The 72,089-nt window shown below is 45.4% G+C and overlaps 1 protein-coding gene across 4 annotated transcripts; it reads left to right on the forward strand.

Moving 5' to 3' along the window:
- Positions 1–5,629: 5,629 nt before the first annotated feature.
- Positions 5,630–34,235, forward strand: ZCCHC10 (zinc finger CCHC-type containing 10). 4 transcript variants are annotated; one of them, XM_056574936.1, is made up of 4 exons: positions 5,630–5,788; positions 19,308–19,469; positions 21,805–21,846; positions 30,541–34,227. In XM_056574936.1, exons 1-4 carry the CDS (start codon positions 5,748–5,750, stop codon positions 30,821–30,823), a joined length of 528 nt encoding a protein of 175 aa, XP_056430911.1. In that variant the 5' UTR covers positions 5,630–5,747; the 3' UTR covers positions 30,824–34,227. The 4 variants fall into 4 exon arrangements, with proteins under 4 accessions (XP_056430911.1, XP_056430909.1, XP_056430912.1 ...); XM_056574934.1 differs by lacking the exon at positions 5,630–5,788 and adding an exon at positions 5,974–6,118 and having other exon boundaries at positions 30,541–34,230; XM_056574937.1 differs by lacking the exon at positions 5,630–5,788 and adding an exon at positions 6,015–6,132 and having other exon boundaries at positions 30,541–34,230.
- Positions 34,236–72,089: the final 37,854 nt, after the last annotated feature.

The following is a 72,089-nucleotide window of genomic DNA, read 5'->3' on the forward strand; positions in this document are numbered from 1 at the left end:
CCACAAAATAAACACTGTACTGTGGTATTAGCATGCTGTTCCCCCACCATGTAATGTATACCACAAAATAAACACTGTACTGTGGTATTAGCATGCTGTTCCCTCACCTATGCAATGTATACCACAAAATAAACACTGTACTGTGGTATTAGCATGCTGTTCCCTCACCATGCAATGTATACCACAAAATAAACACGGTACTGTGGTATTAGCATGCTGTTCCCTCACCATGCAATGTATACCACAAAATAAACACTGTACTGTGGTATTAGCATGCTGTTCCCTCACCATGCAATGTATACCACAAAATAAACACTGTTCTGTGGTATTAGCATGCTGTTCCCTCACCATGTAATGTATACCACAAAATAAACACGGTACTGTGATATTAGCATGCTGTTCCCCCACCATGCAATGTATACCACAAAATAAACACGGTACTGTGGTATTAGCATGCTGTTCCCACTCCAGGCAATGTATACCACAAAATAAACACTGTTCTGTGGTATTAGCATGCTGTTCCCTCACCATGTAATGTATACCACAAAATAAACACGGTACTGTGATATTAGCATGCTGTTCCCCCACCATGCAATGTATACCACAAAATAAACACTGTACTGTGGTATTAGCATGCTGTTCCCACTCCAGGCAATGTATACCACAAAATAAACACTGTTCTGTGGTATTAGCATGCTGTTCCCTCACCATGTAATGTATACCACAAAATAAACACGGTACTGTGATATTAGCATGCTGTTCCCCCACCATGCAATGTATACCACAAAATAAACACTGTACTGTGGTATTAGCATGCTGTTCCCTCACCATGCAATGTATACCACAAAATAAACACGGTACTGTGATATTAGCATGCTGTTCCCCCACCATGCAATGTATACCACAAAATAAACACTGTACTGTGGTATTAGCATGCTGTTCCCCCACCATACAATGTATACCACAAAATAAACACTGTACTGTGGTATTAGCATGCTGTTCCCTCACCATGCAATGTATACCACAAAATAAACACTGTTCTGTGGTATTAGCATGCTGTTCCCTCACCATGCAATGTATACCACAAAATAAACACTGTACTGTGGTATTAGCATGCTGTTCCCTCACCATGCAATGTATACCACAAAATAAACACTGTACTGTGGTATTAGCATGCTGTTCCCCCACCATGTAATGTATACCACAAAATAAACACGGTACTGTGGTATTAGCATGCTGTTCCCCCACCATGCAATGTATACCACAAAATAAACACTGTTCTGTGGTATTAGCATGCTGTTCCCCCACCATGCAATGTATACCACAAAATAAACACTGTACTGTGGTATTAGCATGCTGTTCCCACTCCAGGCAATGTATACCACAAAATAAACACTGTTCTGTGGTATTAGCATGCTGTTCCCTCACCATGTAATGTATACCACAAAATAAACACGGTACTGTGGTATTAGCATGCTGTTCCCACTCCAGGCAATGTATACCACAAAATAAACACTGTACTGTGGTATTAGCATGCTGTTCCCTCACCATGCAATGTATACCACAAAATAAACACTGTACTGTGGTATTAGCATGCTGTTCCCCCACCATGTAATGTATACCACAAAATAAACACGGTACTGTGGTATTAGCATGCTGTTCCCCCACCATGCAATGTATACCACAAAATAAACACTGTTCTGTGGTATTAGCATGCTGTTCCCCCACCATGCAATGTATACCACAAAATAAACACTGTACTGTGGTATTAGCATGCTGTTCCCACTCCAGGCAATGTATACCACAAAATAAACACTGTTCTGTGGTATTAGCATGCTGTTCCCTCACCATGTAATGTATACCACAAAATAAACACGGTACTGTGGTATTAGCATGCTGTTCCCACTCCAGGCAATGTATACCACAAAATAAACACTGTACTGTGGTATTAGCATGCTGTTCCCTCACCATGCAATGTATACCACAAAATAAACACTGTACTGTGGTATTAGCATGCTGTTCCCCCACCATGCAATGTATACCACAAAATAAACACGGTACTGTGGTATTAGCATGCTGTTCCCCCACCATGCAATGTATACCACAAAATAAACACGGTACTGTGGTATTAGCATGCTGTTCCCTCACCATGCAATGTATACCACAAAATAAACACTGTACTGTGGTATTAGCATGCTGTTCCCCCACCATGTAATGTATACCACAAAATAAACACTGTACTGTGGTATTAGCATGCTGTTCCCCCACCATACAGTGTATACCACAAAATAAACACTGTACTGTGGTATTAGCATGCTGTTCCCCCACCATGCAATGTATACCACAAAATAAACACTGTACTGTGGTATTAGCATGCTGTTCCCCCACCCCCCACCATGCAATGTATACCACAAAATAAACACTGTACTGTGGTATTAGCATGCTGTTCCCCCACCATGTAATGTATACCACAAAATAAACACGGTACTGTGGTATTAGCATGCTGTTCCCTCACCATGCAATGTATACCACAAAATAAACACGGTACTGTGGTATTAGCATGCTGTTCCCACTCCAGGCAATGTATACCACAAAATAAACACTGTTCTGTGGTATTAGCATGCTGTTCCCTCACCATGTAATGTATACCACAAAATAAACACGGTACTGTGATATTAGCATGCTGTTCCCCCACCATGCAATGTATACCACAAAATAAACACTGTACTGTGGTATTAGCATGCTGTTCCCTCACCATGCAATGTATACCACAAAATAAACACTGTACTGTGGTATTAGCATGCTGTTCCCCCACCATGCAATGTATACCACAAAATAAACACTGTACTGTGGTATTAGCATGCTGTTCCCTCACCATGCAATGTATACCACAAAATAAACACTGTACTGTGGTATTAGCATGCTGTTCCCCCACCATGCAATGTATACCACAAAATAAACACTGTACTGTGGTATTAGCATGCTGTTCCCTCACCATGCAATGTATACCACAAAATAAACACTGTACTGTGGTATTAGCATGCTGTTCCCTCACCATGCAATGTATACCACAAAATAAACACTGTTCTGTGGTATTAGCATGCTGTTCCCTCACCATGTAATGTATACCACAAAATAAACACTGTACTGTGATATTAGCATGCTGTTCCCCCACCATGCAATGTATACCACAAAATAAACACGGTACTGTGGTATTAGCATGCTGTTCCCACTCCAGGCAATGTATACCACAAAATAAACACTGTTCTGTGGTATTAGCATGCTGTTCCCTCACCATGTAATGTATACCACAAAATAAACACGGTACTGTGATATTAGCATGCTGTTCCCCCACCATGCAATGTATACCACAAAATAAACACTGTACTGTGGTATTAGCATGCTGTTCCCTCACCATGCAATGTATACCACAAAATAAACACTGTACTGTGGTATTAGCATGCTGTTCCCCCACCATGCAATGTATACCACAAAATAAACACTGTACTGTGGTATTAGCATGCTGTTCCCTCACCATGCAATGTATACCACAAAATAAACACTGTTCTGTGGTATTAGCATGCTGTTCCCTCACCATGCAATGTATACCACAAAATAAACACTGTTCTGTGGTATTAGCATGCTGTTCCCTCACCATGCAATGTATACCACAAAATAAACACTGTACTGTGGTATTAGCATGCTGTTCCCTCACCATGCAATGTATACCACAAAATAAACACTGTACTGTGGTATTAGCATGCTGTTCCCCCACCATGCAATGTATACCACAAAATAAACACGGTACTGTGGTATTAGCATGCTGTTCCCCCACCATGCAATGTAAACCACAAAATAAACACTGTTCTGTGGTATTAGCATGCTGTTCCCCCACCATGCAATGTATACCACAAAATAAACACTGTACTGTGGTATTAGCATGCTGTTCCCACTCCAGGCAATGTATACCACAAAATAAACACTGTTCTGTGGTATTAGCATGCTGTTCCCTCACCATGTAATGTATACCACAAAATAAACACGGTACTGTGGTATTAGCATGCTGTTCCCACTCCAGGCAATGTATACCACAAAATAAACACTGTACTGTGGTATTAGCATGCTGTTCCCTCACCATGCAATGTATACCACAAAATAAACACTGTACTGTGGTATTAGCATGCTGTTCCCCCACCATGCAATGTATACCACAAAATAAACACGGTACTGTGGTATTAGCATGCTGTTCCCCCACCATGCAATGTATACCACAAAATAAACACGGTACTGTGGTATTAGCATGCTGTTCCCTCACCATGCAATGTATACCACAAAATAAACACTGTACTGTGGTATTAGCATGCTGTTCCCCCACCATGTAATGTATACCACAAAATAAACACTGTTCTGTGGTATTAGCATGCTGTTCCCCCACCATACAGTGTATACCACAAAATAAACACTGTACTGTGGTATTAGCATGCTGTTCCCCCACCATGCAATGTATACCACAAAATAAACACTGTACTGTGGTATTAGCATGCTGTTCCCCCACCCCCCACCATGCAATGTATACCACAAAATAAACACTGTACTGTGGTATTAGCATGCTGTTCCCCCACCATGTAATGTATACCACAAAATAAACACGGTACTGTGGTATTAGCATGCTGTTCCCTCACCATGCAATGTATACCACAAAATAAACACGGTACTGTGGTATTAGCATGCTGTTCCCCCACCATGTAATGTATACCACAAAATAAACACTGTACTGTGGTATTAGCATGCTGTTCCCCCACCATGCAATGTATACCACAAAATAAACACTGTACTGTGGTATTAGCATGCTGTTCCCTCACCATGCAATGTATACCACAAAATAAACACTGTTCTGTGGTATTAGCATGCTGTTCCCTCACCATGCAATGTATACCACAAAATAAACACTGTTCTGTGGTATTAGCATGCTGTTCCCTCACCATGCAATGTATACCACAAAATAAACACTGTACTGTGGTATTAGCATGCTGTTCCCTCACCATGCAATGTATACCACAAAATAAACACTGTACTGTGGTATTAGCATGCTGTTCCCCCACCATGCAATGTATACCACAAAATAAACACGGTACTGTGGTATTAGCATGCTGTTCCCCCACCATGCAATGTAAACCACAAAATAAACACTGTTCTGTGGTATTAGCATGCTGTTCCCCCACCATGCAATGTATACCACAAAATAAACACTGTACTGTGGTATTAGCATGCTGTTCCCACTCCAGGCAATGTATACCACAAAATAAACACGGTACTGTGGTATTAGCATGCTGTTCCCCCACCATGCAATGTATACCACAAAATAAACACTGTACTGTGGTATTAGCATGCTGTTCCCTCACCATGCAATGTATACCACAAAATAAACACTGTACTGTGGAATTAGCATGCTGTTCCCCCACCATGCAATGTATACCACAAAATAAATGTCAAATGAAATGAGAACATGCCCTTACAGAGAGTGACTACTAGCCTAACCAGGTGACCATACTACAGAAGAGTGATAACCCATCTAGGACTCCAGTCCATATCTACAATCCTTCAGAGAATTGGCAGGCATTTATAAAGTGCCCTCGTCAAACATGGCTGCCGACGCCATGACGCCACGAGCAGCTGCGTTTTAGCAATATTTCCTGCAGACTGTTATTGCCCGGCATGCAGCGGGGCGACGCTTGGCTCTCACCAACATGGCTACCCCCATGCACCGGTTGATCGCTCGTAGACAGGCGTAAGTGACCGCCCGTACTAGGACAGCGAGGCGGGGGGAGGAGTGTGAGGGGAACCGGGGCTTTTGTTCTTGCGTCATTTTGGGCGGGAAGAGCGCTGTGGAGCGGCGGGGAGGAGGCACGGCGGCTAATGGCCACTTTTATAGGCACGTACGGGCGGCGTTGTGGTCCAGGTGCGGCTGTATATTTACATACGTGCTCAATGCGTGTATCGAGATAAACGCACCGTGTGAACGAGACTCTCCTCAGTCCTACATAAAGTTCCTCACGTCTCTATTTAGGAGCTACATGAGGGCACATGTAACAGGGACTGCCACACAAGAACCAGGATGGTTGGTTGTTCTCTGTAGGAAGATGGCATCACATGTATCTAGCCTATCTATAGCTGCCATCATTTATTTTAAATGTTATGGATAGAGTTGCCACCTTTCTTGGGGAAAAAAAAAATACTGGCCATTCTAATTTGCATAATTAATTATATATGTGTGTGGCATTGCACACAGGATACACATATGCCTATTCTGACCCATATAACTTTTATTTCTCCTTATATTGCTTATAAGACTTTTTGATTGTTTTTTTTATTTTTTTTTTAAATAAAATTTGAGAGTTGCAGTTAGTTACTAACTACAACTCCCAGCATGCCCTGATACAGCATGTGGCTCAGTAGCCCTAAATGAAAACTACAACTCCCAGCATGTTGGACTATATGGTAGTATATAGTATAGGTCAGTGTTTCCCAACCAGGGGTGCCTCCGGCTGTTGCAAAACTACAACTCTCAGCATGCCCGGACAGCCGTTGGCTGTCCGGGCATGCTGGGAGTTGTAGTTTTGCAACAGCTGGAGGCGCTCTGGTTGGGAAACACTGTTATAGTATATGGTGCAAAATTCCGGGAGATGGAGAATTGGTTGGATAAATACCGCCCATTGCATGGCTGGTATTTCTGATATAAAAATACGGGCAGGGTGGCCAAAATACCAGCTGTGCCGGTAAAATACCAGGTGGTATTGCCAGGTGGTAACCCTAGTTATGACCAACTGTATGATCTGCCTACAGTGCCCCATAAGTGTCACCCCCAGTGCCCTTTAGCGGAAGAGAAACCTTTTCCTGGCCCTTAATCACTATGTATTATCAGTATAGGGAGGGTATATAAAGATGGCTTCATATCCCTTTCAGCTATGCTTAGGAAGCTGTCATAAAGGCATTCTGACATAAACCTAGGTGTACTCATGGGGATTATTTATCAAATTTTTGCTGTGTTTTTGGTGTCTTTGCGCCAAAGTTATGTTGACGCAAACATAAAAGATTCCCTTGGAATCACAATTCAAATGAATTGTACAAAAACCCAGGGCCTTAGCCCGGGGCACAAGATCCCTTTTGTGATAACCCACCTTTAAAATATAACTTTTATTTCTCTTATATTATCACTCTTATAGACCGGGGGGGGGGGGAAGCGACAGCGCTCGGACACCCCACCCACGATCGAAAACTTATCTAAAACTTACGTAGGATAAGTTTTTCTGTAATGTAAAGTTGGCCTGGTCCTGGAGGGGTTAAAGGATATCTGCTGCAAAATACAAGTCATCCTTTATCCACAGGATAGAGGATAAGTGTGTGATCGCGGGGGGTCCAACCGCTGGGACGCTCCGCGATCTCCCAAACGGGGCCCCGCATTGTCGCTCTATGTGAGCGGCTAATGCGTGTAGCGTCGACCTCTCTGAGGTAGATGGTACGCCCCCTCCCCATACAGTTCTACTGGAGAGGCGGGAGGCATGAATGCTGCCTCTTCCATAGAGATACATGGAGGAGGTGTGTCTTCCGCGACGTCATGCTGCGGCCGGCATGCCTCCTGCACAGGAGAGCCATGACCCGCTCTGCCACGACTCTCCCGTGCAGGAGGCATGCCAGCTACAGCATGACGTCGCGGAAGACACGCCTCCTCCATGTATCTCTAAGGGGCGTACCATCTACCTCAGAGAGGTCAATGCTACGCGCATTAGCCCCTCACATAGAGCTTTTCCCCCGCAGGATAGGGGATATGTTTTTCTGTGCTGCCAGGCATGAGACTTGTCCTTTAACCCCTTAAGGACTGAGCCCTTTTTCACCTTAAGGACACAGCCCTTTTTCGCAATTCTGACCACCGTCACTTTATGCATTAATAACTCTAAGATGCTTTTACCGAATATTCTGATTCTGAGATTGTTTTTTCGTGACATATTCTACTTTATTTTGGTGGTAAATTTTCGTCGTTACTTGCATCCTTTCTTGGTGAAAAATCCCAAAATTTGATGAAAATTTAGAAAATTCAGCATTTTTCTAACTTTGAAGCTCTCTACTTGTAAGGAAAATGGATATTCCAAATAAATGTTATATTGATTCACAAATACAATGTGTCCACTTTATGTTGGCATCATAAAATGGACATATTTTTACTTTTAGAAAAAATTAGAGGGCTTCAAAGTATAGCAGCAATTTTCAAAATTTTCATGAAAATTGCAAAATCTGAAGGGACAGATGTTACAGAACTACAACTCCCAGCATGCCTGGGCAGTCTAGGCATGCTGAGAGTTGTAATTTGGCAACATCTGGAGGGCCTCCGTTTGGGCACCACTGTAATAGTGGTCTCCAAACTGTGACCCTCCAGATGTTGCTGGGAGTTGCAGTTTGGCAACCACTAGGAAGGGCAGCAGTAAATATCGCTTACTGCCCCCTTCCCTCCCACCCCCTCACCCCCATCGCTTCCCTACCTGCGCCGCTGATCTCCGCTGTCTCCAGCGATGATCTGCGGTCCCCACGGCATCTTCTGCACAGGTACAGGCCGCCATCTTCTCCCCCCGTTCTGCCCGACATCCAGGGGTGGGCAGAACGGGGGGGTTCCATGGCAACCTGTCGTGCACTGCCATTGGTCAGAACTCAGTTCTGACTAATGGCAGGGCATAGGAGAAGATTGCAGCACTGCGACCTCGCTCCTATCCCTCAGGATGATTGGGGCTGTCACTGACAGCTCCGATCATCCCTATTTTTCAGGTGATCCGGTCACCAGAGACCCGATCAGCCCCGAATAGGAGAAAATCGCATGTCTGAATTGACATGCGATTTTATCCGATCGCTGACATGGGGGTCTCAGGACCCCCCTCGGCGATGTGCCGGGATGCATCCCGGTCCGGTCCCCAACCGGCTAGCGGCGGGGACCGGAATTCCCACGGGCGTATCCATACGCCCTCAGTCCTTAAGGACTTTAAAACGGGGGCATATGGAAACGCCCGCCGTCCTTAGGTTAAGGACCAATCCCCATTTTGGTCTCATTTAATGTTGTGATAACTTTGGGATGCTTTGAAGGGGTACTTTTTTTTTCTTTTCAAATCAACTGGTGCCAGTAAGCTAAACAGATTTGTAAATTACTTCTATTTAAAAATCTTAATCCTTCCAGTACTTATCAGCTGCTGTATGCTCCACAGGAAGTTGTTGTGTAGTTCTTTCCAATCTGACCACAGTACTTTCTGCTGACACCTCTCTCCATGTCAGGAACTGTCCAAAGCAGGCTAGTTTTGCTATGGGGATTTGCTCCTACTTTGGACAGTTCCTGACATGGACAGAGGGGTCAGCAGAGAGCACTGTGGTCAGACTGAAAAGAACTACACAACTTCCTCTGGAGCATACAGCATCTGATAGGTACTGTAAGAATTAAGATTTTTATATAGAAGTATTTTAGAAATCTGTTTACTTTGAGAGTTTTTTTCATCATTAATGTTAAAGGGTTACTCCTCTGGAAAACATTTTTTTGTTTGTTTTTTTAAATCAACTAGTGCAAGAAAATTAAAGAGATTTGCAGATTACTTCTATAAAAAAAATCCCAATCCTTCCAGTACTTATCAGCTGCTGTATAATACACCGGAAGTTCTTTTCTTTTTGATTTTCCTTTCTGTCTGGCCACGGTTCTCTCTGCTGACACCTCTGTCCATGTCAGAAACTGTCCAGAGCAGGAGCGGTTTGCTATGGGGATTTGCTCCTACTCTGGACAGTTCCTGACATGGACAGAGGTGTTCACAGAAAGCACTGTGGTCGTGAAAGAAAGGAAATTCAAAAGGAAAATAACTTCCTTTGTAGTATACAGCAGCTGATAAGTACTTGAAGGATTAAAGGAGTACTCCAGCGCAAAATAACTTATCCCCTATCCAAAGGATAGGGGATAAGTTATAGATCGCAGGGGGTGCGAGCGCTAGGGCCCCCTGGAAGGGGCCGCGGCAGTCTGCCGGAAGTGAAGATTCGTCCCCAGCAGAAAGCCGCGGCAGACACTCCCCCTCCATGTATCTCTATGGGGTAGATGGAGGGGGCGTGTCGGTCGCCGCATCATGTGGGGACGGAACGCCCCCTTTCCTGTACATTGCCGCGGTCCTGTACCGAAGATCCTGGGGGGCCCCAGCGCTCAGACCCCCCGTGATCTATAACTTATCCCCTATCCTTCGGATAGGGGATAAGTTATTTTGCTTTATAGATGTCCTTTAAGATTTTTTAATAGAAGTAATTTACAAATCTGTTCTACTTTCTGGCACCAGTTCATTTAAAAGAAAATGTTTTCCAGTGGAGTACCCCTTTAAAGGGTACGGTACCTTTCATCAAAAAAAAATAACTTTTGATATATTATAGATTAATGTATGCAGAACAACTTTCCAATTTCATTTTATAAAAAAAAAATATATGCTTCTTTCTATTTAATTTTCCACTTTGAAAAAATGACCACTAGAGGTCTCCCTACCAGTCCTGGCCACAAGCCCTTTTTATAGATTTCAGACTCATGCTGGAGTCTTAAAGGGGTATTCCAGGCAAAAACTTTTTTATATATATCAACTGGCTCCAGAAAGTTAAACAGATTTTTAAATTACTTCTATTAAAAAATCTTAATCCTTTCAGTACTTATGAGCTTCTGAAGTTAAGGGTGTTCTTTTCTGTCTAAATCCTCTCTGATGACACCTGTCTCGGGAAACGCCCAGTTTAGAAGAGGTTTGCTATGGGGATTTGCTTCTAAACTGGGCGTTTCCTGAGACAGGTGTCATCAGAGAGGACTTAGACAGAAAAGAACACCCTTAACTTCAGAAGCTCATAAGTACTGAAAGGATTAAGATTTTTAATAGAAGTAATTTACAAATCTGTTAAACTTTCTGGAGTCAGTTGAGATATATATATATATATATATATATATATATATATCTCAAGTTTTTGCCTGGAATACCCCTTTAAATCTCAGATTGCAGCCGGGACACAGACAAGCTCAGCTGGCAGCTCTGAATCTTCTCCTCTCTGTTTACAACTGTATGAGCAGAGAGAAGAAACATCGGAGCTCAGATAGTAAAATGAATGAGGGCATGCAGTAAGGCAGAGTCAGAAGTATGCCCTGCTCTGCTATGAGCACAGTGCTGGCTCCTGCCTGTCTGATTGACAGGCAGGGAGCAGTTCTTAGCTTGTCTGTGTCCCGGCTGCAGTCTGAGATTTAGGACTCCAGCACGAGTCTGAAATCTATAAAAAGGGCTTGCGGCCAGGACCTCTAGTGGTCATTTTTTTCAAAGTGGAAAATTAAATAGAAAGAAGCATATTTTTTAATAACATGCAATTAAAAAGTTATTCTGCATACATAAATCTATAATATATCAAAAGTTTTTTTTGATGAAAAGAACCCTTTAATGGTAAATTGGTCAGGCACATTGATGTTTTTGTTCCATTTTGGGGTATATATGACACTCTGATCGCTGGTTATTCCATTTTTGGTACAGATAACAAAATCAGGTCTTCCACTTATTTTTTTTTTTGTTTTTTTTTTTGTTTTTATAGTGTTTTCTATTGTCATTCTCCATGCAGCATAAATGACATGTTCTCTTTATTCTGCAGTTTAGTACAATTATGGCGATACCTAATTTATATATGTTTTTATGGTTTATGACATTAACATCACAAATGTATATATATTTTTTTAACCCCTTAAGGACCAGGACATTTTTTATTTTTGCACTTTCGTTATTTCCACCTCCCCTTCTAAAAATCATAACACTTTCAATTTTAAACCTACAGACCCATATGAGGGCTTTTTTTTCTTTTTTTTAATGCACCACCAATTACACTTTGTAATGACATCAATCATTTCACCACAAAATCTACGGTGAAACCAGGAAAAAAATATTTGTGGGGCAAAATGTAAATTATTTTTTTTCCATTTTGTAAATTTTGGGGGCTTCTGATTCTACGCAGTTCACTTTTCATTAAAAACGACAAATTATCTTTATTCTGTAGGTCCATACGGTTACAAGGATACCTAATTGAAATAGCTTTTTATTTTATTTTACTCCCTAAAAAAATAACTACATGCAGCAAAATTTGTACATTGAAAATTGTCATCTTCAGACCCCTAAAACTTTTTTATTTTTTCATATACAGGGATGTATGAGGGCTCAGTTTTTTGCGCAGTTATCTGAAGTTTTTATCCGTTCCATTTTTGTTTTGATGGGACTTTTTGATTGCTTTTTATACATTTTTTAGGGTATACAAAGTGACCAAAAATATGCAATTTTGGATTTTGGTATTTTTTTACGTAAATGCCATTGATCATGCGGTTTAATTAACGTTATATTTTTATAGTTAGGACATTTGCGCATGTGGTGATACCACATATGTTTATTTTTATTATGTTTACATATTATATGGATTTGGGAAAAGAGAGTTATTCAAACTTTAAATATGGAAGGGGTTAAAGGGGTACTCCGGTGCTTAAACATCTTATCCCCTATCCAAAGGATAGGGGATAAGATGCCTGATCGCGGGAGTTGGGGACCCCCGGGATCATGCACGCGGCACCCCGCGTTTATAATCAGTGCCCGGAGCGTGTTTGCTCCGGGTCTGATTATGGTCGACCGCAGGGCGGGCGGCATGTGACGTCATGCCTCCGCCCCCGTGTGACGTCACGCTCCACCCCTCAATGCAAGCCTATGGGAGGGGGTGTATCGGCGTATAACACGCACTTTTTAGGCTAACATTTTTAGCCTAAAGTCTGTGTGCGTGTTATACGCCGATACACCCCCAGGAAAGGCAGGGGGAGAGAGGCCGTCGCTGCCCGCTTCTCATCCCCTGCCTTTCCTGGGGTCTAGAGCGCTGCTGTCGGCCCTTCTCACCCCCTGGCTATCGGCGCCGCTGCCCGTTCTGTCCCCCTGACTATTGGTGCCGGCGGGGGAGAGAAGCGGCGCCGACAGCCAGGGGGAGAGAAGGGGCAGCAGCATCCATTGCCGGCGCCGCTGCCCCGTTGCCTCCCCCCATCCCCGGTGGCATAATTACCATTGTCGGGTCCGCGCTGCTCCAGGCCTCCGGCGTGCGTCCCCGGCGTCGTTGCTATGCGCTGAACGGCGCGGCGCATGACGTCAGTGCGCCGCGCCGTGCATAGCAACGACGCAGGGGACGCACGCCGGAGGCATGGAGCAGCGCGGACCCGACTCAGGTAATTATGCCACCGGGGATGGGGGGAGGCAACGGGGCAGCGGCGCCGGCAATGGGTGCCGCTGCCCCTTCTCTCCCCCTGGCTGTCGGCGCCGCTTCTCTCCCCCTGGCTATCGGCGCCGGCACCGATAGTCAGGGGGACAGAACGGGCAGCGGCGCCGATAGCCAGGGGGTGAGAAGGGCCGACAGCAGCGCTCTAGACCCCAGGAAAGGCAGGGGGAGAGAAGCGTCAGCGACGGCCTCTCTCCCCCTGCCTTTCCTGGGGATGTATCGGGGTATACACGCGCACACACGCACCCTCATTTTACCATGGATATTTGGGTAAAAAACTTTTTTTACCCAAATATCCTTGGTAAAATGAGGGTGCGTGTTATAGGCCGGTGCGTGGTATACCCCGATAAATACGGTACATTGATCTGTGTGCTCTGCACTCGATTGATAAAGCCTGATTTAGCCAAGCTCCATCAATCACAGAGCCGGGACCAGCGCAGGAGGAGAGGTAAGCCCTCCATCTACCTCCAAAGTGGATCACCTCCCCACGATTGCGCTGTGGGAGGGAGGGGGGATCCACCCCACTGGACCACTAGGGACTGGTTAAACGTCCCTTTAGACGCCTCTATAAATTTCAACAGCGATGACCTAAATGGTTAATAGCCGGCCACGACGATCGCCGCATGTCGGCTATTAACGGCAGCCCCAAGCTTCAAGGATCAGCTTGGGGCTGGACGCTATGGCGCGGGCTTGAGTCAGGAGCCACACACCACTTGCCGTTATAGGACGAGCCGGTTCGTCCGTAGATGGCAACCGGTTAAAATGTATTTGTGTGTAACCATATTCTGATAGCTATAAGAGTAATTTTGGCAAGTTTTATTTATTTTTTCTCGATGTTTACAATGCGGTATAACATGGTAATTTTATTCTGAAGGTCTGTACAGTTATAATGATACCTCCTTTATACACTTCATTTTATTTTTTTTATTATATTTATTCTATAAAAACTATTTTTTAAGGGAAACTAAAAGGCTGTTCAGCAATAAAAAGAGGGGTTACTTAGATTGGTGCAGTGGATTAAAAGTTATGGCTCTCGATAGCCTCTTTGCTATAGCGCTGCTGTGCACAATGGATGGGGCGAGTTGGCTTGCTAAGCTCCCCTACCTCCTCTATATGCAGTGTTATGCCCGCCCATCTGATGAATATTCTAATTTCTTCCCTCTCACATCCTTATGACGTGAGCGCCTGCGGGCACAGGAGCCCTCTGCTATCTTAGAATTGTTTAATCCCCTGTTCGGCTTCCGTAGCCAAGAAACCAGAGGCCTTTCGGAGATCTCTGGTTGCCATGGCCACCATCTGGACCCCGCAAGCAATTGATGGAGAACAGAGTAAACTCTCTCTATGTCATTCTGATGCTTTGTCACACAGACTGCAACATCAAAAGGGTTAACTGTCCAGAATGGAGCTCCGCTCCTGGCAGCTGTGGCAGGTGCCTGGCAATACGGTGACCCCTAAGGTGCCAAAACTCCCTGAGTGGATGGGACCAACTCAGTTGAAGCACTGCACCATTACTCTTAGTACCTTTGGCACTAATCCTTAGTATCCCGGCCTTCTGGCTAGGATCAGGGAAATTTTTATAGAGTCGGCCGGATGACCAGGCAGTAACTGCATCATTCACTTATTTGTATGTCCTTTTTTTTTTGTCTTCACTGTGCCACTTTTGTTGTGTCTATGTTCACTAGGATGGTCAGGGAGTGGTAGCCCTTATGGGTGTCCTTTCTGGCTGGGGGAGGTGTGTGTGGCCTTCTGGTTCCTTACCTCCTTGCAACCCCAGGCGTCTCTGCTTCAGCTGAGATGTCATCAGTATATGGCTCCTTGGCTGACACCTTGGTGAACGCCTAGGTTGATGCCGGGAGCACTTGTGGTCCCTTAGTAGCCTCAGCAAAAGGAACATCGAACCTGGACCCTTGCCGGGGCCCGGAGGGAAAGGGTAGGTTTGTTGGGGGGCCTCTCTCCTTTCGGAGAAGGACTTGTGATGGACCACATCCTTGTGCACGTTTTTTTAGTGTGATATACTTGCATTTTTTCTTTCACTTGATAGAGAGCATATTCCTTGGCTCCTTGGGGGAAAAAAAAAAATGTCCGGGCAATACTTGGCAGTCGTCTCACATTGACGATTGCACGGAGGACAGCTGAATCGTAAATGGATGTGTATATATACGTCCATTTGAAGAAAGACACAGCTGAATTGAAAGGGATTTACTGAAGTAATGCTATCCACCAACCCACTGCAGTATAGCCATGCTTCCTGGAGACCATGCGACTAATGACATTCCTGGAAATTTTACAAAACTTGTGCAAAGGAAAAGATGACCACTTTCCCATAGCAACCAATCAGATTTCTTTTGATTCAGAGGCCTTTTTTAACCCCTTAAGGACTCAGCGTTTTTCAGTTTTTGCACTTTCGTTTTTTCCTCCTTACATTTTAAAAATCATAACCCTTTCAATTTTGCACCTAAAAATCCATATGATGATAGACACCAATTCTACTTTGTAATGTCATCAGTCATTTTACCCCAAAATCTATGGCAAAACGGAAAAAAATAATAATTGTGCAACAAAATTGAAGAAAAAATGCCATTTAGTAAATTTGGGGGCTTCCGTTTCTTTGGTAAAAATGAAAAAAGTTTAAAATTGTCATCTTCTGACCTTTATATTTAATTGTCATCTTCTGACCGCTAATTTTTTTTCCACATACGGGGCGATATGAGGGCTCATTTTTTGCGCGGTGATCTGAAGTTCCATTTTTGTTTTGATCTGTCTTTTTGTTCGCTTTTTATTCATTATTTTTATGGTATGAAAAGTGACCAAAAAATACGCGATTTTGGACGTAGAAATTTTTCTGCACATAGGCCATTGACTGTGCAGTTTAATTAACAATATATTTTTATAGTTCGGACATTTACGCATGCGGCGATACCACATATGTTTGTTTTTATTTACACACTTTTTATTTATGGGAAAAGGGGGGTGGTTCTCAGTTTTATTAGGGAAGGGGTTAAATCACATTTATGAACTTTTTTTAAAAATTTTTTTTTTACTTTTTATGTAGTTTTATAGCCCCCTCTAGGGGCTATAACATTGCATACACTGATTGAAGGCACTGTTCAATACATTGCCATAGGAATGTATTGACCAGTGTTTTCTGCTCTTGATTGCTCAAGCCTGGATTTCAGGCTTGGAGCAATCAAATGCCGATCGGACAGCAGGGAAGAAGGTAAGACACCTCCTGCTGTCCTCTCAGCTGTTTGGGGTGCAGCGATTTCACCCTAGCAGTCCCGAACAGCTCCGCTGACCTAGCCGGTATGGATTTCCCCCATTTTAGATGCCGCAATCAACTTTGATCGCGGCATCTAAAAGGTTAATACCGGACATCAGCCTGATCGGCGATGTCCGGTATTAGGCGTGGGTCCTGGTTGCTAATAGCAAACGGGACCCTGCAGATATGAAGTGCGCTCAGCTTCTGAGCACGCTTCCCAGATCGGGAGCCGGCCACGGATGTAAATATACATCTGTGGTCTTTAAAGGGTTACAAATGAAAGAAGCAATCTGGTTACTATAGCAAACTGGTCAACTTTTTCTTTGCTCAAGTTTTGATAAATCTCCCCCATTGTTTCTGGCCACGTGGAATGCTGGGAAAGGTGAGAGACAACAGTAAAATGAAATGATTGCACTACAGCAATTCTCGGTATGAGTTCTGTGCATGGAAACAGGACAAATCAGCACTTAGAGGTAATAGAAGCATATTACACAGTATTATATTATAAAATGGCATTATTGGCTCAAAGCCTAAAAGAATAAAAACCCTGGTATATCCCTTAACCCCTTAAGGACCAGGGGTTTTTCCATTTTTGCATTTTCGTTTTTTCCTCCTTGCCTTTAAAAAATCATAACTCTTTCAATTTTGCACCTAAAAATCCATATGATGGCTTATTTTTTGCGCCACCAATTCTACTTTGTAATGACGAAGTAAATTTACCCAAAAATCTACGGCGAAGCGGAAAAAAAAATCATAGTGAGACAAAATTGACAAAAAAAACGCAATTCTTTAACTTTTGGGGGCTTCCGTTTCTATAAGACACCTTATCTTTATTCTGTAGGTCCATACGGTTAAAATGATACCCAACTTATGTAGGTTTGATTTTGTCGTACTTCTGGAAAAAATCATAACTACATGCAGGAAAATTAATACGTTTAAAATTGTCATCTTCTGACCCCTATAAATTTTTTATTTTCCCGCGTATGGGACGGTATGAGGGCTCATTTTTTGCGCCGTGATCTGAAGTCTTTAGCGGTACCATTTTTGCATTGATAGGACTTATTGATCTTATTGATTTTCATGATATAAAAAGTGACCAAAAATGCACTATTTTGGACTTTGGAATTTTGGAATTTTTTTGCGCGTACGCCATTGACCGTGCGGTTTAATTAACGATATATTTTTATAATTCGGACATTTCCTCAAGCGGTGATACCATATATGTTCATTTTTATTTACTCCTGTGTTTTTTTTTTTATGGGAAAAGGGGGGTGATTCAAACTTTTAACAGGGAAGGGGTTAAATGATCTTTATTCACTTTTTTTTCACTTTTTTTTTCAGTGTTATAGCTCCCATAGGGACCTATAACACTGCACACACTGATCTATTACATTGATCACTGGTTTCTCATAGGAAACCAGTGATCAATGATTCTGCCGCTTGACTGCTCATGCCTTTATCTCAGGCACTGAGCAGTCATTCGGCGATCGGACAGCGAGGAGGCAGGTGGGGATCCTCCAGCTGTCCTGTAAGCTGTTCAGGATGCTGCGATTTCGCCGCGGCTATCCCGAACAGATCCCTGAGCTAACCGGCATGCTTTCACTTTCACTTTAGACGCGGCGATCAATGCCGCTTGCTATTAGCCACAGGTCCCGGCCGTTGTTAGAGGCCCCGCGTTGTAGATCGGGAGCGGACTCATGACGTAGCATTACATCATGGGTCCTGAACAGGACACAGCCCATTTTGGCCTTTAAAACACAGGAAATTTTCATTTTTGCATTTTTTTTTCTCCTCTCCTTCTGAAAGACATAACTTTTATTTTCCTATCTAAAGACCCATATGAGGACAACCAAAAAAATATTATTTATGGTGGAAATTGAAAAGAAAACCACTATTTTGCCATTTTTGAGGGGGTTTTATTTTTATGTTGTGCAATTTACGGTAAAACTGACACGTTCTCTTTATCCTGTGGGTCAATCAAATTAAAACAATACCTTTATTTACATATCTTTTCGATTAGTGTATTGTTTAAAATGTAATAAGTATGTTTAAAATTGCTGTCTTCTTATCCCAATAACTTTTTTGTTTTTCCATATACAAGGCTGTATGAGGGCTAATTTATTTTGTGTTGTGATCTGTAGTTTTTCTCAGTACCTCCTTTATATAACTTTTTTGATCACTTTTTTTTTTTTTTTTTAGGGATTTGTTGTCACAAAATATGGAACAATTGTGTAATATAGTATCTTTTACGTTTACGCCGTTTACCGTATGGGATCATTAACAATATTTTAATAGTTCGGACACTTCCGCGGTGATACTAGTGATTTTATTATTAGGGGAGGGGCTTATGTGTGTTTAAAAAAAAAACAAAAAAACTTTTTACATTTTACTTTCACTTTTTAAGTCCCCATAAGGGACTTTCACTTGCATTACTCAGTTTTATCAGCAATCTGCTGATAGAGCCTGGCTCGCCAGGCTCCAGAAGCAGATTATAGCCAGGACCCATGCAGGGTCTCACTTCATACTCTGACCGCTGCTCAGGACATAAATGTACGTCGTGCTGCATTGAGTACCAGGGCACTTGGGCGTGTATTTACGTCCGATGTCTTTTAGGAGTTAAGAGGATGCACAAAGTATAAGGGATTCTTTAAAATTACTAAATTCCAGTTTTTCAAAATGTATGTTCTAAAAATGACTTTACATTTAACAGACTTGTTTTGGATTTGATTTTCAGTGAAGCAAACAAGCAGAATGTACGTTGTCAGAAGTGCCTAGAAATGGGTCACTGGAGCTATGAATGTACTGGGAAAAGAAAATATCTGTACCGACCCTCCAGAACAACAGAGTTAAAGAGAGCATTAAAGGAAAAAGAGGCTAGACTACTTTTAGGACAAAGGTGAATTTACCCTTGAATAATGGATGATTTCTTGCTTGATCTCTGAAGCATGATACTCAGATTTCACTCACATACTCACATTATAGTTGTTTATTTAAAGAGAAGGACATTCTACGGGTACCAATCCTGTACTTTTCATTCTTAATGTTAAAATTGATCAATTAAGTACCTATACAGTGCCTTAACACAGTGCATTTTAGAGGAATAGTTATTAAAGATTATTTTACATATCTATTACACATGCGTTTTAACTTTAATAAATAGCATGCAAAATATACTGACTGCAACATGTTCTTTGTACAAGGCCAGTGCTCAATTGGCTGATAAAATGCTTGCAGTGACATTCTGTACTGTTGCATATGTCTTTTTGTAGATGCCTATTTATAGAAATGTGTATGCTTCTCTAGTGTTAAAGGGGTACTCTGGTGGAATTTTTTTTTTTTAATATCAACTGGTGTCAAAATTGTAAGCAGATTTGTAAATTACTTCTATTTCATAATCTTAATCCTTCCAGTACTTATTAGCGGCTTTAAACTACAGAGGAAGTTGTATGGTTCTTTTCTGTCTGTCTGATCACAGTACTCTCTGCTGACTCCATGTCAGGAAATTCCCCATAGAAAACCTCTCCTGCTCTGGACAGTTCCTGACATGGACAGAGGTGTCAGCAGAGAGGACTGTGGTCAGACAGAAAAGAACTTCCTCTGTAGCATACAGCAGCTGATAAGTACTGGAAGGATTTAGATTTTTAAATAGAAGTAATTTACATATCTGTTTAAAGGGGTACTCCGCTGAAAAACTTTTTATTTTTTTTTAAATCAACTGGTGCCAGAAAGTTAAATAGATTTGTAAATTATCACACCACAGAAGAAAGAAACAGAAGGAGAGCAACTCTGTATAGGAGTGGTACCGATATGAGGGATCTGCGGCAGTTGCCAGGATCCAGTTACTCCGTAATACCTGCGGGGTGCATGCAACTAGGTAAAGTATCAAAAATGTAACGATAAAAGGATGTAGCATTCACTCACCGCTACACTGGTATCGATGTTCCCGGCTAGAGGGGATCGCGGATCGGCGTCTTGTGAACTTCAGGAGCGTTCACGGGCTACAACAGGTTTGTTTCACGCGCTGTTGCGCGCTTCGTCCGGCCTGTCTGCGCGTGAAACAAACCGGTTGTAGCCTCTGAGCGCTCCTGAAGTCCACAAGATGCCGACCCGCGATCCCCTCTAGCCGGGAACATCGATACCAGTGTAGCGGTGAGTGAATGCTACATCCTTTTATCGTTACAGATTTGTAAATTACTTCTATTAAAAAATCTTAATCCTTCCTGTACTTATTAGCTGCTGAATACTACAGCGGAAATTCTTTTCTTTTTGAAACACAGAGCTGTCTGCTGACATCACGAGCACAGTGCTCTCTGCTGACATCTCTGTCCATTTTAGGAACTGCCCAGAACAGCATATGCTTGCTATGGGGATTTCCTTTTACTCTGGCAGTTCCTAAAATGGACAGAGATGTCAGCAGAGTGCACTGTGCTCGTGATGTCAGCAGACAGCTCTGTGTTTCAAATGGAAAATAATTTCCACTGTAGTATTCAGCAGCTAATAAGTACAGGAAGGATTAAGATTTTTTAATAGAATTTATAAATCTGTTTAACTTTCTGGCACCAGTTGATTTAAAAAAAAATAAAAAAATAAAAACATTTTTCACCGGAGTACCCCTTTAACTTTCTGCCACCAGTTGATTAAAAAAAATTGTTTTCCACTGGTACCCCTTTAATATTCTCTGTCCTGAGAAGATCCAATATTATATCTCATTATAATGCATGATATGTACTAATAGCAAGCACTTAACTTTTTTTAAAGGGAATCTGACAGCTGGTTCACCTGCTCTAAATTAAGTACACAAGGTTATAGTGCGGGTAAACCTGAGTAAAATGAGATATAACTCAGTCAAATCCACTGTCTATTTCCAGAGATATACGCTGCATTGCTAATAGGCTCATTTTCACCTTTGTGCAATGGAGGTGGGAGCTGGCATTCTGCGCTCCCCTGTCTCCATCCCTCTGCTTCGATATGCCCTCCCACCTCCTAAATATTCCTAGAACCTTCACCTGTTTAAATGCTCTATGGGATGGCATATGAAGACAGAAAAGCTCAAAATGCCAGCTCCCGCCTCCATTTGAAGTGATATATACCTCATTTTACTCAGGTTCACCTGCACTATAACACTGTGTACTGGGTTTAGTGCAGGTAAACCAGCTGTCAGATTCCCTTTAAAATCTGACAGCTGGTTCACCTATGTTTCCTGTTGGTTTACATTTGTGTTCTTTTTCTAGTAGTGGCAGCGCTATGCCAGAAACAAAGATGAGAAAGAAGAGGTAGGTTTCAATTATCCATTTTTTACAACACTTATTCGATTTTAGAAGTGCATTGAAAGAAAATACGTAGAAACTGTTGTACTTCGTGTTTTTGTTGTGGGCATTCATGTTACTAAACATATTAATAACAGTGTACTGTTTGAACAAAACAACAATTCATATTTATGTAATGAAATGTTGTACAATTATCCAGTATACATCTCAGTCTTGAAAATATTTGCTATGTCTTTCAGTAGGAACATTCATTATTTATTTCCAGCAAAATCAGTCCTCATAATGTGTTGGACACACAGATGCATAGATATGGGGAAAAAGGGCAAAAAAAGTAGTGACTTTTTAGTGTAGTTCTGTATGGAAGCTTTATGGGGAGCTTTAAATGGGGAGCTTTAAATAAAATCCACGAAAAACCACATCAAAATCAGCAGCGAAATTTGCACATTGCTACAGGTGCTATTGACAGATGTATTTATTTTTTTCTGTTTGCTTAGTGAATATGATTTTAGCCCTATTTTGAAAGAAAACCATATTTTTGGGTGCAAAAGTGGTGCACAGTAAGCCATTTTGAATTTGTTTTAAAAAGAATAAATAGGTCCACTAAAAAAATTCACATATGATAATTAAAAGAAATGGACAAACTTAATGTATGAGAATTACAAGGCAAGGTATGACATACACAAGAAACTGGCATAAGTTACATTTATTCCCCCAAAATGCTTTCTGTCATAGCTATCAGCAATTTGTGTTATAGTTGCTCTTCTGTGGGATTGGACTAGATGGGCTATCCTTCATTCCTCAAACACATCAATGAACTTATAGGGGGACAGCTATCAAGGTTGCCCGGTTTCACCTTCCTAATCCTTCTTGGGGAGGAAGCTTTTGACTTCATATCCCGTTCTCATATCCCGTCCTCATATATTGTTGTCATATCCTGTCCTCACATCCCTTCCTCAGGTGGGACTGATTTGTGATGAAGATATTGTAAGCCAAAAATTGAAGGGGATGTGGCTTTGTGGGAGTGGGAGTGATTTGCAAGCCAGACCGGTGCACAAAAAGGGTAGAAAATAAAAGGGGTGGGGCTTAAATAGTGGGCGTGTCTTTGTGAGATTGGGTGTGACGGAGATGCAGAGCGGAGCTTGTGGTGTAAGGTACTGGAAGTCCCATATACTTGCATGGGACTTGAAACAAAAACCCATCTTTTATATAAGGGCGTAGGTAAGGGTTAATATAACTATCATATCTTTTTATTTGACATATAAGTAATATGTGTACCAGGTATTATTGAAATATCTCCAGCTGTACGGATGTTATGCCAGAACAAACATTTCCCATAGATTTGTATGGGACTTTAAACAAATACCCCGACCCTCACTATCCTTTAATTTTAGTAGACATATAAGTAACATGTGACCAAGTATTATCGAAATATCTCCAGCCATTTGGAAATTATGCAGTAACATATATTTTCCATAGACTTGTATGGGATTTTAAACAAAAACCCTGACCCTGGCAAATGGGGGTGAGTAAGGGTTAAATCACCTATCCTATGTTTGTTGTTGACATATAAGTAACATGTGTGCCAAGTTTCATGTTAATATCTTGAGCCGTTGGAAGTGATGCTGGAACATACATACACACACACACACACACACACACACATTTGAGACATTTATCATCGTTGCTTTGGTAAGCGAGTTGTGTATTCATTTTTTATTTAATTTTTTTTGCTTTAGTTCTGCTTATGTATGACACATTTATTATACTATCATAAGGTGTTGATAAAATTGGCTTACATGCAAAAACCAATAAATCACTTTTGAATACCATTTTTTTTAGCACACATAAGCAAAAACCAATAAATGACTTCAGAAAACCAATTTGCATCTTTGAAAAAAAATGTGTGATATATATGTGTTTATTACATTTTTTAAACCACTTTTTTTCCCCTAAATGTACAAATTTTTAGTTTTTTACTTCTCATTTCAGACTTGTGTACTTTAGATTCGGAGGAGTACAGTGACCAGCGTTTTTTTGGTTTAATGTTAATAAAATGGTTAACGAGGGCTTGTTTGGGAGTGTTTTTTTGTAATACATTTTTTTTTAAACCTGTTGTGGGTTTTTTAATTTTTTTATTTACTTGACAGGCTTAGTACTGGAAGTTGTCTTATAGACTGAGTCCATTACTAAGCCGGGCTTAGTGTTAGCCCCAAAAACAGCTAGCGTTAACCCCCAATTATTACCCCGGTACTCACTGCCACAGGGGTGCCAGGAGGAGACGGTACCAACAGGCCCGGAGTGTCAAAAATGGCACTCCCTGGCTGGTGTTATTTAACAATGGTCCTCGCCCACCCTGGTTATGTCAGGCTGCTGCTGCTTGGTTGGTATTTGGCAGAGAATAAAAATAAGGGGGGCCTTTTTATGCTTTTTTTTTTTTTTTTTTTTTATATTAAAAAAAAAAAAAAAAAAAAAAGCATAGGGTTTCTCCTATTTTCATTTTCATACAAATACCATCCAGGCATAAATAAGGCCAGCCTGTTACCACCCAGGCCCAGGAGCACCATTTTTGATGCTCCTGACCTGTTGGTACTGGCTCTTCCCGGCACCCCTGTGGAGTTGGGTACCGGGTAATAATTGGGGGTTAGCTCTAGCTGTTTTTGGGACTAAAGCTAAGCACAGGCTTAGTAATGGACTCCACTACTAAGCCTGTCAAGTAAATAAAAAATTAAAAACACATTTAAAAAAAATTTATTCCAAAAAATCACTCCCCCACAAGCCCTCGTCAACCATTTTATTAAAGGAGTAGTCCAGTGGTGACTCAGTGGTGAGCAACTTATCCCCTATCCTAAGGATAGGGGATAAGTTGCAGATCGCGGGGGGTCCGACCGCTGGGGCCCCCTGCGATCTCCTGTAAGGAGCCCCGACAGCCTTCGGGAAGGGGGCGTGTCGACCTCCGCACGAGGCGGCGGCCGACACGCCCCCTCAATACAACTCTATGGCAGAGCCGAAGCGCTGCCTTCGGCAATCTCCGGCTCTGCCATAGAGATGTATTGAGGGGGCGTGTCAGCCACCGCTTCGTGCGGGGGTCGACACCCGCTATCTGGCCGAGAGCCGGGGCCCCGTACAGAGAGATCTCAGGGGGCCCCAGCGGTCGGACCCCCCGCGATCTCAAACTTATCCCCTATCCTTAGGATAGGGGATAAGTTTTTCACCACTGGACTACCCCTTTAACCTTAAACAGAAAAAACTATGCTGATCATCGACGCAGTCCACCGAATCCGAAGTAGTCCACAGGATACACTGATCTGAAATGAGAGAAAAAAAGAAAAATAGGTTAACACATTTATTGTCACCCGCCCACACATCTCTTGTGCTGCACGACTACAACTCCCAGCATGCCCTTACAGTAAGGACATGCTGGGAGTTGTAGTCATGTGGTGCAGGAGATGTGTGGGTGAGTGACAAGCTTGTCACCAGCCCCCACCGCACAACTACATCTCCCAGCATGCTTTTACAGGAAGGGCATGCTGGGAGTTGTAGTTGTGCAGCGGAGGGCAGGTGACAAGTAGAGATGAGCGAACTTACAGAAAATTCGAGCAGTTGATGACTTTTCCTGCATAAATTAGTTCAGCTTTCAGGTGCTCCAGTGGACTGGAAAAGGTGGATACAGTCCTAGGAGACTCTTTCCTAGGACTGTATCCACCTTTTCCAGCCCACCGGAAAGCTGAACTAATTTATGCAGGAAAAGTCATCAACCGCCGAGCCGAGAAGTTCGTGACGAATCGAATTTACTGTAAGTTCGCTCATCTCTAGTGACAAGCTTGTCACTCACCCCAAAACTACAACTCTCAGCATGCCCTTAATGTAAGGGCATGCTGAGAGTTGTAGTTGTGCAAGCCAGGGAAGCAAGCGGTAATGCACTCCGCTCCCTGGCCGGGGTGATAAGAAAATCCCTTTAATTTCATATTTCCGCCGGGTCCCGTGAGACGGAACCTGGCGGGAATTTCGAAATTACAGTAAAGTCTGTGTTGCCGTGGTTAGGATCCCAGGCTGACATAACACGGCAGCCGCCCAGGACTCCCGCAGCCGGGAGATAAGCAGGAGCCGTCCCTGCCATCCCTCAGTGTGTACCGCAGGGCGAGCCGCAGGGCTCTGTCTGATTCTAACCCCGCTACCGTAACCTAATGACGGGGACACTGATTTACATCCCCCCTGGTCTCCCACCTGCCCGCTCTGCACATCTTCCGCCTGCTACAAGACCACACTGTATGGGCATGCTGGGAGTTGTAGTCTTGCAACAGGTAGCAGACAGATGAGAGATGTGCAGCGTGGGCGGGTGGAAGACAATGGGGGGTGGGGATGTAAAGCAGTGTCCCCGTCATTAAGTTAGGGTAGCGGGGTTAGAATCAGACGGAGCCCGGGCGGCTTCAGAGTGATGCCAGCCCGGGCTCCTTTGTACCGTTGTTATATCATATTTCCCGCTGGAGCCGTGATCCAGCAGGAAATATAAAAATTTGCTCTCCAAAGCTGTTTTGTAAGCCAGCTTCGGGCTGGCTTACATTGACGCTGTTTTGGAGGGCTTGCGACGTTTTGTGCGACTTTCGCACTTGATGAATCCCTGACTACTGCAAAGTGAAAAAGAAAATTTACGTTTGTAAGCTCTTTTGTAGCTTTTTGCTTACAGCCAAAAGTCGCACAAAAATTTGCTTAGGTGCTAATTTGACTTTTTGTGCAACTTTTGTAAACAAAAAAAGAGCTCTAAATCCCTTGATAAACGTCCCCCATTGAGATATATATATATACACACAGTAACCCCCCGACATGCAATGGCATATGCATATGATCAAATCGACATACGATGGCCTCTCAGAGGCCATCGCATGTCGATGTCAGCATCGACATACGATGCTTTTATATGTCGGGGCCATCGCATTAACTGCTATCCAGCAGTGCAAAATGCTTAAGCTGCTGTCGGATAGCAGTGTAATGTGCCCCAGCAGGTTCACTTACCTATCCCTGCTGCTCCGGGTCCTCTCCGGGGTCCGGGCCTCACTTTCCGGCGTCGTTATTACGTAGCTGCGCACGCCGTCCCGGCGCACTAACGTAATAAAGTCACCAGAAAGCGAGGCCCGGACTCTGGTGAAGATGCGGAAGATGCCGGAAGACCCAGAAGAAGATGCCGGAGCAGCGGGACAGCATCGGGAGCCCCTGGGAGACCATCGGGAGCGGTGAGGACGCGGTCCGGAGCGGCGGGGACAAGGTGGGTATTTAATAAACTTTTTACATTGCACAGATCCATCAACATACAATGGATTCGACAAACGATGGGTCGTTTGGAACGAATTACCATCGTATGTTGAGGGACCACTGTATATATATTTAGAGCCTTTTTGGGGTTTTTTTTGCATACAAATGTCGCACAAAAAGTCTCACATGCGACTAAGCACTTTTTTGTGCAACTTTTGTGAGTAAGCAAAAAGTTACAAATAGCCTTACCGAAGCAAATTTCATTTTCACTTTGCAATGGTCACGTATTTATGATGTGTGAAAGTTGCACATAGGCAAAAAAAAAGTCGTAAACCCCTTGAAAGAAGTCGCAAATCTACTCCAGGTCTTACCTGGAGTACAAAACTCCCGTATGTGAACAAATTTTAAGTCTCAGAAAAGTCTCAGCTGCAACTTTTTTGTTTTTGCTTATGTGCTCCATATTTATCAACCACCTGTTATAGTATGATAAAATGTAGCACATAAGCAAAACTAAAGCAAAAAAAAATAAAAAATGACTTCAGAACTTGCTTACCAAAGCCAGTAATGATAAATGTCCCCCATAGTGCCTAGGACCCTTTTGCTGTTTTACTTTTTTATCCTTTCTCTGACCACTTTTGGTAGCTGACCATTGCATATCCTCACAAGACCTGCCATGTTGGAGATTCTCTGACCAAGCAGTCTAGCTAATACAATGTAAATTAGATCCATATACTTGCCATTTTTTCCTGCTTCCTTCAACATACCAACTTCGAGAACTGACTGCTGATTCCCTGACTAATAAATCAATGGGAGCTTAACCCCTTAAGGACTCAGGGTTTTTCAGTTTTTGCACTTTCGTTTTTTTCTCCTTACCTTTTAAAAATCACAACCCTTTCAATTTTCCACCTAAAAATCCATATTATGGCTTATTTTTTGCATCGCCAATTCTACTTTGCAGTGACATTAGTCATTTTACCCAAAAATGCACGGCGAAACGGAAAAAAAAATCATTGTGCGACAAAATCGAAGAAAAAAACGCCATTTTGTTACTTTTGGGGGCTTCTACACAGTGCATATTTCGGTAAAAATGACACCTTATCATTATTCTGTAGGTCCATACAGTTAAAATGATACCCTACTTATATAGGTTTGATTTTGTCGTACTTCTGGAAAAAATCATAACTACATGCAGGAAAATTTATACGTTTAAAAATTTCATCTTCTGACCCCTATAACTTTTTTATTTTTCCACGTACAGGGCGGTGTGAGAACTCATTTTTTGCGCCGTGATCTGAAGTTTTTATCGGTATGATTTTTGTTTTGATCGGATTTTTTGATCACTTTTTATTCATTTTTTAATGGTATAAAAAGTGACCAAAAATGCGCTTTTTTTTACTTTGGAATTTTTTTGCGTGTACGCCATTGACCGTGCGGTTTAATTAATGATATATTTTTATAGTTCGGACATTTACACACGCGGCGATACCACATATGTTTATTTTTTTTACACTGATCTTTTACACAGATCACAGGCCTGTGATCAGTGTTATCGGCGCTTGACTGCTCCTGCCTGGATCTCAGGCACGGAGCAGTCATTCGCCGAACGAACACCGAGGAGGCAGGTAAGGGCCCTCCCGGTGTCCTGCAAACTGTTCGGGACGCCGCGATTTCACCGCGGCGGTCCCGAACAGCCCGACTGAGCAGCCGGGTCACTTTCACTTTAGAAGCGGCGGTCAGCTTTGACCGCCGCTTCTAAAGGGTTAATACCGCACATCGCCGCGATCGACGATGTGTGGTATTAGCCGCGGGTCCCGGCCGTTGATGAGTGCCGGGACCGACGCAATATGATGCGGGATCGCGGCGCGATCCCGCTTCATATCGCGGGAGCCGGCGCAGGACGTAAATATACGTCCTGCGTCGTTAAGGGGTTAAAAAAAAAATAATATATATAAATATATATCTATATATATATATATATATAATAAAATAAATAAAAAGAAAAATTTGCACCAAAATTTGCACAGCCATTTTCACACTGATTTTGATGGTTTTTTCAGCGCTGTGTTCACTTGTGTGAATATACCCTTAGTGCATGTTTACAGGGATAACAACTGTGTGTATAAAATCTGAATTTGTGGGGCAGTTTTGTCACAAAAATTCCACAGCACTTTACAATTTTGGTGATACAAATAAAGACAAGTATGAGACATTACAATTAGGGATCGACCGATTATCGGTATGGCCGATATTATCGGCCGATAATCACGATTTTGGGCATTATCGGTATCGGCAATTATCTTGCCGATAAGCCGATAATGCCCCGCCCCCCGCACCGCCCCCACCGCACCGCGACCGCCACCCCCTCGACCCGCCGCACCGCACATCCGACCCACCGCACCGCGTCGCACCCCCCACCGTGATGCTAGGCGGTATACCGGTATGGATTTTTTCCCATACCGCTATACCGGTCGGGCCCCTCCCCCACCCTCCGAGTGAATAAAAAAATTAAACTTACCCGTAATGGGGGTGGTCCAGGCCATCCTTCCTTCATGTAGTGTCCGGGGACGTTTCGGGTGGAGGGTGGTCCGGTCCGGGCTGTCCTTCTTCTCCCACTGTCTTCTTCTCCACTCCGGGCAGGCTCCGGCCTAGTACGCTGTCGCTGCGCACGGGCGTCACTGCGCAGCGACGTCTATGCAGCGTACTAGGCCGGAGCCTGCCCGGAGTGGAGAAGAGGCCCGCCGTAGAAGAAGGACAGCCCGGACCGGACCACCCTCCACCCGGAATGCCCCCGGACACTACAGGAACGATGGATGGATGGCCCGGAGCACCCTGGCAGGTAAGGGAGAGAAGCGGGTGGTGGCGGCGGTGGCCTCTGGCCCTGCAAAAGCCACTGCAGATCATTGATTTAAAGCGCCCGCTTTAAATCAATGATCTGCAGCGGTGTCGCAGGGGGTTAAATAGCCGATAACTTATACCGGAATATCGGTATAAGTTATCGGCTATCGGCCCTAACCTGCACCGATTATCGGTATCGGCCCTAAAAAACCGATATCGGTCGATCCCTAATTACAATATTGCACACTAAATATTCAGGTGGAGTGAGGGGCCTGCTCAGACTATGAGGAATGGGTGTGAGACAAAAGGCAGAGTGCTTTATGAATCTAATGGTCCAGCCATGTTTTATGAATAGGGTAGGTTACATATAAGAGGGTAAACCAGTCTCTAGCAAATATTTGAATGTCTAAAGTGTATAGTGCACAACATGCATAAAAACCTTGTCATACATAGAACAAGTGTTTTTGAGCTCTTATTGACTTCAAGTTGAAAAACAGGTCTACTCACAAAAAGATGTGACATCAAGCCAAAAAAAATCACACTGATTTTGCCTATGCCCTTAGGCTTGGGCCATACATGGTTAAAATGCTCCTGTAACTATGATTCATGATCTTCTAGATCAAAAAGTGTCACCAGCTCCAGTAGCTCCAGCTCAAGCAGCAACAGCTCAGATAATGATCCTTCTTCAGACAGTGAAGACACCTCCAGTTCATCCTCTTCCTCTGAGGACACATCTTCCAGTTCTTCATCCTCCTCAGAGAATTCCTCATCGGAGTCTGAGTCTGAATCGGAGTCCGAATCTGAAACAAGCAGCAGCAGCAGTGGTACTACGAGCAGCAGCAGCAGTGAAGAAGACAGTAGCTCAGAAGACGAGCCACTAAGGAAGAAACGGAAGAATTAGTCATGTCAAAAAATGGTAGTTTCTGAAGATTTCTATATAGGGACAATGTCAACTTTTGTGGAGAAATCAAACAGGAACCTGTGCTTTGAAGAAATGCCTGAATGACACCAACTTTGGTGCCCTTCTTTAGTTATAAGTTTGTCATTGTTGATTTCAGTACTGTTAACTTCTCACTAGAAATGCAGATTGCAAAAGAAATGTATCTTACCCTCCGTAAATGATGATGGCAGACTCCTGTTATTACATTTGTTTTTCTCCCTTTTTTTTTTTTTACTTTTATTGACCAAGTATCACATATAGCTTGTTGGTACTAAAGTAAACTGCCGTTTACTGTCCACCTTGGAGGATCATTTTAAATGTACATTTGTTGTTTGTGCAAATATAAACAAAAAACAAAAGTTTAACGCGTTAACAGGGTGTAAAGTTTTGACCTCACAGCTGAAGAGTCCTGTAATTATTTTTATAGTGGTATATAATAAAGTTGGATTTATCTGATCACATGCTACAATTGGATAATGAAAGATTGTGTGTCCACAATGGCTCAGTGGTCTACAAAGTTATATTTTTATGGTGGAAAAGGCCCATACTTTTAGCTGTTCTAATAGGTTGTTTTATATGTGCAATTGATTATAAAACTAAGTTTGTGTCATTTTTCAAAGTGCCATGTCTGTAAATAAAATTAAAAAAAGCCTGTGACTTTATCCTGTATTGCAGGTTACTCCAGCACAATAAAGAATAACGTCACCTTGTACTAAAGTTTTGGTTAATAAACATTTGTCTCTTTTTGCTATTATAATTATTGTTGTTATTGTAGTTTAATTTATATTTCCATTTATTGGCTTAATTATTAATTTGTCACATTGAAGAATATTTGGTTCTATTTTGAAACAATATATTTTTTCCATATATGAGCAATATAAACCACCTACTGGCAGTGAAATGTAGAGAATTGTATGATAATCTTCTCTGCTTAGCCTGCTTTTACAGTGAGACAGGTTCATTTTAAAGGGATATTTTAACTATATGGGATATTCCACAGGATAGGGGATGATTAGGACCCCTTGCAATCGCAAATTTCCCAGCTGAATTGAGAAGCGGTTTTGCATTCTCTTCATTAATTTTATATAACAGCTGTACGTGGCTATTCATAAAGAATGAATGGAGCAGCTGGGTGCGCGTGCCTACTGGCTGCTCCATTCAGTGGGGAGAGTCGGTCCCTGTTTTTATGATTGTGCGATCAGACGTTCATTCCCGATCCTAGAAATTTTCTATCACTGGAATACCCCTTTTAAGTGTAGGTCCACTAAGATAACCTGTTAATAATAATGTTCTTACCAAGACAGGTGCTTAACCCCTTAAGGACCAAGCGCATTTTCACCTTAAGGACCCGGCCATTTTTTGTACATCTGACCACTGTCACTTTAAGCATTAATAACTCTGGGATGCTTTTACTTTAATTTAATTCTGAGAGTGTTTTTTGTGACATATTCTACTTTAACATAGTGGTAAATTTTCATCGATACTTGCATCATTTCTTGGTGAAAAATTCCAAAATTTCCTGAAAATTTTGAAAACTGCATTTTTCTAACTTTGAAGCTCTCTGCTTGTAGGGAAAATAGACATTCCAAATACATTTTATATTGATTCACATATACAATATGTCTACTTTATGTTGGCATCATAAAGTTGACATGTTTTTACTTTTGGAAGACATCAGAGGGCTTCAAAGTATAGCAGCAATTTTCAAATTTTTCACAAAATTTTATAAATCAGAATTTTTCAGGGACCAGTTCAGTTTTGAAGTGGATTTGATGGGCCTTCATATTAGAAAGACCACAAAAAATTACCCCATTATAGAAACTGCATCCCTCAAAGTATTCAAAATGATATTCAGAAAGTTTGTTCACCCTTTAGGTGTTTCACAGGAATAGCAGCAAAGTGAAGGAGAAAATTCTAAATCTTAATTTTTTACACTCGCATGTTCTTGTAGACCCAGTTTTAGAATTTTTACAAGGGGTAATAGCAGAAAAAGCCCCCAAAATTTGTAATCCAATTTCTCTCGAGTAAGGAAATACCTTGTGTATGTAAAGTGTTCGGCAGGTGCAGTAGAGGGCTCAGAAGGGAAGGAGTGACAATGGGATTTTGGAGAGTGAATTTTGATGAAATGGTTTTTGGGGGGCAAGTTGCATTTAGGAAGCCCCTATGGTGCCATAACAGCAAAAAAAAAAAAAAAAACATGGCATACTATTTTGGAAACTACACCCCTCAAGGCACATAACAAGGGGTCCAGTGAGCCTTAACACCCCAAAGGTATTTGACGACTTTTCGGTAAAGTCGGATGTGTAAAAAAAATTTTTTTTTCACTGAAGTGCAGTTTTTTCCCAAAATTTACAATTTGTACAAAGGGTAATGGGAGAAAATGCCCCCAAAAATTTGTTACCCCATCTCTTCTGAGTATGGAAATACCCCATGTTAGGACGTAAAATGCTCTGCGGGCGAACCATAATGCTCAGAAGAGAAGGCGTTGCATTTGGCTTTTGGAAAGCAAATTTAGCTGAAATGGATTTTGGTGGGCATGTCGCATTTAGGAAGCCCCTATGGTGCAAGAACAGCTAAAAGAAAAAAAAAAACACATGGCATACTATTTTGGAAACTACACCCCTCAAGGAATGTAACAAGGGGTACAGTGAGCCTTAACACCCCACAGGTGTTTGACGACTTTTTGTTATAGTCGGACGTGTAAATAAAGAGAAAAAATGTTTTTTCACTAAAATGCAGTTTTGCTATTTTTCCCCGCAAATTTAACATTTTACAGGGGTAATAGGAGAAAATGCCCCTCAAAATTTGTTACCCCATTTGTGGATGTAAAGTGCTCTGCGGGCGAACTACAATGCTCAGAAGAGGAGGAGAGCCATTGAGCTTTTGTAGAGAGAATTTGTTTGGAATGGAAGTCAGGGACCATGTGCGTTTACAAAGCCCACCATGGTGCCAGAACAGTGGACTCCCCACATGTGACACATATTTGGAACAGTGGGCTGTGCAAATGAAAAATTACATTTTTCATTTTCACGGACCACTGTTCCAAAAATCTGTCAGACACCTGTGGGGTGTTAAGGCTCACTATACCCCTTGTTACATTCCGTGAGGGGTGTAATTTCCAAAATGGGGTCAGACGTGGGTATTTATGTTTTTTGCATTCATGGCAGAACCGCAGTAAAATCAGCCACCCCTGTGCAAATCACCAATTTAGGCCTCAAATGTACATCGTACGCTCTCACTCCTAAGCCTTGTCGTGCGCCCGCAGAGCATTTTACACCCACATATGGGGTATTCCCGCACTTAGGAGAAATTGCGTTACAAATTTTTGGGGTCTTTTTTTCCCTTTTACCGCTAGTGAAAATAAAAAGTATGGGGCAACACCAGCATGATAGTGTAAAAAAAAAATAAAAAATTTACACTGACAGGCTGGTGTAGCACCCATCTTTTCCTTTTCATAAGGGGTAAAAGGAGAAAAAGCCCCCCAAAATTTGTAGTGCAATTTCTCCCGAGTACGGAAATACCCCATATGTCGCTCTAAACTGTTTTCTTGAAATACGACAGGGCTCCGAAGTGAGAGAGCGCCATGCGCATTTGAGGACTACATTAGGGATTGCATAGGTGTAGACATAGGGGTATTCTACGCCAGTGATTCCCAAACAGGGTGCTTCCAGCTGTTGCTAAATTCCCAGCATGCCTTGACAGTCAGTGGCTGTCCAGAAATGCTGGGAGATGTTGTTTTGCAACAGCTGGATGCTCCGTTTCTAAAGCACTGCCATACAATACATTTTTTATTTTTATTGGGGGGACTGTGTAAGGGGGTATATATGTAGTGTTTTACCCTTTATTATTTGTTAGTGTAGTGTTTTTAGGGTACATTTGCACTGGTGGGTTTACGGTTAGTTTCCCTCTAGGAGTTTGCCACAGCTCAAACTTGAAGCAGAAAACTCACTATAAACCTGCCCGTGTGAATGTATCCTGTACATTCACATGGGGGGGGGGGGGGGGGGGCAAACCTCCAGCTGTTTCAAAACTACAACTCCCTGCATGTACTGACAGACCGTGCATGCTGGGAGTTGTAATTTTGCAACAGCTGGAGGCACACTGCTTGGAAAACCTTCAGTTAGGTTCTGTTACCTAACTCAGTATTTTCCAACCAGTATGCCTCCAGCTGTTGCAAAACTACAACTCCCAGCATGTACTGATTGCCGAAGGGAGGTACGCAACTGCAACTCCCAGCATGCCGAGACAGCTGTTTGCTGTTTTGGCATGCTGGGAGTTGTATCTTTGCAACATCTGGAGGGCTACAGTTTAGAGACCACTGTATAGTGGTCTCAGACTGTAGCCCACCAGATGTTGCTAGACAACTCACCGACTTCCGTAGGATCCAGGGAGCCACATCGCTGTCCTCTTCTGCCGCTGATCACTGCCGCCTGCTGCCGCAGCCTATGGGTTAGTGGACTTCGGTCCCTGTCGGTTTCCCCGTTCTGCCCAGCCTATTGTGGGTGGGCAGAATGGGGAAACCGAAAGTTAACCCCTCCCCTTGCTCCCGATCTGCTATTGGTCGTCGCTTCCTAACGATCAATAGCAGAGATAGGAGGGGTGGCACCCCTGCCACCTCACTCCTATCCCTTCAGGGGGATCGTGGGTGTCTTGGACAACCCCAATACCCCTTATATTCCGGGTTCCTATAGACCTGTATGACCCGGAATCGGGGCAAATCGCCGGTGTGAACTTGCGATTTGCAGCGATCGCCGACATGGGGGGGGGTCTGATGACCCCCCCTCCCGGGCATTTGCGCAGGGTGCCTGCTGATCGATATCAGCAGTCACCCCGGTCCGGTCCCCGCCCAGCACGCAGCAGGAACCGAAATTCCCACGGGCGTACAGGTATGTACAGGTTAAGTACCAGGGAGTACTTGTACTCCCTTGGTCCCTAAGTGGTTAAGATTGCTCAGACAGACCCGTACACAAAGATGGCAGGTCAGCAAAGATGACTAACAATAGTGCCTACTGGTGTATCCTCCGCAAGTAAGTCAAGCACATGCAGCCATCCATTATGTATCCAAAAACCTGATTCATCAGACTAGGCCATCTTCCATTGCTTGACTGTTTAGTTTTTGATACTCAAATGCCTATAGTAGGCATTTTGGCATTGGATAGGGATCAGCAAGGGCACAGTTTTGTTGCCATAGCAGCTCCATGCCAAGCTGCAATGTACTGTGTGTTCTGACACACAGTGGGGATAATGAATGAAAATATTGCACCAAGTCAGTGCCTAAAAAAGTGTTGCAAAGCATGTGCAGAATTGTACATTTTTTTTCACTATGCTTGCCAGATTTTGTATGTTTGTTTGTTTGTTTGCTTAGTGGACATGGTTTTAGATGTGTTTGGGTAAAAAAAAAATGTTTTAAGTTTTAAGAAGACAAAATTTGGTGCACTTGAAAAAAACCTTCCCACATGATAAATATAAATGGACCACCTTCATTTATAAGGACTACAAGGCGAGGTAGGTCACTAGTGTGTAAAATTTTTACCCTATTTCATTTCACCACATTTCTTTTAGTTGGTAGTTTACATGATTCTATTCTTGACTTTCAGCAATTTTACACTTGCAGGGAGAATCATTTATTCCCATGAAGCTTTTGATTAAAAAAAAATTATTTAATGTCTGCTACTATATTGGCATAACATTTATATAATTATAAGCTGTATACAAATGTGCCTACATTATTATGTTATTGTATTTGTAAATAAAAGAAGAGTTTTCTCATCTGTTATAGAATTTTTATACATTTGTTATAAGAACCCCTATAAAAAAAAAATATATAACATAGATCAAACATTACGGAAATCATTTTTTTTTAGGAAATAATGAGATAATGAGAAGGAACTAAGAATTAAGATTAACATAATAAGTAAGGTATTGGGTTGGAACATAAATAATCCAATATACTTTGTTAAAATGATCCTTAGGGCTGTATTAGACATGCCGAGCCCTGTAAACAAGCGCATATCTCTGTGATTGGCCTTGTTTACAGTGCCCTGAGTTTGGCTGATAATCACCCCATGTAATGGGCCCACAGTGTCAGAAAAAGTAGCATTATGTTTTTCAATCATATAGACTCTTCTGATTAGGGTTCAAAGGTATCTCGGGTAATCTGTTCAGTGGCAACATATTTTATCAGCTTTCATGATTCCCTTAAAGCTTTCAGAGGAAAGACACAATTCTTCATGATGATATTACTTTGTGCTAATCAACAAAACTGCTAATGTTGTCTTGATTTGTTACAATCTCCTTTGAGACTATAATGAACTTGTCACCTACATAGGGATGTGCCTGAAGATAAATGTTTGGAGTTGATTCTAAGCATTGAATTTACATTTGGTAGCTGTTAAAGGGTATAAGATAAAGGGATAAGGGATAAGATGTCTGATCGCGGGGGACCGCTGCTGGGACCCAAATCCCCCATTAACACCCCCCCCCCCCCCCACGATCTCCCTGCAGCAACCGCATTCTATGTGGAGCTGCGTTTCTAGTATCGGAAACCTCTGGGTTTCCAGGACTGAAGATGTGACGAAATGCCACGCACCCTCCATTCATGTCTATTCATAGCCATCATGCCCCCTCCCATAGACATGAATGGAGGGGGCGTGGCATCACATCCCCATCCCGGAGATTTCCGAAACTAGAGACACAGCCCTGTATAGAATGCAGGTGCTGCAGGGAGATCGGGGGGGGGGGGGTGTGTTAATGGGGGATTTGGGTCCCAACAGCGGGCCCCCCGCGTTTAGACATCTTATCCCCTATCCTTTAGATAGGGGATAAGATGTTTTTGCCCGGGATACCCCTTTAATGGGAACTCTCAGCATGTGGTCCAAAGAGGTGTCAATGCAAGTGAAGGAGGCCATCATTAGGCTTGAAAAAAAAAAAAGAACCATCAGAGAGATACCAGAAACATTAGCAGAGACTAACTCAATGAATTGGTAAACTTCTTAAACAAAACAAGCAATGCACTAGTGATCTCTGCAACACCATAAAGCCTTATAGATCACAGAAGACAGCTAAAGTGGATGATCCCAAAATAAGAAGGTCACTTCTGGTTAGGACAGGGCGGTATACCGGTTCATACCGAATACTGCCATTTTTGTCCGGCACGATATGAATTTTTCCCTATACCGCAGTACCGGTTTGGCCCCTCCCCTACAGGAATGAATTATCAGCCAAGCGCTGCACTGTCCCCACATCGGGGAACTAATCATATGTGACCCGCGAGCGCTGTTCTGCTCCACCCCCCCCCCCAATTAATCATCAGCCCAGCGCTGCGTGTCCCCATCTGGGTACTACTTACATATGTCACCCGCAAGCGCTGCCCTCCTCGTCCTCCTGTTTGTTGCGAGCCGCCTGCGCTGGCTGGAACTCTGTGCTGTGAGCTGTATCCCTATGCGGCCGTCAGCCTATCACCGACCGCCGCCATGTTCCGTCTCGGCCGGTGATTGGCTGAGCCCACTGTCATGTAAGATGCCGGCTTCTTACATGACTGAGCTCAACCTATAACCTGCCGAGGCGGAACATCGCTGCGGCCAGTGATAGGCTGACTGCCGCATAGGGATACAGCTCACAGCACAGAGTTCCAGCCAGCGCAGGCGGCTCGCAACAAATAGGAGGATGAGGCGGGCAGCGCTTGCGGGTGACATATGTGAGTAGTACCCAGATGGGGACTGCGCAGCTCTGGGCTGATGATTAATTTGGGGGGGGGGGGAGCAGAACAGCGCTCGCGGGTCACATGATTTAAGGGGGGGGGGGGAGGAGGAGAAATACTGTTATATACCGTGGAACCGACATAAGTTACAAAAATACCGTGATGAACATATTTGGTCATACCGCCCAGCCCTATTTCTGGTACAAGATTCTTTGGACAGAGGAAACCAAGATAAATATGTGCCAGAATGATAAGACTAGAACAGTATGAAGAAGGAAAGAAAGAGCTCATGATCTGTCACATCATCTATCAAACATGGCGGAGGCAGTATTATAGCATGTGTTTGCATAGCTGTCAGTGGAACTGGGTCACTGGTGTTTATTGATGGTATGATGGTGGATAGATGTGGCAGGATGAAATCTGTAGAATATATAGAAGTATATGTATTGCTCTGATTTAATCAAACTCTGCTAAATTGATATAATGGTGCTTCATCTTTGTACTAATCAGCAGGTGTGGACCCACTGTGTCACCTAACTGGTTTGACTTTGGGGCATTTCTGAGGATCTTGACTAAGTGCTTCCCTGTTTTTCATCCTTTAACCCCTATACAGTGATCTGGACTTTGCTGTAGGAGACCACCCGGTTTGTTTCTCCAGGAGTCATCCAGGTGTAGATGACAGCTGGCCTTGTGGGCCAAGACGTATAGGTACAAGGCTTCAGTATAGGGTGCAGGAGTACATCGGCGCTGAACGGACCCAGGACACAGCAGGTAAGAAGGTAAAATCCAATTTATTTCATGCAACGCGTTTCCCTGCACAAGTGCAGATTCATCAGACATGCCTGATGAATCTGCATTTGTGCAGGGAAATGCATTGCATCAAATAAATTGGATTTTACCTTCTTACCTGCTGTGTCCTGGGTCCGTTCAGCGCTGATGTATTCCTGCACCCTATACGGAAGCCTTTTCTTGTACCTATACGTTGTGGAATCCACACCAGGAGGGCCGCAGACGGACCTTTGTATCCAAGCGATTTCCATTGTTGTGTATGAGGTTACACAACCACCCAGGGTGAGCAGTTTAAAATTAGCTTTTACTCTCCCCTCCCCCATCTCCGGTGTTATTACCCTATGGAGCGCCTTCTCTCCTGTTTGTGGGCCAAGAGACACTGGAGTGAAGCACCAGGGGGTCAGGCAAGAAAAAAGTCTGGGTAGAGGATGAGATTCCAGCTGGCAAAGCTTGTATGTGGACAGTGGGCAGGCAACAGGGCAGGTAATACAGGTTCAGACACAGGAATACACTTGAATACAGAATAGCAAACAGATGAAGTCAAGTAACAAATCTGGATTAGGGTTGGAACTTAATTGCTCCCAGGAAGCGTGAAGATGCCTAATATACTTATTGTTTGAAAGAAATTGCCTGCGGAAAGATTTGGTCAATGTTCTGGTCCTTTAAGATGCAGGAAGTGAGTGAATGTACACCCAGCAGCAGCGGTAAGTATATGACATCGATGGGGAGGATGGACTGGATAATATGGAGCACAGGTATCCCATAACAAGCAAACAGCCAGAGTTATAACAGTATAGAGGCATAAAGTTCCTGTTACGCCAAGCGCTCCGGGTCCCTGCTCCTCCCCGGAGCGCTCGCGGCGTTCCCCTCTCTGCAGCGCCCCGGTCAGACCCGCTGACCGGGAGCGCTGCACTGACACTGCCGACGGGGATGTGATTCGCATAGCGGGACGCGCCCGCTCGCGGATCGCATCCCAATCCACTTACTTGTCCCAGTCCCCGGCTGTCACGTCCTGGCGTGCGCGGCTCCGCTCCCTAGGGCGCGCGCGCGCCAGCTCTCTAAGATTTAAAGGGCCAGTGCACCAATGATTGGTGCCTGGCCCAATCAATCTAATTAGCTCCCACCTGCTCCACACCTTTATAACCTCACTTCCCCTTCCCAGCATTGCCGGATCTTGTTGCCCTTGTACCTGGTGAAAGCGTTTCCTGTGATTGCCTTACCAGTGTTTCCAGACCTTCTGCCGTTACCATTGACTACGAACCTTGCCGCCTGCCCTGACCTTCTGCTACGTCTGACCTCGCCTCTGTCTAGTCCTTTTGTCCCACATCTTCTCAGCAGTCAGCGAGGTTGAGCCGTTACCGGTGGATACGACCTGGTTGCTACCGCCGCAGCAAGACCATCCCGCTTTGCGGCGGGCTCTGGTGAATACCAATAGCAGCTTAGACCCGGTCCACCGGTACGGTCCACGCCAATCCCTCGCTGACACAGAGGATCCACATCCAGCCTGCCGAATCCTAACAGTAGATCCGGCCATGGATCCCGCTGAGGTGCCACTGCCAAGTCTCGCTGACCTTTCCACGGTGGTTGCCCAGCAATCCCAACAGATCGCCCAACAAGGACAGCAGCTGTCGCAGTTGACCGCCATGCTACAGCAACTTCTGCCACAGCCACAGCAGCAACCATCTCCTCCGCCAGCTCCTGCACCTCCTCCGCAGCGAGTGGCCACTCCTAACCTCCGCTTGTCCCTGCCGGACAAATATGATGAGGACTCTAAACTCTGCTGTGGTTTCCTGTCTCAATGTTCCCTACATTTGGAGATGTTGTCGGACCAATTTCCCACAGACCGGTCAAAGGTGGCTTTCGTGGTTAGTCTCCTGTCTGGGAAGGCCTTGTCATGGGCCATACCACTCTGGGACCGCAACGATCCTGTCACTGCCACTGTTCAGTCCTTCTTCGCTGAGGTTCGTAGTGTCTTCGAGGAACCAGCCCGAGCCTCTTCTGCCGAAACTGCCTTGTTGAACCTTGTCCAAGGAGATTCTTCTGTGGGCGAATATGCCATCCAATTTCGTACCCTTGCCTCCGAATTATCTTGGAATAATGAGGCCCTCTGCGCGACCTTCAAAAAAGGCTTATCCAGTAACATCAAGGATGTGCTGGCCGCACGATAAATTCCTGCCAACCTGCATGAACTTATCCATTTGGCCACCCGCATTGACATGCGTTTTTCTGAAAGACACCAGGAGCTCCACCAGGAAAAGGACCTTGATCTCTGGGCACCTCTCTCCCAGTATCCTTTGCAATCTACCCCTGTGCCTCCCGCCGAGGAGGCTATGCAAGTGGATCAGTCTTGTCTGACCCATGAAGAGAGGACTTGCCGCAGAGATAAAAATTTATGTCTGTACTGCGCTAGTACCGAACATTTCCTAGTGCATTGCCCTATTAGTCCTCCGCGTCTGGGAAACGCACACACGCACCCAGCTCACGTGGGAGTGGCGTCTCTTGGTGTGAAGTCTGCTTCTCCACGTCTCACTGTGCCCGTGCGGATTTCTCCTTCTGCCAACTCCTCCTTCTCAGCTGTGGCCTTCTTGGGCTCTGGTTCTGCGGGAAATTTTATTTTGGCCTCTTTTGTTAATAGGTTCAGCATCCCAGTGACCCGTCTTGTCAAGCCGCTCTACATTTCTTCTGTCAACGGAGTAAAATTGGACTGCACTGTGCGTTACCGCACAGAACCCCTGCTTATGAGCATTGGACTGCATCACGAAAAAATTTAATTTTTTGTTCTGCCCAACTGCACCTCTGAAGTCCTCCTCGGTCTGCCATGGCTCCAACATCATTCTCCTACCCTTGACTGGACCACCGGGGAGATCAAGAATTGGGGTCCTTCTTGTCACAAACGATGCCTCACATCTGCTCCCACTTGTCTAACTCCTGAGGTTCCACCCATACCAGCTCCTCCCAAGGCTTACCAGGATATTTTCGGCAAAAAGCAAGTTGGGATTTTGCCTCCTTATAGCCCCCTTCCTGGTAACACTCTGCCCCGTGGCAAGCTTCACCCTCTGCCCCCCCTCCCCATTCCCACTTCTTCTGGATTGCCTGCCATTGATGTAGTTACCCAGGACTTCTCTGTCATCCGGAAGGAAACTCAAGAATCGCTCCCAATGGCCTCGTCTCATGTGAAGGGACAAGCAGACAAAGAGAGGGGGAGACCTAAGGGGGGTACTGTTACGCCGAGCGCTCCGGGTCCCTGCTCCTCCCCGGAGCGCTCGCGGCGTTCCCCTCTCTGCAGCGCCCCGGTCAGACCCGCTGACCGGGAGAGCTGCACTGACACTGCCGACGGGGATGCGATTCGCATAGCGGGACGCGCCCGCTCGCGGATCGCATCCCAATCCACTTCCTTGTCCCGGTCCCCAGCTATCACGTCCTGGCGCGCGCGGTTCCGCTCCCTAGGGCGCGCGCGCGCGCCAGCTCTCTAGGATTTGAAGGGCCAGTGCACCAATGATTGGTGCCTGGCCCAATCAGTCTAATTAGCTCCCACCTGCTCCACGCCTTTATAACCTCACTTCCCCTTCCCAGCATTGCCGGATCTTGTTGCCCTTGTGCCTAGTGAAAGCGTTTCCTTTGATTGCCTTACTAGTGTTTCCAGACCTTCTGCCGTTACCATTGACTATGAACCTTGCCGCCTGCCCTGACCTTCTGCTATGTCTGACCTCGCCTCTGTCTAGTCCTTCTGTCCCACGTCTTCTCAGCAGTCAGCGAGGTTGAGACGTTACCGGTGGATACGACCTGGTTGCTACCGCCGCAGCAAGACCATCCCGCTTTGCGGCGGGCCCTGGTGAATACCAGTAGCAGCTTAGACCCGGTCCACCGGTACGGTCCACGCCAATCCCTCGCTGACACAGAGGATCCACATCCAGCCTGCCGAATCCTAACAGTTCCTAAGCATACAGTGAAAGTACCCCAACAGCCTCTTAAAGCTAATATGTAGAATATTCTTCAATGGCTTAGTCAGTCACCTGGTCTAAAACCGCTTGAGCACAACATTCACTTCATAATGGCTGAAAAACCCACAAATAAGCAGTAACTGAAGATGTATGCAGCAAATGCCTCGTTAAGCATCTCAAGAAAGAAAACTGAGCATTTGGTGATGTATATGGGTTACAGATTTCAGAGGGTCATTGACTAAGTTTTAAAAACAATCCTTATGTAGATTTTGTTAAACCCCTTTAAAGTAACCACTTGAGGACTTTTCATTTTTGCAAATTTTTTTGCCTTCTAAGTGCCTGAAGCTTAAACCTACTAGTTTTTGTCGGGTTATTCCAAGTTATTTTGTTGCATAGTGTCTGCGAAATGTCTGTGCCAGTGTGGAACATTGGCCCTCATTTACTAAGAGTGTTGTGTAGTTTTCTTTGTGGGTTTTAATTCCCTACAATTTATTTTCCACAATATTTACTAAGGTTTCCCCACATTTTCCACTTTCCCCTACACTTTGCTTTTTTTTACACATGCTCTGATCTCTCGGGTTTTCCTCAGCTCAAATCCACCACATTTTATGTGGAAACCTTAGGAAATATGTTGGGTTTTTGTGAAATGTTAGGAACATGCCCCTTTTCTGAGACCGTGCCCCCTTTTACCAGTGACCACGCCCCTTTTTCGGGTTTTCACAGCAAAATGGAGATTTAGTCGGGTTTTTTCAATTCTGGCGCAAATTCTGGCACAAAATCTGGCACAGACAGAATTTCTGGCGCATTGTGACAGAATCTGGTGCACAACCCAACAAAACATGTCGGGTTTGCAATAGTAAATGAGGGCCATTGTGTGCCAGGAAAATCCGACAAACCCGTCATTGCATTGTGAAAAGCCACCAAAGGGGTGTGGTCTGTCACAAAGGGGGTGTGGTCGGCCCAAATAGGGGCGTGATTTCACAACCCAACCTACTTACTATTAAATTCACAGAAAATTCGGTAAATAATTGGCTGGAAATTTCCACCTACAAATAGCTGGTCAGAAAATGTACATGACTTGTAAATATGTGAATCCCCATAGTAAATAGAGAGGAATCTTGCAAGTCTAAAACAACATTTTAGACTTGTAAATACCCATCACTCAGGTCACTTAGTAAATGATGGCCATTATCTTTATTCTGAAGGTCAAAACATATTCTGGTCTTTTTTTTTTACAACTTTTAAAAATGATAACTTTTTGTACAAAAATTTGTATGCTTAAAATTGTCCTCTTTTCACCACTATAACACTTTTATATTTTTCCGAACTTATTTTTTGCGCCATGATCTGTAGTTTTTATCCGTACTCTTTTCGTTTTGATGGGTCTTTTTGATCGCTTTTAATAAATTTTTTCTTGTACGTGAAGTGACCAAAAATACGCATTTCTGGAATTTGGTATTTATTTTCATTATTGATCATGAGGTATTATTGTTTTAGTTTAACCCCTTAAAGGAGTACTCTGCCGGAAAACATCTTATCCCCTATCCAGAGGTGTTACGCCTAGCACTCCGGGTCCCCGCTCCTCCCCGGAGCGCTCACGGCGTCTCTCTCCCCGCAGCGCCCCGGTCGGTCCCGCTGACCGGGAGCGCTGCACTGTCATGGCCGTCGGGGATGCGATTCGCACAGCGGGACGCGCCCGCTCGCGAATCGCATCCCAGGTCACTTACCCGTCCCGGTCCCCTGCTGTCATGTGCTGGCGCGCGCGGCTCCGCTCTCTAGGGCGCGCGCGCGCCAGCTCTCTGAGACTTAAAGGGCCAGTGCACCAATGATTGGTGCCTGGCCCAATTAGCTTAATTGGCTCCCACCTGCTCCCAGACTATATCTGCTCACTGCCCCTGCACTCCCTTGCCGGATCTTGTTGCCTTGTGCCAGTGAAAGCGTTTAGTGCGTCCAAAGCCTGTGTTACCTGAACTTCTGCTATCCATCTTGACTACGAACCTTGCCGCCTGCCCCCGACCTTCTGCTACGTCTGACCTTGCCTCTGCCTAGTCCTTCTGTCCCACGCCTTCTCAGCAGTCAGCGAGGTAGAGCCGTTGCTAGTGGATACGACCTGGTTGCTACTGCCGCAGCAAGACCATCCCGCTTTGCGGCTAGCTCTGGTGAACACCAGTAGCCTCTTAGAACCGGTCCACTAGCACGGTCCATGCCAATCCCTCGCTGACACAGCGGATCCACAACCCGTAAGCCGAATCGTGACAGTAGATCCGGCCATGGATCCCGCTGAGGTGCCGCTGCCAAGTCTCGCTGACCTTCCCACGGTGGTCGCTCAGCAATCGCAGCAGATTGCCCAACAAGGACAGCAGCTGTCGCAGCTGACCGCCATGTTACAGCAACTTCTGCCTCTGCTACAGCAGCAACCATCTCCTCCGCCAGCTCCTGCACCTCCTCCGCAGCGAGTGGCCGCTCCTAGCCTCCGCCTGTCCCTGCCGGACAAATTTGATGGGGACTCTAAACTCTGCCGTGGATTTTTGTCTCAGTGTTCCCTGCATATGGAGATGTTGTCGGACTTGTTTCCTACAGAACGGTCTAAGGTGGCGTTCGTAGTAAGCCTTCTTTCAGGAAAGGCCTTGTCTTGGGCCACACCGCTCTGGGACCGCAATGATCCTGCCACAGCCACAGTCCAGTCCTTCTTCGCTGAGGTCCGTAGTGTCTTCGAGGAGCCAGCCCGAGCTTCTTCTGCCGAGACTGCCCTGCTGAACCTGGTCCAGGGTAATTCTTCAGTGGGCGAGTACGCCATCCAATTTCGTACTCTTGCTTCCGAGTTATCATGGAATAACGAGGCTCTCTGCGCGACCTTTAAAAAAGGCCTATCCAGTCGCATCAAGGATGTGCTGGCCGCACGAGAGATTCCTGCCAACCTGCAAGAACTCATCCATTTGGCTACCCGCATTGACATGCGTTTTTCTGAGCGACACCAGGAGCTCCGCCAGGAAAAAGACTTAGATCTCTGGGTTCTTCTCCCACAGCATCCTTTGCAGTCTACGCCTGGGCCTCCCGCCGAGGAGGCCATGCAAGTGGATCGGTCTCGCCTGACCCAGGAAGAGAGGAATCGCCGTAGGGAAGAAAATCTCTGTCTGTACTGTGCCAGTACCGAGCATTTCTTGGTGGATTGCCCTATCCGTCCTCCACGTCTGGGAAACGCACGCACGCACCCAGCTCACGTGGGTGTGGCGTCTCTTGGTTCTAAGTCTGCTTCTCCACGTCTCACGGTGCCCGTGCGGATTTCTCCTTCAGCCAACTCCTCCCTCTCAGCCGTGGCCTGCTTGGACTCTGGTGCCTCTGGGAATTTTATTTTGGAGTCGTTTGTGAATAAATTCCGCATCCCGGTGACCCGTCTCGTCAAGCCGCTCTACATTTCCGCGGTCAACGGAGTCAGATTGGATTGCACCGTGCGTTACCGCACAGAACCCCTCCTGATGTCTATTGGACCCCACCACGAAAGGATTGAGTTATTTGTCCTTTTCAACTGTACCTCTGAGGTCCTCCTCGGTCTGCCATGGCTCCGGCTTCATTCTCCCACCCTTGATTGGACCACCGGGGAGATCAAGAACTGGGACTCTGCCTGCCATAGGAAGTGCCTCTCCCCCCCTCCCAGTCCCGTCAGGCAAGCCTCAGTGCCTCCTCATGGCCCCCGTCCTGGTGTCACACTGCCCCGTGCCAGGCTTCGCCCTCTGCCCTCCCTCCCCATTCCCACTCCTGCTGTGCTGCCTGCCGTTGAGGAAACCCTCCATTCTTTCCCGGTGCCCTCATCCCAGGGGAGGCAGTTACCGGACAAAGAAAAGGGGAGACCTAAGGGGGGGGGGTACTGTTACGCCTAGCACTCCGGGTCCCCGCTCCTCCCCGGAGCGCTCACGGCGTCTCTCTCCCCGCAGCGCCCCGGTCGGTCCCGCTGACCGGGAGCGCTGCACTGTCATGGCCGTCGGGGATGCGATTCGCACAGCGGGACGCGCCCGCTCGCGAATCGCATCCCAGGTCACTTACCCGTCCCGGTCCCCTGCTGTCATGTGCTGGCGCGCGCGGCTCCGCTCTCTAGGGCGCGCGCGCGCGCCAGCTCTCTGAGGCTTAAAGGGCCAGTGCACCAATGATTGGTGCCTGGCCCAATTAGCTTAATTGTCTCCCACCTGCTCCCAGACTATATCTGCTCACTGCCCCTGCACTCCCTTGCCGGATCTTGTTGCCTTGTGCCAGTGAAAGCGTTTAGTGTGTCCAAAGCCTGTTACCTGAACTTCTGCTATCCATCTTGACTACGAACCTTGCCGCCTGCCCCCGACCTTCTGCTACGTCTGACCTTGCCTCTGCCTAGTCCTTCTGTCCCACGCCTTCTCAGCAGTCAGCGAGGTAGAGCCGTTGCTAGTGGATACGACCTGGTTGCTACTGCCGCAGCAAGACCATCCCACTTTGCGGCGGGCTCTGGTGAACACCAGTAGCCTCTTAGAACCGGTCCACTAGCACGGTCCACGCCAATCCCTCGCTGACACAGCGGATCCACAACCCGTAAGCCGAATCGTGACAAGAGGATAGGGAATAAGATGTCTAATCGCGGGGGTCCTGCTGCTGGGGACCCCCCGCAATCTCCACTGCGGCACCCAAGTCATCCCAGGTACACAAAGCAAACTCCGCTCCGTGCTGGATGACTGCCAACTACAGCCACCATGCCCCCTCCAGGCATGACGGCTACATACTAGCCTTCTCATAGAATAACTGTAAATTAATCCAAAAAAATTCCCTTTTCCCACACCACTATTTAATTTCTTTATTGCACACACATTAATATTTAAAATAGTATCTGTGCCACTCTATTGTAATCATATAGTAACAGTCCTTCAGGCCAGATGGTCTTATACTGTAGATGATCGTATTGCTAACTGACAGCAGATGTAGTGCCATATTTTGTGTTTTGCTGTGGAATGTGTTACATGACTCAGCAATTTCCAGTGCTGGACTAAGACAGCTCCATTGGCTGACACGCGCACATCCGCCCCCTACCATTGGTTCCTGGGGGGCTGGGGGAGAGGTGTGCGTGTGTCACGCAACCACAAATATGCTGTCTCAAACACTGTTCCCTTTTGTGTGTTAAATATGATAGCCGAAGTGCTGCGGCTGCAATGTTATTTGCGCTGCGGCTGTAATGTAATTGATTCCTTGCTATGTGGACTGTACGCCCGTTGGGGATCTGTATGAGATGCCATCCGCTGCGCTCAGCTTATGACACCCGCGGGTGCACAGTCCCCATAGCTGGGAATGAATGTATTGTCAGCTGCAGCACTGAGATCCCCCACAGACGCACAGTCCCCATAGTAGAGAATGAATGTATTGTCAGCCGCAGCACTGAGATCCCCCACTGGCGCACAGTCCCCATAGCAGGGAATCAGTTACATTACAGCCGCAGCGCAAATAACATTGCAGCAGCAGCGCTTTGGCTATCACAGCAGGAGACATCCTATTGCTGTGGTAGCTGAACTCACACTGAAGGGAATGGTGTTTGAGACAGCATATGGAACCAATGGTAGGGGGCAGGTGTGTGCGTATCAGCCAATGGAGCTGTCTTAGTCCAGCAATGGAAAGTGCTGAGTCATGTAAAACATTCCACGGCAAAACACAAAATATGGCACTACCGCAAGTCAATTTCCAGATTGACAAGGTACATTACATTCAGGGCCGGCATTAGGGGTGTGCGAGCTGTGCGGCCGCACAGGGCGCCATAGCAACAGGGGCGGCCGACACAGCTCGCACCAGGTATATGTAATTTGTATTGCCCGACGTGCAGTCCGGGCGCCGGGCAGGTAACTTCTTCAGACATTTAGCGCTGCTTCAGGCAAGCAGCGCTAAATGCCGGTGTAATGAAGAAAACTGTGCCCTGTAGAGGAATGTGACCCTCCGCACAGGGACACAGTTTTCTGCTTTGCAGGCCGCTCCCTCTCATTCCATTCACACTACCCTCCCTCAACTGTGTCCCTATGCGGAGGGTCACATTCCGTTTCAGAGCACAGTTTTCTTCATTACACAGGGAGGTTTCACTTACCCCACCCTCCTCTGCGTCTCTGGTTGGCTGGCCGGCCCGAGTCTGAAGAGGGACGTTGCACATGTGACGTAGCTCCGCAGACCAGCACAGGAGGACATCAGTGATGTCACTCGTCAGGCCGACGCCGGAGAGAAGCGCAGAGCAGGACAGGTAAGTGTGTCTATGTGTGTGTGTGCATGTGTGGGTGTCTGTGTATGTGTGTCTGTGTGTGGGGGTGTGTACGTGCATGTGTGGGTGTCTGTCTGTGTGTGTGTGAGAACTATACTGCCAACCTAATGTGGAGAACTATACTGCACCTAATGTGGGGGAAGTATACTGCACCTAATGTGGGGAACGATATGGCACCTAATGTGGTAGAACTATACTGCACCTAATGTGGGGGAACTATACTGCACCTAATGTGGGGAACTATATGGCACCTAATGTGGGGGAACTATACTGCACCTAATGTGTGGAACTATACTGCACCTAATGTGGGGGACTATACTGCACCTAATGTGGGGAGCTATACTGCATCTAATGTGGGGGAACTATATTGCACCTAATGTGGGGGAACTATACTGCACCTAATGTGGGGGAACTATACTGCACCTAATGTGGGGGAACTATACTGCACCTAATGTGTGGAACTATACTGCACCTAATGTGGGGGAACCATACTGCACCTAATGTGGGGGAACTATACTGCATCTGATGTGGGGGAACTATACTGCACCTAATGTGGGGGAACTATACTGCACCTAATGTGGGGGAACTGTACTGCACCTAATGTAGGGGAACTATACTGCACCTAATGTGTGGAACTATACTGCACCTAATGTGGGGGAACTATACTGCACCTAATGTGGGGAACTATACTGCATCTGATGTGGGGGAACTATACTGCACCTAATGTGGGGGAACTATACTGCACCTAATGTGGGGAACTATACTGCAACTAATGTGGAGGAACTCTACTGCACCTAATGTGGGGAACTATACTACACCTAATGTGGGGGAACTATACTGCATCTAATGTGGGGGGACTATACTGCACCTAATGTGGGGGAACTATACTGCACCTAATGTGGGGAAACTATACTTCACCTAATGTTAGGGAACTATACTGCACCTAATGTTAGGGAACTATACTGCATCTGATTAAGGGGAGCAGGGGACTGGTGAAGGGGGACATGGGACTGATTAAGGGGGCAGGGGACTTATTAGATATAAAAATATTTGTCACAAATATTTTTTTCCTCTTTGTGTACGTTTATGGGGGAGGGGGGCACCACAAGGTTAGCTTGCACAGGGCATCTGAACACCTAAGGCCGGCCCTGATTACATTACCGGAATAGATAGAACCGCTTTAATTCGTCCCTTCACTCCTGATGTGGATGCGCATCGCTATTGTGGCTACGTACTAGCCGTCACGCCCACTCCCATATACATGAATGGAGGGAGCGTGGTATGATGTCATGAACACGGAAGCTCCAAGCTCCAGGACCCCCATGATCAGACATCATATCCACCATCCTTTGGATAGGGGATAAGATATTTTTTGGCGAAGTACCCCTTAAGGACGCCACCTGTTTTTACCTTAATGATCGAGCCCAAGTTTTCAAATCTGGCGTGTACGTCTTTAAGTGGTAATAACTTTGGAATGCTTTTACTAAGCAAAGCAATTCTCAGATTAGAATCCAAATAGTAAGAGAGCAAACTCTGGCACTGTGATCAATCCCCATGACCACTCTAATGGCTGACACCAGTCCCTCCTAGACAGCTGCCCCCGATAAAAAATATATTATCTTTATTCTGTGGGTCGGTATGATTATGGTGATACCTAATTTATATAGCTTTTTATGTTCTTTTTACTTTTTCACAACAAAATCCTTTTTTCCCCCTTTTTCATATTGCCATAGTCTGTCATAACTTTTTTATTTTTCGTCCAACACCATTGTCAGGATCCGGATACTGTGAGGATACTGGTGGTGGATCCTCTGTGTCAGTGGGGTGATGACGTGGGCCGTACCAGGGGAACGGAGTCTAAGGGGTTACTGGTATTCACCAGAGCCCGCCGCAAAGCGGGATGGACATGCTGCGGCAGGTAATCCCCAGGTCATTCCACCCGATAGCGACTTAACCCCGACTGACTGCTGAGATAGGCGCGGAACAAGGGATTAGGCAAGAGCAAGGTCGGACGTAGCAGAAGGTCAGGGCAGGCAGCAAGGATCGTAGTCAGGGGCAACGGCAGGAGGTCTGGAACACTGGCTTGGGACATACAAGGAACGCTTTCACTGGCACAATGGCAACAAGATCCGGCAATACAGGGAAGGGGAAGTGAGGTGATATAGACCAGTGCACAGGTGAATTCACTAATTTGGGCCAGGCGCCAATCAGCGGCGCACTGGCCCTTTAAATCGCAGAGAGCTGGCGCGCGCGCCCTATGGAGCAGGGCCGCGCGCGCCGGGACTGAACAGACGGAGGACGGGTCTGGTAAGGAGGCTGGGATGCGAACCGCTAGCGGGCGCGTCCCGCATCACAGATCGCATCCCTGCTAGGGACACTATCACAGCGCTCCCGGTCAGCAGGTCTGACCGGGGCGCTGCTAGCAGGTAAACGCTGCGAGCGCTCCGGGGAGGAGCGGGGACCCAGAGCGCTCGGCGTAAAAACCATTGTGTGAGACCTTTTTTTTATGCGGGACGAGCTGTACTTTTTTTTGTACTATTTATGCAATACATGCTACCTTTTAATCATTTTTATTCCATGCTTTGGACCAAAATTTTGCACTTTATTATTGTTGTTTTTAACAGCGTTCACTCTGCGGGATAAATAACATTAACATTTTATTGTACAAGTCATTACCGACATGGTAGCACCTATTATGTACAGTTTTGCTTTTTGTTTTTTCTGTTTTTGTTTTTATGGAATTTTCAACTGTAATATTTATTAAAGTGTTTTATCAATTTATGATACAAGGAAAATATAGAGGTACAAACCAATACACTTGGCAAGCAGGAAACAAAGTCTGAAAAAAAGTACAAATCACCAGCAAACATCAATAAATGGAACCATATGATAAGGCTGCTCAGAGCAGTGCATAAAGCAATCCCCGCACCCCCACCACTAAAATGGAGTACACAATCTCTCAGCAACAAAATGGGGGGGGGGGGGAGGGGGGCAGAGTAACCAACAGAATAAGGCATTTAGAAATGTGGACTAAAAAAAAGCCCATGAGGCAACCGGCAAAGATACATAAGATAAAGGGAAGATAGAGATCACAACAAAATACACCACAACATAAACAATAAACAAGACAACACCAAACAAGGAAGGGGATGGGAAGGAAAAAGGAAAGGGAGGAGAACATACAGTAATGACCGTAAATGTTGGCACCCCTGAAAGTTTTCAAGAAAAATGAAGTACCGTATTTATCGGGGTATACCACGCACCGGCCTATAACACGCACCCTCATTTTACCATTTTACCAAAAGTTTTTTACCCAAATATCCATGGTAAAATGAGGGTGCGTGTGTGCGTGTGTATACCCCGATATACCCCCAGGAAAGGCAGGGGGAGAGAGGCCGTCGCTGCCCGCTTCTCTCTCCCTGCCTTTCCTGGGGTCTAGAGCGCTGCTGTCGGCCCTTCTCACCCCCTGGAGTCGGGTCCGCGCTGCTGCAGTCCTCTGGCGTGCGTCCCCTGCGTCGTTGCTATGCACGGCGCGGCGCACTGACATCATGCGCCGCGCCGTTCAGCGCATAGCAACGACGCCGGGGACGCACGCCAGAGGCCTGCAGCAGCGCGGACCCGACTCAGGTAATTATGCCACCGGGGATGGGGGGAGGCAACGGGGCAGCGGCGCCGGCAATGGGTGCCGCTGCCCCTTCTCTCCCCCTGGCTGTCGGCGCCGCTTCTCTCCCCCTGGCTATCGGCGCCGGCACTGATAGTCAGGGGGACAGAACGGGCAGCGGCGCCGATAGCCAGGGGGTGAGAAGGGCCGACAGCAGCGCTCTAGACCCCAGGAAAGGCAGGGGGAGAGAAGCGGGCAGCGATGGCCTCTCTCCCCCTGCCTTTCCTGGGGGTGTATCGGCGTATAACACGCACACAGACTTTAGGTTAAAAATTTTAGCCTAAAAAGTGCGTGTTATACGCCGATAAATACAGTGTTTCTCACAGAAAAGGATTGCAGTAACACATGTTTTGCTATACACATGTTTATTTCCTTTGTGTGTATTGGACCAAAACCGAAAAAGGGAGGAAAGAAAGCAAATTGGACATAATGTCACACCAAACTCCAAAAATGGGCTGGACAAAATTATTGGCACCTTTTCAAAATTGTGGCAAACTCACCTGGGGCAAGTAACAGGTGTGGGCAATATAAAAATCACACCTGAAAGCAGATAAAAAGGAGAAACGTTCACTTAGTCTTTGCATTGTGTGTCTGTGTGTGCCACAATAAGCATGGACAACAGATAGAGGAGAAGAAAACTGTCTGAGGACTTGAGAACCAAAATTGTGTAAAAATATCAACAATCTCAAGGTTACAAGTCCATCTCCAGAGATCTAGATTTGCCTTTGTCCACAGTGCACAACATTATCAAAAAGTTTGTAACCCATGACACTGTAGCTAATCTCCCTGGGCATGGACGGAAGAGAAAAATTGATGAAAGGTGTAAATGCAGGATAATCCAGATAGTGGATAAGCAGCCCCAAACAGGTTCCAAAGATATTGAAGCTGTCCTGCAGGCTCAAGGACCATCAGTGTCAGCGCAAACTATCTGTCAACATTTAAATGAAATGAAACGCTATGGCAGGAGACCCAGGAGGATCCCACTGCTGACGCAGACATAAAAAAGCAAGAATACATTTTGCCAAAATCAACTTGAGTAAGCCAAAATTCTTCTGGGAAAACATTTTGTGGACAGATGAGACCAAGATAGAGCTTTTTGGTGAAGCACATCATTCTACTGTTTACCGAAAACGTAATGAGGCCTACAAAGAAAAGAACACAGTACCTACAGTGAAATATGGTGGAGGTTCAATTATGTTTTGGGGTTGCTTTGCTGCCTTTGGCACTTAGTGCCTTGAATGTGTGCAAGGCATCATGAAATTTAAAGATTACCAACGGATTTTGGGTCGCACTGTACAGCCCACTGTAATTTTGTCCCGCCCCTTTTTGGAGTTTGGTGTGACATTATGTTCAATTTGTTTTTTTTTCCTCCCTTTTTTGTTTAGTTCCAATTCACACAAAGGGAATAAACGTGTATAGCAAAACATGTGTTACTGCAATCCTTTTCTGTGAGAAATACTTAATTTTGTTGAAAAATGTAATTTACAGCCATGAATGTAAGAAGTGGACAAAGATAGGATCACGAAATTCAGGGAGGTTATCTGTCAGAAAATCGCTCCCACACAGGAACAGTATTATTCAAAGAGGCATTAAGGGATTCAAGTGAATGTATCTTACGCACCTGGGCCAAAAGATCCGTTTCAGAAGGGGGGAGAGGCCGCTTCCAACATTTAGCTATAAGGGTTTTAGCTGCAAGCACAATATGCAAAAATAGCTTAAATGGTCTCTTGGACAGGGCCCTATGAGAGATGTAGAAGGTAAGCTAAGGGATCCAGGGGGACAGAGACCCCTAAGACATCGTGAATCAGGCGGTCCACCATCCTCCAGTAATCAGTAATAAGTGGACAAGACCAGAAAATGTGAAAGATAGTCTCAAGACCCACTCGACAATTTCAACATTGAGGGGGAATATTAGGGTTCACCTTGTTCAGCAATTCGGGCATATGGTACCAGCCCATCAGCATCTTGAATTGGGGCTCTTTATACACCGTACATATAGAAACCTTAGAGGCCTGTTCCCAGATAATTTTCTATTGAGGAAGGGTGATGATGGTGTTCAAAACCTCCTCCCAACGGCCCATGAAATGATGAGAAGGGGCACCTCCATCAGGAGGAACATTGAGAATAGAATAGATATCGGAAAGAAGTCCCTCCGGCACAGTCGCTCAAACACCGTAGGTAGGAAAGTGACTAAGCTGCAGGTAATGGAGCCGTTCGGAGGGGGGAAGACCGTACCAGCTGTTCAAAGGGCAATAGTGAACAGGAGAGGGGATCAACTACATCCACCCAACAGAAGAGACCCTTAGAACCCCATTCTCTAACCATACAGGAAGTTAAGCCAGAAGAAAAGTCAGGGTGATAAAGAAAAGATTGTAAAAGCAGAAGAAAAAAAGCCCGACCTTCCTGGAGCAGTAATTGCAGACATAACGAGAAAAGGACATAGGTCCTAATAGGGGGCTTAGGAAATATGAGAGGAAGAGGGACTCCAAAGAAGGGAGTTAGGGTGGATGGGGTCAAGCCATAACGTCTCAAGCTCCATCCGGTGACTAAAAGCATGGTAGGTGGACCACGCAGCCAGATGACGCACTTGAGCAGCCCAATAATATTTGACTACATGCGGAATGGACAAGCCACCCATAGATCTACTAGCCGTCATCACAGTCATGGGCAAATGATGTCTCCTACCATCCCAAATAAAGGGAAAGAGAGAAATTTGTAAGAACCAGAGAGTAGATAAGGGGACAGGCATTGGCAATGTTTCAAAGAAATAGAGTAGTTTAGGGAGGAACGTCATCTTAACTGCTGCTATGTGGCCAAAAAACTAAATTTATTGAGATCGCCACTTCTCCAGAAGAGACCGGAGATTCCGGAAAAGAGGATGAAAATTTGTAGAGTAAAGAGAGGAGTAGCTGGGAGTAAGAAGAACCCCTAGATAGCGAATAACAGAAGGTGACCACTTGAAAGAATAATTAGCACGTAAAAGAGTAAATAGAGCCAGGGGGAAATTCAAAGGCAAGAGCCTCAGTTTTAGAGAGATTAACCTTATAGCCAGTAACAAAACCATAAGAGTGCAAGGCCCTATAAAGGTTAAGAAGAGAAAGTAAAGGACGTGTGAGAGTAAGCAGAACGTCATCCGCAAAAAGACAGATTTTGAATTCCCTATCATGTAAGGTTATCCCAGAGATGTCTGGGTCCCCTCGGATCATGGAAGCAAGAGCTTCAATACATGAAGCGAAAATCAGGGGGTACAAGGGACAGCCCTGTCTAGTGCCATTAAACAGGGGTAAAGTTGTGGTAGCGTAAGGAAGCTTAAGAGATGCAGTAGGAGAGGAGTAAAGACCCCGAAGTGCAATGAGAAAATTGCCTGCAATCCCAAATTTCTGAAGCGTAGCGAAGAGAAAAGGCCAACCCAGCCTATCAAAGGCCTTTTCTCCATCCAAACTAAGAACAATAGCCTGCTCCGACTGCCGATTGACTAGGTCTATCAGGTCCACCACCCATCTCGTATTGTCACCCCCTTGACGACAGGGAATAAAGCCAACCTGGTCCTTGTGGACAAGACATGGGAGGAAACAACAGAGATGGGCCGTCAAAACCTTGGAAAACAATTTTAGGTCAGAGTTGAGCAACGCTATGGGTCTATAACTGTAGCAGCCATGTGGGTCCTTGTCCGGCTTGAGTATAAGAGTGATCAAGGAATGCAGAAAAGACAGCGGGATTCCCTCCCCCTTGAGAAAATAGTTAAAAAGAGGGACTAGCTTAGGAAGAAGTAAAGCAGAATAAGTCTGGTAAGACAAATAGGTGAAACCGTCCAGACCAGGGAGCGCCCCGCAGGGAGAGACTTGAGAACATTTGGCAATTCCTTTAACGTGATTGGAGCATTCAATGTGGCTCGGTCAGAGGCTGAGAGGGTTGGAAGGTGACACTGCTAGAGAAAAGAGTCCAAAACAGCATCACATTCCCCTGGGTCGGACGGAAGTTGAGAAGGAAGGGAATAGAGCTTAGAGTAGTAGTCCAGGAAAAGACGAGAAATAGCATCAGGGTGATAGTGAAGAGTACCAGAAGAGTCCTTCAGGGCCGAGAGCGACTGGGCCATGGCACGCTCACTGAGTCATCTGGCCAACATAGTGTGAGCCTTATTCCCCTTTTCATAAAACCTTTCCTTAGTATAAAGGAGCTGACACTCAAGTTTCTCCTCAACACCAAAAGAGAAGGGGAAGACAACAGCCTCAAGCCCAGCAATTTAAGTACGCAGCTTCCGGGAGCAAGCCATAGCATCTCTCTTCAATCGAGATCCCTGGGCAATACAATGACCCTGGATCACAAACTTATGAGCCTCCCAGAGCACACCCAGAGAAGAGACTGAGTCCTGGTTGAGAGAAAAATACTCTGTAATACATGCCTGAAGAAGAGGGCAGAGATTTGAGTAAAAAAATAAGAGAAAGAGAGCAAGATCAGACTATGGTCCGACCAGGATATAGGATCAGGAGAAGCAGCAGAAAGCATACAAATCATGGGTAAATTGCCAAAGAAATAGTCAATGCATGTATGTAGTTTGTGAGAATGGGAATAGAAAGTAAAAGATTTATCTGTAGGGTGGTTGATCTGCCAGAGATCGTATAGAGAAGAGGAGCGAATAAGGCGTAGAAACAGAGAAGCTAGGCGCAATTGGACTGGAGAGGGTAGGCAGAGGGAGGGTACTTATGAAGTCTTGTGAGAATTTTAAGCAAGAAGGGGATCTGGGAGGAGTTTGGAGCCTAGATATTAACCCCTTAACCCCTTGGGGACGGAGCCCATTATGATCCTAAGGACGGGAGCATTTTTTGCAAATCTGACCACTGTCACTTTAAGCATTAATAACTCTGGGATGCTTTTACTTATAGAGTTGATTCCTTAGTTTGGGAGAAGACACACTTCCACCAACCAAGTGCCGCACAGGTGAAAGTCAAAGCCTGGTAAGCTATCATAGGGGTGAAGTCTAGTCAGTCATAGTCAAGTCAGTCAATTCTGCTAAAGTTTGTGTGATAGCCCTTGGGGGGTGTATGGTAGTTGGGGAGTTGTTTCGGTAGATGAGGGGTTAATGTTAACCCTATAGTTCGTGACGCCAAGCTGAGGGCTAGTATGCTGAGGTAATTCTCCGACCTATCGCCGCCCTTCCCAGTAACGATAGATGCATATATAAAAATGACTGAAGGTCCACAAGGTACTTGAACTTGAACTTGAACAAACTTTACTGAAAGGCTTGCAGTTCATTCAATGCACAATAACAGTCTCAGGAATACAGTCTCTATATAGTGCAATGACTGACAGTTATTGCGGACCTTGACTTTTAGAGTCTCTGAATTTAGGGTAATATTTGCAGATCAATCCTGATTTAGGGGATAGATAAGGTCCGGTGATCATGCAGAGTGCTTAGGGATTGATACACTCTCAATTTATAATCGATCAGCCGTTGCCGCAAGGCTCGGGCCTAACTCACTGCGGGAGATAGCTGTATAGATCCTTCCTCGTCAGGAACGCAGGAGCAAAGAGATAGAAAGCAATGGCTGCCGCTCCCTTATATGGGCAGGGGCAGGGCCATTTTGGATTGGTCCCAGTAACTGTCACTCACCGTTACAAGGAGTGATGTGTAGCATACGTCACAGGGACCTCCAAAAGGTCCTAAAGCAGAAACCATAGAGTTTTCCTGATCACGTGACCCGCAGGTCCTGCTAGGCTGTATACAGGTAATTAACTATTTATAGACATTGATATCATCATATTTACATGCATCATAAATAAACTATTAGCTCAATAACTATCTAGATGAGAGGTGACCAGGGGTGAACTAGACAATGGGGACCCCGACGTCCTAGGGACTCTGGCTAAGGGGACCCACATATGCAGGTACCTGCTAGGATGCGGTACCGGGACAACACAAACCACCTTACTTAAGCTAAGTGGACCTCGACGCCTGTCCCCTAAGACAGAGGGACTAGGACTAGGACAGGATGATCTATAAATTTGCTATACATCCTAAGTAAACATGGAACACATTTACATTCTCTGATACTCTTACCAGTATCTGGACTAGACAATAGGAATCTATCTAGACATTGGTGCTATCTAGACATAAATGCTATCTAGACATTAACGAATCTATCTATCCTTTAGTTTCTAGCTTCTTAGACATTTTTCATTAAGCTTACTATACATTCTAAGCTTACTAGACAATTAGGCAGCTATCTGACATGTAGTTTCTAGCTCCTAAGACATTCTAGTAGCTCCCTACACATTCTTGGAGGCTAAACTGAACATTAGTATAACTCTCTATACATGAGACTATCTAGACATTAGTTCAGCTCTATATACCTTTAGCATCAAGCTGACTAGACAATTTTATTATCTCACACATTTTATTTCTTTGCCAACATTAAGTTACCTGTAAGTACACATAAGGTTATACTGGCTAGCCGGAAGCTAGGTCACAGTAAGGGTGGCTGCTAGGGTCTATCGGCTACACACTACTTACCCCTAGAGCACTTTCAAAACAACCAAACTAGGTTATTCTAAGAACTACGTGTTTAATTCTTGTATTAGCAAGAGCACCTACTGGCCAGGCAGAGCATCTCACACACGCAATGAAAGAGAAGAAGAAGTGTATCTAACAGTGGCAGGAATTGGATATCAATATACTACAATTCCTAAGTGTTTTCTTAAGTGAGATATTTACTTTGGTGTATGTACTAGAGAAACTTGAGATAGTACATTTAAGTTAGTAATCTAGGGTACTGAAAAGTGATTGGTAGAGCATTGAAGTGGGTTATCAAAGGTACTATGTGTACAGGTACTAAATGTGAGTCCTGGTACCTTATGGGTAGTTTGCCCTGTGTAGTCCTTTGAAACCGCCGCAACACCACCTCCGAGTCATCAGGAGTTCCTTCACTTAAGGATTCTTCAAGAACTTCAGTCCCCGAGGGACCAGCTGGAGGGCTGGAAACAGCAGCAACATCTTCGGTTGAACTGAGGGGTTCTCTTAAGACAGGTGGAGTAGTGGCATCAATATCTGGAGCAGTCAATGGAGCAGGACTGATGTTGGGTGTAGCAACCAATGGTGGTTGACTGGGAGCAACAGCTACTGGCAACTGACTGGGTGGTGCAACCAGTAGCGGCTGGCTGGATGGAGCTGGGAACGGTATACCCCAATACATGGTAGGCTGCTGAGATGGGAACAAAGGAACGTCCATAGTGGGATGAATTCCTTCTCCCGGCACATATTCTTTCATTGGCCTTGGTGGAGGTGGAGTAGAGGTAGCAGGAGGATCAGGAGGAGTAGGAGGAGATGGGCCAAGCATATCTTCTTTCAGGCACACATTTATCCTATTCCGATGAACCACCTGTGGCTCAAACCTGTCTTTTTGTATCTCGTACACGTCCGTTTCAGGATAAGGAACCGCAGTAATGGCGTATGGCTCCGTTTCCCACAAGGAGTCCAATTTATGGGTTCTAGGAAATTTTCTGAGCCACACTTTATCTCCAAGCTGCAAGGGCTGAGCCGAAGCATGTTTATTATAATCTTTCTGCTGGCGTTCATGAACTTCACCCATTTTCTTCTCAACAATGTCCTTGGCTTCCTCAATTCTTCGTTGATGCTCTGACACCCAACCTTGGGAAGCCTGAGGAGAATTGTTGAAAGGTGCCTGTAGCCTGAAGGTTCGATCCTTTGGCAATTGGCCGTGTCGGCCCGTCATCAGGAAAAAGGGCGTATACCCCGTAGAGCAGTGGACAGTGTTGTTGTAAATTTCCAGGAGCAACAGCTGAGGACACTCTTCGTGCTTTGAGACAGAGGCAGCTCTGAGCATCTGGATGAACACTTGATTGATCCTCTCGCAGAGCCCATTCCCTTGGGGATTGTAGGCCGTTGTTCGGAGATTCTTGCAATCATGCAACCGGCAAAGCTCCTGGTACAACTGGGCTTCAAAGGTGGTTCCCCGATCCGTGAGGAACGATTCGGGACACCCCAGAGGTTGGATCCAATGTCGATAAAAGAGCTGAACAGCAGTCTTGGCGGTAAGATCCTTGACAGGGACCACGATCACCCACTTAGAATAATGATCCACCATAGTTAGAGCATGACAATAGCCATATCGAGTGGGGGCCAGCTTCACATGGTCCAGGGCAACAATTTGATTCAGCCTTTCTGTACAGATGGGATGCAAAGGGGCTCTTGCGTCCTTACGAGGGTTCTTTATCACGTTGCACACGGAGCACTCAGCACACCATTTCTCGATGTCTCCCCACATCCTAATCCAGTAAAATCTCCTTCTGATGGTGATCTCTGTCTTATGTACCCAGAAATGTCCAGATTGATCATGATAGGTATTCAGGACCATGGCTGCATCTCTTCTGGGAACCACAATCTGGTGTATGCGGTCTCCGGGAACTGGGTCCATGGAATTTCGGTAAACCAGCCCCTTGTGCAGGAACAGGCGATTCCTCTGCCGCCACAACCGCTTCAATTCGAAGTCCCCATGGGCCTTGCGCACCTGAGTGGGCACTGTCTTGTGGAGGCAGTAGTCTAGGAGGTCCCCTATAACCCGGCTTTCATCCTGAAGTGTCTTCCAGGTGGACAGATCTTCAGGGATCTTGGGAGATTCAGGTCTGTCACCCGCCTGGGCAGTTAGAGCATTCTGACTCACGAATCTTCGGTAGAAGGGAGGCATTTCCACATCTTCCCACACATCTTCAGCAGGAGGTGCTTCTCCTGGGGCCATGCGAGAAAGTACATCCGCATTAACATTGGTTTTCCCGCAGCGATACTTAATGTTGAAATTAAAGTTGGCCAACCGAGAGGCCCAACGTTGTTCAAGAGCTCCCAACTTAGCAGTGTTCAAATGGGCTAAAGGGTTGTTATCAATGTAGACCGTGAAGGGAGTAGCAGCCAGATAGTCTTTAAACTTCTCAGTAATGGCCCAGACCAGGGCCAGGAGCTCCAGCTTGAAGGAGCTATAGTTGGCATCATTCTTCTCAGCACCTCGGAGATGCCGGCTGGCATAGGCAATCACCCTTTCTTTGCCACCTTGTAGTTGAGATAAGACCGCCCCCAGACCCTCAAAGCTAGTGTCTGTGTATAAACGGAATGGCAGGCTGTAGTCAGGATACGCCAAAATGGGGGGTTCTGTGAGGAGGTACTTCAGGGCTCGAAAGGCATCTTCTTGTTCTTCGGCCCACTGTATGGGAAGCCTCCCATTATAATTATCTCGGGCAGTCCCTCTCAGTAATTCGGTTAAAGGTCCAGCAATTTGAGCAAAATATGGGATGAAGCGCCAGTAATATCCAGCAAACCCCAGGAAACTTCGGACGTCCCGCACCATCCTGGGTGTAGGCCACTCCTTCACAGCACTCACTTTGTCTGGATCCGGCTGGACTACTTGAGCACTGACAACATGTCCCAGATAGTGCACTTGTGGCTTTAGCAAGTGACATTTGGAAGGTTTAACCTTGAGTCCATGTTGGATAAGCACTTGGAAAACTTCTTTCAGGTGATCCAGGTGTTTCTGATATGTCCTAGAATAGACGATGACGTCATCTAAATACAACAGAACACTCTGGAAGTTAAGATGCCCCAAGCATCGCTCCATTAGGTGTTGGAAAGTAGCTGGTGCATTGCACAGTCCAAAGGGCATACTTTTGAACTCGAAGAGACCCATAGGTGTCACAAATGCGGTCTTCTCTCTATCCTCTTCTGCCATTGGCACCTGCCAGTAGCCGCTCGTCAGATTCAGTGTGGAAAAGTAGGCGGCCTACCCCAACGCAGTCAAGGATTCTTCGATGCGAGGGAGAGGATAAGCATCCTTATGAATTATGTTGTTCAACTTCCGGTAATCCACGCAAAAGCGGATAGTTCCATCTTTTTTCTTCACCAGAACCAAAGGTGCAGCCCAAGGACTCTGGCTTTCCTGGATAACATCGGCCTCTTTCATGTCCACGAGCATTTTCTTTATGGCCTGATATATCCCAGGAGCCACAGGGCTATGTCTCTCTTTAATGGGCGGATTGTCTCCAGTGAGAATCCTATGTTTGATCATGGTGGTCCTGCCAAAGTCTGTGGAGAACTTGCTGAAAGCTTCTTGATATTTCTTAGCCACCTGGATGACTCCTTCCACCTGTTCCTTGGGGGTATCTTCGCCTCCTATCTGTAGTTGACTCCACCAAGGTTCCGCAGGATTCTGATCAGGTCCTCGTTGAACCACTTGTGACTTCGAGACCACATCTCTGACATCTAAATTGTGTAGAGTAACCACTGGGGTATACTCACTGGAACCTTCCCATTACGTACGGTTACCAGGCTTCTAGCGGCTCGCACCAAGGGACAATCTTCCAGTAGAAGGGGTTCCAAGAGCGCTAGGTAATCTTGATTTTTCACCCCGGGTCGGGCACGGCACCAAATAACTGTCTCCGTCTGTGGCTGTAGACTAACGGCTCGGATATCTTGAATCCTTACTCGGCAGATTTCTCCTTGATGATTCACAAATTTCTGTTCTGCTTGGAGGATTTTTAGGTGATGTTGGGCAGCTCGCCGGCCTGGGGGTGACAGGTGAGGGAGAGATGCATGCAGTGCACAGACAATATCATTAAAACAGTGCCTCATAATATTCATGCCTAAAAGGAAATCAGCTGCCCCCTCATCCCTAACATTGGTGACAATCACACCCTGCCTTCCTAACACATGTTTTACCACCTGCACCGTGGGCTCCCAGTAACCATGCCTGGGTACTGGTTTCCCGTTCGCTGCAATTACTCTAAACTCCGCTTCCTGAGGGTTACACAGCCTTTCCAGACCCCAGTACTTATAGAAAACCCCTTGCGGAATAGTGGACACCTGAGACCCCGTATCTATCAGAGCTTGTAACCGGATATCTTCAATCATCACCTGTACATAAGGACAAGAAGCTACATACATAGACAGTCCCTTCTTGTCACTGGTTGATTCTGGACCTTCAGCCTCTACTCCTGGGTGCGGTCCTCGACCCCAGGGGACGCCTGTTTAAAGCCCAGCATTGGCTCTTCCAGTGTCCATTCTTGTTACAATAGCTACAGACGGGTCTCTGACTCCCAGGTGGTCTCACATGAGGGGTAACAGGTGGACCAACAGGGCGAGGGTCAGCCTTCTTAGGTGGTGGTGTTGCAGATCTAAAAGGATTTGGCCGTACCGCCAAGGCCTTGGCTAACTGTTCAATGTACTGTTTAATGTCTTGTAAGTCATCTGTCAAAGGGCTAGAAGAAGGTGTTGACGGGGCAGATTGAGAAGGGACAGGCTGCTGGGGCGTGGGCCCCGGAGATTCGGTAGCGGGGACACTAGTTTCTTCTGTCTGAGGTCCCGACTCGATTACTTTAACCGCGAGTTTCTTAAAAGCTGGGAAAGCCATGTCGGGATTTTGCACGGCCAGCATCCTAAGTTGGGCCTTATCCCATTTGTTCAGTGCCCCTTCTATAAAACGGTCCATCAGTACTCGATTGCCCTGATCGGGCGTGATGCCGTCCAACTTCTGTACCGCCTCTAATGTGCTCTGCAAAGCCAATGCATATGCTCGGAGAGTCTCATCTGGCTTATGGCGCCGTTCATAGAGTCGGAGGCGTACCTCCGAGGGAGAATGAGATTCAAAAATCTGTCTCACTGTAGCTTTATCAGCCTCTGGCCAGGTGCGAAGTTCTTCCGAGGCGGGTCCCTGGAGCTGTCCCAGAAGCAGCTGTACCTGTTGATGAGGGGGGAGTGCATAAAATCCAAAGAGGCTGTAGAATTTTTCTTTAACCTCTTAAGGACCAGGCCATTTTACACCTTAGGACCAGAGCGTTTTTTGCACATCTGACCACTGTCACATTAAACATTAATAACTCTGGAATGCTTTTAGTTATCATTCTGATTCCGAGATTGTTTTTTCGTGACATATTCTACTTTAACATAGTGGTAAAGTTTTGTGGTAACTTGCATCCTTTCTTGGTGAAAAATCCCAAAATTTTATAAAAAATTTGAAAATTTAGCATTTTTCTAACTTTGAAGCTTTCTGCTTGTAAGGAAAATGGATATTCAAATAAACATTTTTTTATTCACATTTCCAATATGTCTACTTTATGTTTGCATCATAAAATTTACGTGTTTTTACTTTTGGAAGACACCAAAGGGCTTCAAAGTTCAGCAGCAATTTTCCAATTTTTCAAAAAATTTTGAACCTCGCTTTTTTTCAGGGACCATTTCAGGTTTGAAGTGGATTTGAAGGGTCTTCATCTTAGAAATTACCCCACAAATTACCCCATTATAAAAACTGCACCCCCCAAAGTATTCAAAATGACATTCAGTCAGCATTTTAACCCTTTAGGTGTTTCACAGGAATAGCAGCAAAGTGAAGGAGAAAATTCACAATCTTCATTTTTTACACTTGCATGTTCTTGTAGACCCAATTTTTTAATTTTTACAAGGGGTAAAAGGGGAAAATATATACTTATTTTTGTAGCCCAATTTCTCTCGAGTAAGCACATACCTCATATGTCTATGTAAAGTGTTCGGCGGGCGCAGTAGAGGGCTCAGAAGCGAAGGAGCGACAAGGGGATTTTGGAGAGTACGTTTTTCTGAAATGGTTTTTGGGGGGCATGTTGCATTTAGGAAGCCCCTATGGTGCCAGAACAGGAAAAAAAACACATGGCATACCATTTTGGAAACTAGACCCCTTGAGGAATGTAACAAGGAATAAAGTGAGCCTTAATACCCCACAGGTGTTTCACGACTTTTTTATATGTAAAATAAATGTTTAAAAAAAATTCACTAAAATGTGTGTTTCCCCCCAAATTTCACATTTATGCAAGGGTTAATAGCAGAAAATACCCACCAAAATTTGTAACCCCATCTCTTCTGAGTATGGAGGTACCCCATAAGTTGACCTGAAGTGCACTACAGGCGAACTACAATGCTCAGAAGAGAAGGAGTGATATTTGGCTTTTTGAGAGCAAATTTTGCTCGGGGGCATGTCGCATTTAGGAAGCCCCTATGGTGCCAGGACAGCAAAAAATACCCACATGGCATACCATTTTGGAAACTAGACCCCCTGAGGAACGTAACAAGGAATAAAGTGAGCCTTAATACTCCACAGGGGTTTCACGACTTTTGCATACGTAAATTTTTTTTTTTTTTTTCACTAAAATGTGTGTTTCCCCCCCAAATTTCACATTTTTGCAAGGGTTAATACCAGAAAATACCCCCAAAATTTGTAACCCCATCTCTTCTGAGTATGGAGGTACCCCATAAGTTGACCTGAAGCGCACTACGGGCAAACTACAATGCTCAAAAGAGAAGGAGTCATATTTGGCTTTTTGAGTACAAATTTTGCTCGGGGGGCACGTCGCATTTAGGAAGCCCCTATGGTGCCAGGACAGCAAAATAACCCCCACATGGCATGCCATTTTGGAAACAAGACCCCTTGAGCAACGTAACAAGGGGTACAGTGAGCATTTACCCCCCACTGGTGTCTGTCAGATCTTTGGAACAGTGGGCTGTACAACATTTTTAATTTGCACAGCCCACTGTTCCAAAGATCTGTCAGACACCAGTGGGGTGCAAATTCTCACTGCACCCCTCATTACATTCCGTGAGAGGTGTAGTTTCCGAAATGGGGTCACATGTGGGGTTTTGTTTTTTTTGCGTTTGTCAAAACCGCTGTAACAATCAGCCACCCCTGTGCAAATCACCTCAAATGTACATGGTGCACTCTCCCTTCTGGGCCTTGTTGTGCGCCCCCAGAGCACTTTGCGCCCACATATGGGGTATCTCCGTAGTTGGGAGAAATTGCATTACAAATTTTGGTGGGCGTTTTTCCCTTTTACCTCTTGTCAAAATGAAAAGTATGGGGCAACACCAGCATGTTAGTGTAAAAAATTAATTTTTTTACACTAACATGCTGGTGTAGACCCCAACTTCACCTTTTCATAAGGGGTGAAAGGAGAAAAAGCCCCCCAAAATTTGTTAGGCGATACCCCATATGTGACCCTAAACTGTTGCCTTGAAATACGACAGAGCTCCAAAGTGAGAGCGCCATACGCATTTGAGGCCTGAATTAGGGATTTGCATAGGGGTGGACATAGGGGTATTCTACGCCAGTGATTCCCAAACAGGGTGCCTCCAGCTGTTGCAAAACTCCCAGCATGCCTGGACAGTCAACGGCTGTCCGGCAATACTGGGAGTTGTTGTTTTGCAACAGCTGGAGGCTCCATTTTGAAAACAGTGGCGTACCAGACGTTTTTCATTTTTATTGGGGAGGGGGGCTGTGTAGGGGTATGTGTATATGTAATGTTTTTTACTTTTTATTTTATTTTGTGTTAGTGTAGTGTAGTGTTTTTAGGGTACAGTCAAACGGGCGGGGGGTTACAGCGAGTTTGCCGCTGCGAGTTTGAGCTGCCGCGCAAAATTTGCTGCATCGCAAACTTGCAGACTGATACTCACTGTAAGCCCCCTGCCCATGTGAATGTACCCTGTACATTCACAGGGGGGGAACCTCCAGCTGTTGCAAAACTACAACTCCCAGCATGCACAGTCTATCAGTGCATGCTGGTAGTTATAGTTTTGCAACAGCTGGAGGCACACGGGTTGGGAAACACTGAGTTAGGAAACAGACATTCTCAGGCATGCTGGAAGTTGTAGTTCGGCAACATCTTTAGAGCCAGATGTTGCCGAACTACAACTCCCAGCATGCTTGGAGTTGTAGTTTTGCAACATCTGGAGGACTATAGTTTGCAGACCACTAATAAAGTGGTTCCCAATCTGTGCCCTTCCAGATGTTGCAAAACTACAACTCCCAGTATGCCAAAACTGTCCAGGCATGCTGGGAGTTGTAGTTCTACAACATCTGAAGGGCCAGATGTTACAGAACTACAATTCTCAGCATGCCTGGACAGTAAGGGCATGCTGAGGATGTGTAGTTTTGCAACATCTGGAAGGGCACAGTGGTCCCAAAACTGCGGACCTCCAGATGTTGCAAAACTGCAACTCCCAGCATGCCAAGACGCCAAGGGCTGTCTGGGCATGCTGGGAGTTGTAGTATACAGGGTCCCAATACAGCAATGCATGTTGCTCACCTGTCGCCGCCGCCATCTTCATCGCCGGGATCCGGGTCTTCAGGGACGAGGTAAGTACCGGGGCCGGGCCCCAGCACTCCCCCGTCCCCCGCCGCGTACTCCGGTCTTCCTCCCTTCCTCTCCGGACTTCCTGGGTGACCCCCCCCCCCCGCGTGATTGGTCGGTTAACTAACCGAGGAATCGCAGGGGATAGGAGGAGGTGGCAGGTTTGCCACCTCGCTCCTATACTTTAGCATGGTCCTGGCTGTCTGTGACAGCCGGGATCATACAAAATTACCGGGCGGTCGGGTCCCAGAGACCCGATCAGCCCGGTATCACCGCAGATCGCAAGGGCGATTTCCCTTGCAATTTACGGTGATCGCCGACATGTGGGGCCTACATGGCCCCCCTCGGCGTTTGCCCTGGATGCCTGCTGAAGCATTTCAGCAGGCATCCGGTTCCGATCTCTGCCCGGCCAGCGGCAGGGACCGGAAAACGCCATGACGTTGTGGAACGTCATTGGTCCTTAAAGCCCAGGGTGCCAGGACGTTCCACAACGTCATTGGTCCTTAAGAGGTTAAAGTGAATAAAATGCACAATAAAAACTGACAAGCAGAGCGCTCCGCCAATAACACTGATCAATACTGTGCTGTGTTTTGCAACCAAAATACTCCCTATGGAGACTAAAAAAATAGTGAATAAAATATTTTTTTAAATGTACATAAATGTGTGTAACGGAGCTGGATTTGGATCCTCTACCTGTGTGGCTGATGACTCGGGCCGTATCAGTGAGCGGAGCCTAAGGTGCCGCTGGTCTTCACAAGCGCCCACCGCAAGGTAGGATGGGCTTGCTGCGGCAGGTGACACCCAGGTCTCTTCCCCTGACATGGCTCGACCACACAGATAACTGGGCAAGGTGAGGTACCAAAGGAGGAGGCTGTAGCGTAGTCAACATAGCAGAAGGTGAAGGCAGGCGGCAAAGGTTTGTAATCAAAAAACGTAACAGTAAAATCTGGATGCATGGGTATGGCAAAACAGGCAATAGGCACTGAAGATCCGGCAGGGGGTGTGGGAGGTGCAACAACTTATAATGTGCTGTCAGGTGCTTTTACTTATTATGGGCGTAATGGCCCTTTAAATTTTATCTCACCTCATCTTGCTGCAGGAGCAAGATGAGGTGAGGGACAGGCTGGGATTCGCATGCGGGCGCGTCCCGCGATGCGAATCCCGGCCCCGCCGGCAGTCAGGGACACGGGGACGCTGCGCTCACGGCCGGTGCTTGCTGCCAGAGCGCAGTGTGTAACAATGTGAATTAACCCCTTTCACATATCGACCCCCTTTTGCAATTTTTTAAATAAAAATAATGTAAACAAAAATAAAGATGTAGTATTGCTGTGTGTGGAAATGTCCGAACTATTAAAATATACTGTAGGTACATATTTTTGGTCACTTAATATATAAGAAAAAATTTATAAAAAGCGAGCAAAAGTTCCATCGAAATATAAATGGTTCCGATAAAATCTACAGATCACAGACCCGTATACTCAAAAGTAGAAGAGTTATAGGAGTCAGAATTTGACAATTTTAAGCATATTAATCTTCTTACAAAATATTCTATTTCTTCTAAAAGTAGTAAAATAAAACAAAACCTATATAAATTGGTATAGCTGTAATCATATGTATCTACAGAATTTAGATAGCATGTCATGTGTACTGAAAAGAGCACTGTGTGCAAACTGAAGCCCCCAAAAGTTGCAAAATTGCATTGTTTTTTCACCTTACAAATAATGTAATTTTTGCAATTTTTTGGGTAAAATTAGTGATGTCATTACAAAGTACAACTGGTGCCGAAAAAAAACAAGTCCCATATGGGTTTGTAGGTGTAAAATTTAAAAAGTTATAGGTAGTAAAGGGGTACTCCTTTAAAAAATCCTGAACAAGCTGCCAGCATTAACCACAAAAACTCTATTTACCGCCCGTCACTCCCCCGGTTCTCAGCAACGGAACCCCGCAATCTAACATCTTATTCCCTATCCTTTGGATAGGTGATAAGATGTTTACAGCGGAGTACCCATTTAAAGGGGTACTCCGCCCCTGGCATCTTATCCCCTATCCAAAGGATAGGGGATAAGATGTTAGATCGCCGTGGTCCCTCTGCTGAGGACCCGGGGATCCCCGCTGCGGCACCCCGCCATCATTACTGCACCGAGCGAGTTCGCTCTGTGCGTAATGACAGGCGATACAGGGGCCAGAGCAGCGTGACTTCATGGCCCCGCCCCTCATGACATCACGGCCCGTCCCCTTAATGCAAGTCTATGGCAGGGGGCGTGACGACCACCACGCCCCCTCCCATAGACTTGTATTGACGGGGGCGGGTCGTGACGTCACGAGGGGCGGAGCCTTGACGTAATGATGCTCCGGCCCCTGTATTGCCCGTCATTACGTGCAGATCGATCTCGCTCTGCGCAGTAATGATAGCGGGGTGCTGCAGGAGCGATCCCCGGGGTCCCCAGCAGCGGGACCCCGGCGATCTGACATCTTATCCCCTATCCTTTGGATAGGGGATAAGATGTCTAGGGGCGGAGTACCCCTTTAAGGTCAAAATGGGCTTGGTCCCCAAGGGGTTAAATTTGTCCTTTTCTGATCCCTATAACTTTTAGGGTAATTTTTTTTGGTATATGAAGTGACCAAAAATACACAAATCTGGACTTTAGATTGAATACTATAGATTGAATACACTGAACGGCACAACATTGATCATTGCTATTGGCGCTCCATTAATGCAGGCTGCCATGGCTTCCTACACTGAAGAAGAGCAAATTAAACAGCACGTAGCTGGGTAAGGGACTCAACCCATCCTCTCAGCTGATTGGGATCACAGTGCAAAAACTGAGCCCCCACATATCTTTGGTTATGGAAAAATAAAAAACTGTTAGGCTGGGTTCACACTAGAGATGAGCGAACTTACAGTGATTCAATTCGTCACGAACTTCTCGGCTCGGCAGTTGATTACTTTTCCTGCATAAATTAGTTCAGCTTTCAGGTGCTCCAATGGGCTGGAAAAGGTGAAAAAAGTCCTAGGAGAGAGTCTCCTAGGACTGTATCCACCTTTTCCAGCCCACCGGAGCACCTAAAAGCTAAACTAATTTATGCAGGAAAAGTAATCAACTGCCGAGCCGAGAAGTTCGTGACGAATTGAATCACTGTAAGTTCGCTCATCTCTAGTTTACACCACGTTTTTGCAATAAAGTTCCCATATACGTTTTCAATTTGAAAACCATATGAAACGTATTGAAAACCGTATGCATTAACTCTCCATTGAAAAGTGAAAGCCGAACGATGCCTCCGGTTGTGTCCGTTTTGCATCTTATACAGTTTTATCCATTTAATTCCCGTACCCAAAACCGTAGCCTAAGGGTGCGTTCACACGTAGTAAATCAATAGTAATTCACGCCAAAAAATTTATGGGCGGATTTTATTTTCGTGCAAAATTGCGCGTGGAAATGGGGGAGAAAGAAGTGAAGGTTTTTTTTAGCCATTTCCGCGTGAATTCCGTGGAATTTACCATTGACTTCTTTTGATTTCTGCTAGCGGATTCTGCTTGAAGAATGAACATGCTCATTCTTCATGCGGAACCGAATTCAGCGTCGGAATTCCGCTAGCAGAATTTCCGCAGTGTGAACAGGACAGCAGAAAAAACATTAAAGTCAATCGGCAGAGGAGATGTGAATTAAATTGGAGCGGAGAATTCAAGAGGAATTACTCGAGTAAATTCCTCTTGAATTACTCCGTGTGAACGCACCCTA

Source organism: Hyla sarda, chromosome 4 (genome assembly GCF_029499605.1).
Source record: "Hyla sarda isolate aHylSar1 chromosome 4, aHylSar1.hap1, whole genome shotgun sequence".
Lineage (NCBI taxonomy): Eukaryota > Metazoa > Chordata > Amphibia > Anura > Hylidae > Hyla > Hyla sarda.

Bases quoted from the DNA above. Each gene is read 5' to 3' on its own strand.
- ZCCHC10 (XM_056574934.1), top strand. From the start codon at position 6,075: ATGAGGGCACATGTAACAGGGACTGCCACACAAGAACCAGGATG. The intron at 6,119-19,307 runs GTTGGTTGTTCT...TTTGATTTTCAG, and splicing joins GCCACACAAGAACCAGGATG to TGAAGCAAACAAGCAGAATG. The intron at 19,470-21,804 runs GTGAATTTACCC...TTCTTTTTCTAG, and splicing joins AGACTACTTTTAGGACAAAG to TAGTGGCAGCGCTATGCCAG.